General features: G+C 38.6%; 6 protein-coding genes across 6 annotated transcripts; all 6 read right to left on the minus strand.

Moving 5' to 3' along the window:
• Positions 1 to 10,533: 10,533 nt before the first annotated feature.
• Positions 10,534 to 11,511, minus strand: LOC101543162 (olfactory receptor 51I2-like). Its single transcript, XM_004618350.2, has one exon. It carries the CDS (start codon positions 11,509 to 11,511, stop codon positions 10,534 to 10,536), a length of 978 nt encoding a protein of 325 aa, XP_004618407.2.
• A 7,809-nt stretch (positions 11,512 to 19,320) lies between these two features.
• Positions 19,321 to 20,280, minus strand: LOC101543428 (olfactory receptor 52Z1P-like). The gene has a single exon (XM_004618351.2). It carries the CDS (start codon positions 20,278 to 20,280, stop codon positions 19,321 to 19,323), a length of 960 nt encoding a protein of 319 aa, XP_004618408.2.
• A 17,015-nt stretch (positions 20,281 to 37,295) lies between these two features.
• Positions 37,296 to 38,733, minus strand: LOC101556387 (hemoglobin subunit beta). Its single transcript, XM_004618242.2, has 3 exons — positions 38,592 to 38,733; positions 38,243 to 38,465; positions 37,296 to 37,534 (listed from the first exon to the last, which is right to left on the minus strand). Exons 1-3 carry the CDS (start codon positions 38,681 to 38,683, stop codon positions 37,406 to 37,408), a joined length of 444 nt encoding a protein of 147 aa, XP_004618299.1. The 5' UTR covers positions 38,684 to 38,733; the 3' UTR covers positions 37,296 to 37,405.
• A 4,907-nt stretch (positions 38,734 to 43,640) lies between these two features.
• LOC129405818 (hemoglobin subunit beta) lies at positions 43,641 to 45,078 on the minus strand. Its single transcript, XM_055143391.1, has 3 exons — positions 44,931 to 45,078; positions 44,582 to 44,804; positions 43,641 to 43,894 (listed from the first exon to the last, which is right to left on the minus strand). The coding sequence occupies exons 1-3, from the start codon at positions 45,020 to 45,022 to the stop codon at positions 43,766 to 43,768; spliced, it is 444 nt and encodes a 147-aa protein (XP_054999366.1). The 5' UTR covers positions 45,023 to 45,078; the 3' UTR covers positions 43,641 to 43,765.
• A 9,074-nt stretch (positions 45,079 to 54,152) lies between these two features.
• On the minus strand, positions 54,153 to 55,531 carry LOC101556111 (hemoglobin subunit epsilon). The gene is made up of 3 exons (XM_004618241.2): positions 55,440 to 55,531; positions 55,104 to 55,326; positions 54,153 to 54,281 (listed from the first exon to the last, which is right to left on the minus strand). The coding sequence occupies exons 1-3, from the start codon at positions 55,529 to 55,531 to the stop codon at positions 54,153 to 54,155; spliced, it is 444 nt and encodes a 147-aa protein (XP_004618298.1).
• A 7,050-nt stretch (positions 55,532 to 62,581) lies between these two features.
• HBE1 (hemoglobin subunit epsilon 1) lies at positions 62,582 to 63,966 on the minus strand. Its single transcript, XM_004618240.2, has 3 exons — positions 63,875 to 63,966; positions 63,533 to 63,755; positions 62,582 to 62,710 (listed from the first exon to the last, which is right to left on the minus strand). The coding sequence occupies exons 1-3, from the start codon at positions 63,964 to 63,966 to the stop codon at positions 62,582 to 62,584; spliced, it is 444 nt and encodes a 147-aa protein (XP_004618297.1).
• Between the last annotated feature and the right edge of the window lie 7,937 nt (positions 63,967 to 71,903).

Genomic DNA, 71,903 nt, shown 5'->3' on the forward strand with positions numbered 1-71,903 from the left:
TATTGTGAACAGTGCTGCAATGAACATATAGGTACAGATATAATTTTTCTGTGCTTTTTTCATCCTCGGGATATATTCCCAGAAGCGGTATTGTGGGATCATAGGGAAGCTCAGCCAGCATTTCCACAAACAGTGAAAGAGCATCCCTTTCCCTCCACATCCACACCAGCACTGGTTGCTTTTGTTCTTTTGAATGTGTGCCAGTGTCTGTGCCGTGAGGTGATATCTCATTATTGTTTTGATTGACATCTCTCCAATAATTATCGATCACTGTATCACTGTATCACTATCATCCAGTGGATCATCAAATTTCTCGAGCAGGCACCAGTAATGTCTCCATCCGTCCTAGCAGGGAGGGAAACCAAACCGCCCTACTCCAAGGGGCCCCAGTGAGACAGCTAGGTGCAGGGGCAAGAAACTCTGCATCGCTCTCTTCTGGGAGCGTTGTTTATTATAGTCTCTGGTTCTTGGTTGTTGAAGGGATTACACAGCACCGGGGGCACTTTTTGGGTTTAGCCACTGGAAAATGGGAGGTCTGGGTGAAGGGGGCCCAGTCCCTATCTGAGCAGGCTTGGAGATCTCAGCCCCGTGTCCTCACATCTGGGTTTCTCTTCCGGATCCTTCATGTGTGAGGCTTGTCCAAACATGTGAAGAGGGGCCTTGAAAATGGCTATGACTGGGTTCTGGAGGTCTTCGGCTGCCAGGCCTCTGCTCAGGGCAGGGAGGAAAACTCAACCCGCTCTGCTCCAAAGGGCTCCGGTGAAGACAGCCAGGCACAGGGACAAAAACTTGACATGTTGAACATTATTTTATATGCCTTTTAGCCATTTGTATTTATTTTCTTAAGAAGCTTCTTTTCATTTATTTTATCCATTTTTTGATAGGGTTGAAAGTTTTTCTCTGAAACAGATTTTTTTTATACCTCTGTGAAACAGATGTCTTTCTGCCAGTGCAACTGATTCTCTTCCACTTCCTATTTGTTTGAAAATCAAAATATTTGGTCTTTCTAATTTGAGCAAAATGTCAGTCACAGTCACAGTCATTCCGATGCTCATCAATTTGTTCGACCGGGCACCAGTAACATCTCTCATTGAGAGACTTATTGTTACTGTTTTTGGCATATCCAATACGCACGGGTAGCTTGCCAGGCTCTGCCGCAAAATGTCAGTATTACATCATATTTCTATTTTATATCAGTTATATTCCAGATTCCTTCTCTCACTTGAGTGAAATGTGACATTTCAAGCATAGCTCTTTGATTCCCATTTGGGAGACCCGAATACCGTTCTCATCCTGTTTGCATAGGGCCCAGGTCTCGGAGGCATATGTTATTGCAGGAGAACGGTGGAATCAAAAAGATGTGCCCAGAGCCAGAGGTTCTTCATCCTTTTAACAACTTCGATGTTCTTGAAGGCGTTCATGCTGCTCTCTTCCTCCTGCACAGCTCAGGTGCCAGGTCTTTCATCATGTTGAGTACTAGACCTAGGTACACATCACTGCTGCATTCAGAGATGTCCATTCCATTGAGAGCAAATGGAATGTTAGGAACTAGTCTGTTTCTCATGAACATTGTCTTCATGAGATTAAGCTGCAGTCCGCCCTTTCCACCCTCACTGTCAAAGTCAGCCAACATTTGTGCTGCTTGGTGTTCTGAGAACGATGTCAGCAGCGAAGTGGAGGTAGTGTAGTTGCCGATCGTCTATCTTCACTCCCGTTCCTTCCCATTCCAGTCATTGCATGACTTTCTCAAGGGTGGCACTGAAGAGTTTTGATGAAATGGTGTCACCCTGCTGAACCCCTCTCTTCACGTCGATGATGACTTCCTTGTAGAAAGGTGAGATCCTGATGGTGAAGCCATAATACAGCTCTCGGAGGATCCTGATGTACTGAATTTGAACACCTTGTTTGGTTAGGGTTTCGATGACTACTTCAGTCTCAACAGAATCAACAACCTTCTTTAAATCAATGAACATTAGACAGAGCAGTATCTTGAACTCTGGGAATGATATATCTATCCTGCACAATTTGGTATATGGGCAGGTGGACAAGGCTATCAAAGAGATCCAAGTAGAAGTCATGGATAACCTTTTCCATTGCCCTTCTGGAAGATGTGATAGATCCATCAGGACGTCAGAGGCCAGTCACCTTGGTCTTGTAGTTAGGAAAAATCAGGCAGGTGTTGTGAATACTTTTACCTGTTTCTGCCACATAGGCCAATACTGCTGCTCTTCTCTCTTTGAGGTCTTTGTTTATGGCTTCTCTGCACAGCTTTGCAAACTCAGACGTTAGCTTGTGTTTGCTTGAGGTTTGCGCCAAACCACATTGTTGAATGAGCTCTAGAGTTTCTGAAGACAGGCATCTTTTTGTGGCTTTCTCTCTCTTGGTGTTCTTTACACAATCATGGAGGTGCTGAACCAGTTGATCGTATTCCTCATCGATGTTGTCAATGACGGCATCTTCCCATATTGCTGCAGTTGGTGGTCATTCTGGGAGTTCTCTTCTTAAACTTTGCAGCCCTTTCTCCCTGCCCCATGAAGTAGAATTTCTCATGAAAGAGATGGTGATCTGATCCCGTTTGGAATTTTGGGACAACAACATTGATCAGGCAAAACCGTCAATTGAATATGAGGTGGTCAATTTCATTGTGGAACTGTCCACCAGGAGACTCCCATATCCAGCATTTAGATCCGGTCTTCTGGAACTGTGATTTACCATGGATGATCTTGGTGGACATGCTGAACTCAGACAGTCTCTCACCCTGTTCGTTCCATTCTAGGCGATGAGTTCCAATGTGGAATTCTTTGGGTGACCTTCTCAGTCCTATCTTGGAGTTAAAATCACCAACAATCACCTTGAAGAAGGTGTGGTCTTCTTTATAGAACTTCTCCAGCTCCATGTAGAACTTCTCAATTTCTTCTTCATCATAGTTGGATGTTGGTGCATATATGACGAAGATAGAAACTGCCAGTAATGAGCCACATCTATTCAAATGTAAACATCCATTTTGGATTGTTAGGCAATCAGGCAATCGAAAAAATTAATGCTCATGGCCAAGTTTGTGTTGACAAAGCCACCTTTATAATGACACTGATAAAAGAAAATAGAGATATGCATAATTATTACCAAAGAACATATAATAATTGCATCTATTGCATCCTTATCTAAACAAGATTTGATTATTTTGAAACAATATGAAAGAAGAGCTGGTGAGGAACTCTTACACACAATTTATACTTCTAGGAAAACAGCTCTATACTTTTTATATTCAGACATCAGGAATCAACATAATTCTTTTAGTTATTAGCAGTTGTTAAATTTTGTAAGACATCACTGTCACTGTCATCCCGTTGTTCATTGACTTACTGGATCGGACACCAGTAACGTCTCTATTCCTCCCAGCCCTGAGATTATAGCAGTCTCACCTTACTCGTCTATCCCAACAATTGGAGGCTTTTTCATGGTCAGGAGAATGAGACCTATCATTACTGTACTTGGCATATCAAATATGCCACGGGTAGTTGCCGGGCTCTGCCCTGTGGGCAGGATATTCTAGGTAGCTTGCCAGGCTCTCCAAGAGGTGTGTATATGTGTGTGTATGAATATATATGTATTTATACATAAATTGCTCTCTATGATTTGTTGCCTACTGTCTGAACTCCATCAAATAATGTGTGGTAATTATGGAAAATGGGTAGGAAGTGTCTTATAATGTGTCACAGAAGTGACCCTATGGTCCGGAAAGTGGCTGGTGTGTGGCGGTGGTTGTGTAGTGGAGGTCGGCTGCTGGGGCTTGGTCCCTTGGGGCAGGGAGGGTTCTCACCCTCCCCCTTCTGGGGCACCTGGAGTGAAAACAGCCTGGTGTGGAGTTCCATGTCCAATGAATAAACAAATTTCATGACTTCTTTCTTCCTGGTGGTTGTGTAGTATTCCATTATGGAGGTGTGCCATAATTTCTTTATGCAATAGTCTGTTCTAGGGCACTTGGGTTGTTTCCAGACTCTGGCTATTGTGAATAATGCTGTAATAAACATAGAATTGCAGACGGTACTTCTGCTGTGTATGTTTGGGCCTCCAGGAAATACTCCCAAAAGTGGTACTGCTGGATCATATGGAAGTTCAATTTCTAGTTTCTTAAGGAAAGCCCGTATTGTTTTCTAAAAAGCCTGGACCCCCTTTATTGACACCCCCTTTATTCCTGCACCTGCATCAGCACTTGTTCTTGTTCTTTTTGACATGTGCCAGTCTCTACGGTGTGAGATATCTCATTGTTATTTCGATTTGCATCTCCCTAATGACTAGCGTCTTTTGGGGAACAGTTTTCCCCAATGTGCACCAATATATTGTCCACTGGGTCCAGGCAGATGTGTGGTGAAGGCTCAGAGAGACACCCTCTGGGAGAAACTGATGGCCAGTCGGCTCCAGCACCCCCAGTCCCCTCATGGACCAGATGAAGACCAGCCACCTGGAGAACGACTACATAGAAAACCCAGTCTGGCACCCTCACCCCCCGGGGGCTCTAAGCAGACATGGGGTGCCCCCCCAAGCTGGCCCCTACACCCTCTGTCTGTGACCAGGATATCATGCACCAGTGGATCTCCTTCAGCAGCTGTCCCAGCTCTGTGAGCAACAACAGCAGTACCTCCTTGACCAGTGGCTCCTGGACCACAGGAGACATACTACACAGAAGACATGCTACACAGAAATCAGATGGTAGGAGTCGGTAGGAGGTAGGGAGAGAACTTTTAGCAGTAATGCACTATAGCACTGTAGCACTGTCATCCCATTGTTCATCGATTTGCTCAACCGGGCAGCAGTAACATCTCCATTTTGAGACTTGTTGTTACTGTTTTGGGCATATCAAATACTCCACAGGTAGCTTTCCAGGCCCTTCTGTGTGGGTGAGATACTCTCAGTAGCTTGCCAGGCTCTCCGAGAGGGGCGGAGGAATCTAACTCGGGTCGGCCGCATTAAGGCAAATGCCCTACCCACTGTGCTATTGCTCTAGTTCAGTCAGCAGTAATGCATAAAAACAAAAGGATGTTTTCTTGATTAAACTAAGAGTAAAGTTTCTCTCATTTAAGTGGGATCATTGGCGTAGGATTTAGGCAGTATAGACTCATTAATTCTTTTTTTTTTTTTTACCTTTTGGGTCACACCTGGTGATGCACAGGGGTTACTCCTGGTGGTGCTCAGGGGACCATATGGGATGCTGGGAATCAAAACCGGGTTGGCCGCATGCAAGGCAAACACCCTACCTGCTGTGCTCCAGCCCCAGACTCATTAATTCTTAACAAAATTTTGATGGTTAAGTTTGCGTGAATTTGTAAGCTCAGGCATTATAATTAATGAAAAATTAAGGTTATAAATGACAAATTTCTTGTCACTTGTTACTTGTCATCCTGTTGTTCAACGATTTGTTAGAGCAGGTGCCAGTAACATCTTCATTAGACCCTGTCGCATGCTAGTGTAGCCCAATGGCATCTGCTCACTCCAGGAACACGAAGAGCCTCAGACCATTTATTCAGGGTCTTGAAAATGTTCTTAAAAGAAACAAAATATGGATCAGAATGGAAGGTGAAAGAGTATACATAGAATATACATAGATATCAATTTTGCTTTAATTCTCCAACTTTGGGGGACAGTTTTTTTACTGCAGTATAAATTATCTAAAATGACATGAATAACTACAATGATCAAATTAGGCAATTTCAGTTTACTTGCTTTTAGGAGCCCGTGTTGTCAGTTGTCACTCTACTCTCTCTCTCTCTCTCTCTCTCTCTCTCTCTCTCTCTCTCTCTCTCTCTCTCTCCTCTCTCCCTCTCTCTCTTCTCTCTTTCTCACTCTCTCTCACTCTCTATCTCACTCTCTCTCTTTCTCTCTTTCTGTCTCTCACATACACATATCCAAATTTTGTTCAGTTAGTATTTGGCTTCAAAAAAAATCGAGGCAGATTTTTTGTGTTATCTTGATCAAATTAATCCGGTCATATTAAAGTTAGATATATTTCACATTAGAGTGGAAAACTGGTTATAAATACAATACATTAAATGTAGTTGCTTTATTGCTTTTTTTTTTTTTGGCGGGGGGTGCCAAACCTAGTGGTGCTCAGGGCTTACTCCTAGCTCTGTGCTCAGGGATTACTCCTATTTGTGCTTATGGTACTCTATGTGGTATCAGGGATTGAACCCTGGTTTACTGATTGCAAAGCAAGCTATCTTACCTACTTACTATTTCTCCAACCCTAATATCATGTTTTAACATATGTCTATCATAACAATAAGAAATTTTCCTTTGAGGTAGAATGAAGTGTTAAGTGGAAAGTCATTTTGTTAAGATTCTTTTTAAAAAATATACAAATATGTACATATATGTATTGACTTAAAGAAGGCCTTCCATTCTGTTGAGACTGAGGCAGTCATCGAAGCCCTGGCCAAACAGGGCATTCAAACTCAGTATATCAAAGTCCTCTGCGAGCTATATTGTGGATTCACCACCAGGATCTCACCATTCTACAAGGAAGTGATCATTGATGTAAAGAGAGGGATGTGGCAGGGTGATAACATTTCACAGAAACTCTTCAGTGCCCTCCTTGAGAACATCATGCGATGACTGGAATGGGAAGGAATGGGAGTGAAGATAGACAGTCGGCAATTACACCACCTCCACTTCGCTGATGACATCGTTCTCATAACACAAAACATTAGCCAAGCGGCACAAATGCTGGCCGACTTCGACCACGAGTGTGGAAAGGTTGGATTGCAGCTGAATCTCAACAAGTCGATGTTCATGAAAAACAAACTGGTCCCTGAAGCTCTATTTGCTCTCAATGGAATGAACGTCTCCGAATGCAGCAGCTATGTGTACCTTGGTCAAGAAATCAACATGAGGAATGACTTGGTGCCAGAACTTCACAGGAGGAAGAGAGCAGCGTGGAATGCCTTCAAGAGCATCGAAGAGGTGGTTAAGAGAACGAAGAACCTCCGACTCCGGGCACATCTCTCTGATTCCACCGTTCTTCCTGCACTGACATATGCCTCAGAGACCTGGGCCCTATGCAAACAGGATGAGAATGCTACTAGGGTATCCCAAAGAGGAATCAAAAGAGCTATGCTGGGAATATCATGTCTCGCTCAAGTGAGAGAAGGAATCTGGAGTTCTGACCTCTGTCGACAGTCAAAAATCAGAGATGCTGTCTCGTTTGCCAAGGCATCAAAAATCAGATGGGCTGATCATGTAATGTGATTCAGAGAGGATCGCTGGACTAGAACTGTTACCGACTGGATTCCACGGGGCGTCAGAAGACCTCGTGGCCACCCACCAACTAGATGGTCAGATTTCTTCGTCAAATCCATGAATGAATGATTTGAGGCTCTTCCTGTTGCTGGAGCAAGCAGATATCATTGGGCTGCACTAGCACGCAACAGGGACAAATGGAGATGTTATTGGTGCCCGTTCGAGCAAATCGAAGATCAATGGGACTACAAGTGATACAAGTGATATGTACATATACATATATGTATGTGTATATACATATATATAACTATATATATACTATGCCACCAGACTCTACGCCAGGCTTTTTTCACTTGGGGTGCCCCAGAGAGGGGGTGGGTGAGAGCCCTCACCACCCCAAGGGACCCAGCCCCGGCAGTCGACCTCCACTACCCAACTGCCACCACCTCCAGGCCACTTCCCACATGGTAGGGCCGAGCTTCACATACAAGTGAACATATTGCTGGACTGCAAAGCTGCTTTCATGCTCGTGCAACACATTATAAGTCACTCCCTACTCATTTTCCATAATTCTCGGAGACTGGCAAGCTACTGAGGATATCCTGCCCCCACGGTAGAGCCTGGCAAGCTACCTGTGATGTATTCAATATGCGAAAACCAATAATAATAACATGCTCTTTATGTCCCTGTAGTGAGCAGATGCCATTGGGCTACAATAGCACGTGAGAGGGACGAATGGAAACATTACTGGCAAACACTCAAGCAATCGATGAGTAATGGGATGACAGTGATACAGTGATATATGACAATAGGAAAAAAACACACGTGAATTATATCATTATGAAATCAAATTAGGTTGTGATTTATATAATAACCTGATAGGGTGGAACGATAGCACAGCAGATAGAGCATTTGCCTTGCACATGGCCAACCCGGGTTCGATTCTTCCAACCCTCTCAGAGAGCCCAGCGTGCTACCTAGAGCATCTTGCCCTCACAGCAGAGCCTGGCATGCTAGCCATGGCATATTCGATATGCCAAAAACTGTAACAACAAGTCTCACAATAGAAACGTTATTGGTGCCTGCTCTCAAGCAAATCGATAAGCAATGGTATGACAGTGACAGTGACCGTGATTTTAGCTTCTTTTCAGAATAGTTACTATAATACAGTAATAGTATCTAATTTACAGAATTGTCCCAAAAATTATCAATAGTAATTGTTATAGAATGGCTTGCAAATTACTTTAAAAATTAAGTATTAGTCTAGTAAAATATTTTAGCTATTTTAAACAAACAAAAATGACAAAATTTTATGTCATCTATCACCTTATAGACATCATTTATGTTTTTTATGAATCTGTTAATTCAATTTTTTTAATTACTTTAGAAAATTATATTTTACAAATTTCGACAGTTGCATTTTTAGGCATATCATATTTCAACTCCAACCCCACCACCCCTCTCTACAGTGTAACCCCCATCCCATCCTCACCTATACATATACGTATATGTATGTGTATATACATATATATAACTATATATATACTATGACACCAGACTCTACGCCAGGCTTTTTTCACTTGGGGTGCCCCAGAGAGGGCCATTACAAAGTTCCAGTGGTTGCAGCTTAGATCTTATGTCTTCGGTGTTGTTTGACCATCTGTGTTTTTGATATATGGTTATAATACTCTCCCATATCATTAGTAAATTTGAAACTGTGATGCCTGCCACCCATTACTTCCTGTTCTCTTCTTCCTTCTTTCTTTCCTTCCCTGTTCTTCCTCTCTCTAAACAGGGGTGAAGAATGATACAGACATCTGCCTTTACTACAATACATTTCATCACCAAATATTCTATATCCCACAGACAAATGAGATCATCCTATGTTTGTCTTTCTTTTTCTGACTTATTTGACTCAATATTGCACCTTCATTACTGGGAAAAAATATTCTGAATTTCACTAAAGTTAAATAAGTGTGACTCTGTAAGTCACTGTCTAATTAAAAGTTCCTCTGTTTTATGGCACATATTCAATGAAGATTCAATAACAACTTTGTAAGCAGTCTTTAAACATTTTTAATTTTAAAAAAGTTTAGACATGAATAAAGTCTACTCTATGAACCTCTATTAAGGCATCCAGCCTTGAAAATCAGTAACATTAAGTCATTCTTGTATCCTCTATAAATAACTATGAAGCATAAACATTGATATTATTCTTTATTGATGTAGAGGTAAAAGTTACATAAACCAAAATGTGCAAACTTTGCTATAGCAGTATAGAAAATAGTTAAAATCCATGGTAATTATGTCCCCAGATTTTTTAGGGACAATACAAAGCATTTCCCTCTTTCTAGATAGTTGCTTATGTACCCTGATGTTCATTCCTCTGTGCACATCGAAAATAATTATTATGAGTTATGATATTAAACCAGACTGGAGCGATAGCACAGCAGGTAGGGCATTTAACTTGCATGTAGCCAACCAGGGTTTGATTCCTCCACCCTTCTTGGAGAGCCAGGCAAGCTACTGAGAGTATCTCACTCACATGGCAGAACCTGGCAAGCTACCCGTGGCATATCCGATATGCCAAAAAAAAAAAAAAGAAAGTAACAAGTCTCATTTGGAGACGTTACTGGTGCCCGCTCAAGCCAATGAGCAATGGGATGACAGTGGTACAGTGCTATGACATTAAACTATAGTTCTAAGAACACACATAAATGGGGTAATGCAGTACAAATTCCTTTGTGATTATTTTTTACTCGCTGGTATTTAAAACTAAATTATATGGACAATAAAACACAGATATCCTAGTATCCATTTAACCTGTTGCAGATGGTGGTGCTGGGGCCAGGTATTGGAGGCAAATTAATTATTTAAGAACTCAGTTAACAAATGATGTTTTTAACAGGGAAAAAAGGCCCTTTGTATCATTTTTATTTCAGTTTGGGGGGTCAAACCTAGTGGTAGTTTTGGCTCTAGGGTCTGGGATGGCATATGGTTGTTCAAAGGAACTTATTCGGCACTGAGGGTAAAACTGGGACTGATATTATGAAAGACAATAACTTATTCCTGAACTATCCCTTTAAACATTTTCCCTACCATGTATCCTTTCATAAATTTATCTCAGTCTTTGACATACTCTATTCTAAGGGACAAAGAATAGGCTATTTTGTGCTTGCGATCTTCTAAAATTAGTAACATTTATAAGCAACAAAAGCAATCGATATTTTTCTCATTTTACAAAACAAATACTCAGGGAGTAATATTTGATCCAAGTTTCTCCGCTCTTAAGTGGACAGATTATCTCTCTTCAGTGGACATCATTCTCTTTCTGGACAGAGTACGAACAATGCTATTGCGAATTTCCTTGGTTTTGATACTATAGACAATGGGGTTGACCACAGGTGGGAAGAAGAGATAGACATTAGCCATCAAAATCTGAAGAAGTGGAGGTGAATGCTTCCCGAAGCGATGCACCAAGGAGAGGCTGATCAAGGGCACATAGTACACAAGCACAGCAAAGATATGCGACACACATGTGTTGAGTGCCTTCCATCGTCCTGCCCCAGAAGCTATTTTCACTACTGTGTGAAGAATCAGTACATAAGAAATGACAATGAGTAAAATGTCGAGTCCAAATGTAACCGTAATAACAAATAATCCCAGAATGCTATTGGGCCGGGTGTCCCCACAGGGCAACTTGATTAGATCCGAATGAAGGCAATAGGAGTGTCTGAGAGTGTTATGGCCACAAAAAGGCAGACGTTTCAGGAGTATGACCATTGGGAACATAAGTGTTACACTTCTCAAAGCAATGGAAGCACACATACCAGTGATGCGAGAAATTCTCAGGATAACTGTGTAACGCAGAGGGCTGTAGATGGCTACAAAGCGGTCTATAGACATCGCCAGAAGAACACCTGACTCCATGAGTGTAAAAGAGTGCATGGAAAACATTTGGAGCAGACAACCTCCAAAACTGATTTCATTAATGCCAAAGAGGAAAATACCTAGTACAGTGGGCATGGTGGAAGTAGAGACACCAATTTCAACAAAGGCCAACATGGCCAAAAAGAAGTACATGGGTTGATGCAAAGAAGAGTCATTGCGAATAACATGAATTATGATGCCATTTCCTAAGAAGATGACAATGTACATCAGGCAGAAGGGGATAGATATCCAGGTATACTCTGTCTCCAATCCTGGGATGCCAACAAGAGTGAATATTGCAGGTGTGAACTCAATAGAGTCATTGTAAATGCTCTGGAGAGATTTCATCCTAAAATGCTGGAAATCATATGGGAAGTAGAAAACATAAATCTCCATCAGTTATTACACATCAAGTACTAAGTACCTGGCTATCAGATTTGAGTAACATGACAATTGAGATGGAATTTTTTACTTTTTAATCCTGTAAACAATGAAGGAAACTCTGATTATCTATATAGAAAAATATTCTAAAGGAATACAGGACAACACAGAAGTGATAACAAGCATAGAAATAATGGTGTTACATGTAAATTAAGTACTGAAGGATCTGTAATATTTTATAGCTTATGTAGAAATGAGTGAGTAGCAAAACTAATACAATGCAATAATAAAGCACATTCGTTCTTTTAACACTTAGCAGTCCTGTGATCCTAGAGAGCTTTAAACAAATCTAATTTTTTTAATTAAATTCTTTCATTGTGAGAAATTTCAAACATGATGTAGAGCTGTGATATTCATAATCAACTTCCCAAGCTACTGTAAGCCAGAATTAAACTATCTGTAAGCAGATATTTAATATAAACACAATAATAAGCAGACAATATTGTATAAATTACCATGTGTAAAATGTGAAATTTGAACATTAGAAATAAAATAACTTAACATGTTAAAAACAGGAATATTTTTTCCATTGCTAGATTAGCATTTTAATTTTTTAAACTTACCAGTTTGCTCCTTTTCCATCTGCTGTGCATGGATGATGCCCAGTGCATCTCTGTTTTGCAGGTGGAACAGTCTCTCCTGCTCAAATCTGGGGTCAAAAAGCTGAGACCAATACCAAAGCTAACAAGATATCTAGGGCTAAGTATTCAGGATTAAGGCTATCCTAACAATAAAAGTGTTTTCATATTTAGCTTGGTTGCTGAAATAAGGGGTGAAACAGGCACATGGGAAATAAGAGATTAACAGGCGGTTGTGGGAAAAATAGATGAGTTAGAAGTAATCTAAAGATAATGGAAGAGCATCTTTGACACTTTGGTGTTACTAAAGAATATAACTATGTACAGCAAAAACATTAAGATGAAGACTATTGTAACCATACTGCCTCAGCTGAGAAAATTAGTAGCCAAAACATGTAATTCAGTTTGAGGGTCAGATTTAGACATAGTGAGTGAGGATGAAATTTCGTTGTGCAAGACCAAGACTGTAGGATAACATTGGATTTGTCCTTTTAGCCTTGCTGCAAGGAACTTAGTTTACCTTAAAACAATGTCCTTTCTGTATGAACACAGGAAGACAGTTAATATTACTCTTTGTAACTTGGGAGTTGATTGACTCCAATAACATTTACTCTTGGGCATCTGCTTTCTTAAATCAGCTGCCCTTAGTTCCTAGCTCCCCAAAAGCAGGGTCCCGACAAAGGACAGAATGGATCCAGGGCAAGCTGTGAGCTACCCTGGCATCGAAATGGGCCAGGCCAAAGCAGCACAATACTCAACTTTAAGTTGAGAGCATGGTCATAGACAAATGCTATTATGATCCAAAAGTAACAAGGAGACTAGGACCCTGCTGGGATTAGGAAGACTAACCTAGTCTGAGGACTGTGGTCCAGAATATGTAGTGAATGTCCTCAGGATGAAACAACCTTTAAGTCTGATATATCTCTTACTGTGCTCATACAGAATTAGATTGCTAGAAATATTAGAAGTAAATTTACTGTAACTATTTAAGTGGATTACTAGTTGAGGAGAGAAGAAAATGACACACCCTGGAGTAACCTCCTTAGATGAGATTTTGTTAATCTCCTGGAGGAGTGGTCTTACTCCTCTTTCTTGACTTGTTAATGTTCAACCCACCTTTGTGTCACCACCCTATGTGATTTCTATACAAACTAAGACTGTAGAAGACACAGAAAGACACAGAAGAAGACACAGAAGAGGGAGAAGACACATAAGCAAGGGAGAAAACACAGAAGAGGGAGAAGACACAGAAGCAAGAGAGAAGACACAGAAACAAAGGAGAATACACAGAAGCGAGGGAGAAGACACAGAAGCAGAGCTCAGACGAAAGAGAATCATCAGAGCCAGAAGCAGGGAAAAGAAAGAGCACAAGTGAGTGATAATCAGAGTCAGAGTCAGAAGTGAGAGCAAGTGGGGCTCCAGAGACTGAAGCAGAAGGGCTCCGGAGAGAGAGAGACCAGAGGAGAGATGACAGAGAGGTCGAAAGAGACTATAGGAGAGACAACAGAGAGACAGACAGAAGATAGCACAGCAGCACACACAGAAGAAGGGCACAAGGAGGAGCCATCCCAATCCGGTCCATACACAACAGCTCCAGATAACCAAATTTGAGTGGCGAGAGAGAGAGAGAGAGAGAGAGAGAGAGAGAGAGAGAGAGAGAGAGGGAGAGAGAGAGAGACAGACAGACAGACAGACAGACAGACCGACCGCCGCCCTAAGAGCCCACAAACAACACACATCACATCACCCGGCTCTCCGTGCACGCGTTTGTATTTTTTACACAAGACTTTTATTTTTATTTTTGGGATAATTAATGGTAATTAATTAGTAAATAAACATGCAAATAATATTTTTAAAGAAAAATGCTCCTAATTGTTTTTAATTAAATTCTTTTTCTGTGAGAAATTTCAAGCTACCAACATGATCTAGAGCTGTGATATTCATAATCACCTTCCCAAGCTAGAGTAAGCCAGTACCATCAGACTTAATACAGTTGATCCAAAATGATACTTACTCAAGTGTAACCAGGAGCAGGTATATCAAAGTATATCACCCTTTCGACTATTTCCTTCCAAATAGCCCATGGAAACAGTGGCCACTTCTCCTTATATGTGCTTAACTGATTGACAGTGGAGGCTGAATGAGGTAGGACCCAATAAAAAGCAATTAACCAAAAATAATTACTCTACAAAGCTGAATCTGGTTTCCTCTAGGAAAGGAAGTAATTGTTGATTCCACTGAGAGGTATATCAGGAAACACACACACATAGAGACATTCAAATACATATATCTATATATGTGTGTATGTGTGTAAACAAATACAAAAGCAATATTGATATTTTAAAATCTCATAAAACCATTCATTATAATTTAAACATAGAATAGTATTTCATCATATTTGACATTTAAATATGGGATATTTGATAATATATTTTTATTTCTGTCATTAACTTTATTTTCACATGTAAACTGTACATGTAATACACAATCTTTATGTAATAAACATTTTTACTAATGACATATACTTCTCATTGATAAGATGCTATTCCATACACATCAAAAAATGATGACATATAACTAAATGACAATATGATGTAAATAGTGATAGCAAGAAATTAAGACAGCTAAGAGACAGAGTCACAGACAAAAAGAATTTCCACCCAAACTAAAGTTTGTTCATAGAATTGGGTGGTCAGGAGTTTCATTTAATTATTGTCAAATCTATAAACATTATTTTAAATGCCATGTTCTTGTGGGTTATTGTATAGTAAATTTTTACATGAATATGGATATAATTTACCATAGTCTACTCTTTTTTATAAATATTATTTTATCATACTTTTACTGCTGATTATCTTGTTTCTCTATTATAAGTTTATAGTTAATGGAGAGCTTGTTTGGAGGTTCTAGCAGGGGAGCGCAGCTGCTCCTGTACCCTCGACCAAAGACCTGTCCGTCTCTATTCGGGGAAGGCCGTCCTCTTCGACCAAGCGCGCAGCTTCGGGAGGGACGCACATGGAGCCGTGAGGGAGGAAGGAGACACCTGCCTAGCCAGCCAGATCAGCCGAATCAACCCTGGCGATCAATGGGGTGACAGATGTCGCAGCCAGATCGCCCTCACTGGAACAATAGCACAGCGGTTGGGTGTTTGCCTTTACAGGGCAGACCCGAGTTCAATTCCCCTGCCCCTCTCAGAGAGCCCGGCAAGCTACCGAGAGTATGGAGCCCACGTGGCAGAGCCTGGCAAGCTACCCCTGAGTATTGGATATGCCAAACACAGTAACAATAAGTCTCTCAATGAGAGATGCTAGAGGCTACAGGTGTCATTAGTCCTCCCTGGCACTTGAGGGCAGAAGCAGCGGTGAAGCTCTGGTCCCTAAAATTGAATCATCCAGATGCATCAGCAAATTATCATCAGGATTAACCTTCAAATTCCTGAACCATGCTTGGAGCCCCCACCCCATACCTTCAAATAAATAATGAAGTGATTATCTAAATAAAGAAGTAAAAGCCATTTATAGACTAGAAACAGAGGTAGATCTTCTGATCTTTGGTATAACAACCAGTTCTCAAATATGATCATGAACATTTAATCTGATAGAAAAAACATACTTGGTAAAAAAAATTAATTATGTAACAGATTTTGTTCATGCGAATATGAAAAGATAATTTACAGGATAATAGTGATATAATATGTGAGCATTTAGCAAACAAAAATAGTTGAATATTTCAATAAACTCAAAACCAGAAAAAACCTCAATAGTCATCCAATTAAAGAAACTAAGCAAGGGCTGGAGTGATAGCAGGGCAGGTAGGGTGTTTGCCTTGCACACAACCAACCCGAGTTTGATTCCCAGCATCCCATATGTTCCCCTGAGCACTGCCAAGGGTAATTCCTGAGTGCAGAGCCAGGAGTAACCCCTGAACATCTCCGGGTGTGACTGAAAAAGCAAAAAAAAAAAAAAAAAGAAACTAAGCAAATGACTAATGGCACATAAAATATAAATTAAAACTAAAATGGCTATGATTAAATTAAAAAGCTAACAAAGTTGAAACTATATGGGAATGTTGGAACATTAATAACAGAAGTGGTATAAATGCTGTAAAAAAGTTTGGCAGTTTCTAAGCAAATCAACCATATTACAATATTATATTATAGTTATGCTATTGGGTACATAGGAAAAATAAAAATTATAAACCAAAACTCACAGATACTGAGCATAAATGCTTTATCATCATTATTTGCAAGTAACAAAAGTTCAAAACAACCAAAGTATGCATCAACAGATTAGTGGTACAAGGTAATATATATAGATGTATTCTCATGCAAAAAGCATGTTATTCAAATTTTAAAAGGAATGACAATATATACATACTACAATATGTATAAACTTTGAAAACACTATATTGAGTGGAACAAGTCCAACAAAATATGATGAACTATGTATGACTGTACTCACACAAGAAAACTAGACTAAGAAATGTATTAAAATTATAAAGTAGACTAGAGATTACCCTGGAGAAGGCTTTTATTCTATATAAGTTTTTTGTGGGGAGCTTATAAGAAACTTAAAATAAGACAGTATAGTTGTGGAACATTTTCAACATTTTGTTTTGTTTTGTTTTGTTTTTTGTTTTTGTTTTTTTTTGCTTTTTGGATCACACCCAGTGATGCACAGGGGTTACTCCTGGCTCTGCACTCAGGAATTACCCCTTGTGGTGTTCAGGGGACCATATGGGATGCTGGGAATCGAACCCGGGTCGGCCTCGTGCAAGGCAAACGCCCTACCTGCTGTGCTATTGCTCAAGCCCCTCAACATTGTTAATGGCATTAAATTACACAGTTAAAAATATTCACATAATTTATGATACCTATATTTTATCATAAAAATTCAAATGTTGCAAAATTTTTTAAAGTAAAATCATTAGTATTTGGTATTACAATGAATATGTATATTCTGCTGGATAGAATTATCTCTACAATAAACTATATGCATTTATAAAAATATAGACATTTTTATATTGATTTCAAATATGTAAATTTGTGATATGATAATTATTTATTTTCCAATTCATTATTGTTGTTATAAAAAATAGCCAGCTTTCACTCCGTTTTATTGAGCTATAATTAATAAAATTTTATACAACTGAAAATTGTACAATATCACAAAATATTCTCATCTAAATATTTGAATTGTAGATATTTGACATGTATAGCTGATGACCTGACATAGAAATATACTGTGAAATATTTATAAAGTTGAGAAAATTAACATATTCATCCCCTCAAACGTGTACTTTTTTTTCCTATGTTAAGAATACCTAAGTCCTATGTTTTCAACAAGTTTCAAGTGCACAATACAATATAGAACATGTTTTGGGAGGATAAACACAGCTTAAATGAACTAATCTAACTCTGCCCAAAGAGACTGGTTCTATGACAAAACTGGACAAAACAACTTCTGGTTAATGGAACTTCTCTCTCTCTTTTTTTCTCTCTCCTTCATTCCCTCTCCCTTCGTCTCTCCTCTCTCTCTCTCTCTCTCTCTCTCTCTCTCTCTCTCTAGCAATACAGATAATGAAAAATTATAAGGAATATCTCTTTACCTACTTTCAACACTCAGTTACTGTACAAAGTGATCATTTCTGGTTAGTTGGAAGCTTGTCACAAGTGGGTGTTGGGCAAAGGGAAGTTAGAATAGAGAAAGGACCAAAATGACAGGACCAAAATGACAATAATAGTTGGAAATTGTCCTAATTTTTCTTTTTTTGGACTAAATATAAGCATACTCCATACTTTATGTACTCAATAATATCTTTATTTGTTGGGAGTAAAGCCCCTTTGGGGCTGCTTTGAAGTGCCATAGCCAGGGGATGTTCCCAGAGCACTCAGAAACCTGTTACATGTACATTAACCATTACAGGTCAACACAGTCCTGGGACAGGTTGTGTCCGGCAGATGTGTGGGTGACAGCCTATCCATTATGATCACAAAGGAAGAATTTAACCCTATCTATAGACCTATAATGAAACAATGTAATCCTATCTATAGAACTGAGATGAAACACATGTTTGTTCTAACCACTGTGACTATGTGACTGCGTGCCTATATAAACTTTGATGTTTGCTCAATAAATCGGAACCGCTTGACGGGACCCCCACCGTGCTTGTGTGCTTTGTTCCTCATTTCTCATTTCTCGGTTCTTGTGGAGGCGGCGGCATAAGTGTGCTCTTTTCCCTTGGACCAATCTCTCTGCAGGAGGGAAGCTCCGGCCTGTCCTCAGGACTCAGAGCAGCGGCCCCTTGCTGGAGGAGGGAGTGGGCTGAACAGAGACCAGGAGAAGACCCCCAACATCTCTTAATAACCAGATAGTTTACTGATGACTTGGGCCCCAAACCCCAGTGTGCAGAAAAATAATATTAGGCTATCCATATGATCTCAGGGAGAATAAAATTTATTTTTTCTTTAATTTCCTATTATTAATCACTCACGCAATATACATTATGAACCTACTTCTTAAGGTATACCTTATGAGATCAGTGAAACAGAAATATTTTAACTTAAAAGTCACAGGCTTGTATAACTGACATAATTCTGAGAACTATGTAACCCTCCACATGGTGATTCAATAAAATTTAAATAAAAAAATAAAATAAAAAAATAAAATAAAATAAAAAAGTCACAGGCTTAATTTTTTTAATGCAAATAACAATTTACATTGTGATTGAATGCTTTTGGTATATGTAATTTCTGATTGTTGGAGAATGTTTTATCTTTTAGTAGACTTTCTACTGTCTACTTCCACTCCTGCATTCTGTGTAGGAAGTTCCCATGGGTTAAACATTAATTTATTATATTCATTTTTACCGCATCTATACTTATAGATGGACATGTTATAATGGAAAATTATAGACTAACAAGAAAAGTTGAGAACAAAATTTATTTAAATTATTTTTCTGAAAAATGTTTACATGTTTATGAAAAGGCATTGAAATTTTGGTACATATCAATCTTATATATGAGTACATTATATATATGTATATATATTCCATTTAACTCTTATTTGTAACTGAAACATACTATTTAACAACATAAGCTTTACTGAAAAATTCTCAATATTTAGCATATTTTATTATATTAGCAACATGTACTGATCGGAGAGAAAAACAAAATTACTCTGTCTTGTATCTGTTTGGTTTTCACCCCATAAATGATGGGGTTTAGCATTGGGGGCACTACCACATAGAGATTTGCTATTAGGATATGAACGTGATGAGGGATTGTTTTGCTCCCAAAGCGATGGGCAAAAAATGAAAAGAATGCTGGGGCATAGAACATGAGTATGACACAGATGTGGGAGCCACATGTGTTAAGGGCCTTGAATCTGGCTGACCAGGAAGGTATCTTAAACACTGTGCAAAGGATCAGTGAGTAGGAGGTGATGATGAACACTATATCCAGTCCTGTAGACAGCAGAGCAACAGTCAGACCATAAATTATGTTAACTTTGATATTATCACAGGCCAATCTGGCAATGCCCATGTGCTCACAGTAGGAATGGGGAATGATGTTTTTACCACAATATTTAAGTCTGTATACCAGGAAGATAAATGGAAAGCAGATCATAAAGCTTCTGACAACAGCTGCTGTGCCTATCTTGCCAATGACTGAGGAGGTTAAGATAGTGGTGTATCTCAGTGGGTAGCAGATGGCCACATAGCGGTCGAATGCCATTGCCAACAGAATAGCAGATTCAGCTACGAAGATGAAATGTATGAAGAACATTTGGATAACACAACTACCAAAAGATATATTCATAGAATTGAACCAGAAGATGGCCAGGATCTTTGGGGCTGTGGCTGTTGAAAGAAGAATATCTGCTAAGGCCAGCATGGAAAGGAAGAGATACATGGGCTCATGGAGACTTCGCTCAGTCACGATCAGGAAGATCAAGAAGACATTGCCTACGACAGCCACAATGTACATAGAGCAGATAGGGATAGCGATCCAGACATGTATATCTTCCAGTCCTGGGATTCCAGTCAGAAAGTACCACATATCCTGGGTACTGGTGTGGTTATAAAAGGAAGGATCCATCTGTGTTCAGATATTTCAGACCTAGATCTCTTAATGAAAGCATAAAACTGACTGAAGATGCAGAACAACCTTAAGCTGATTGATGTCTGATTAGCTGCTTTTTTCCCAAGTTGTTCTTCTCTGTGAAAGGACAGTGAAATGGGTTATGTAGCCTCAAATTGCACTTTGACTCATTCCACAGAAGAACTAAATCTGTATTTAAAAATGACAAAGTACATTTAATAAGTGCTTAGTATATTATAGATTACATATGAAAAGCATTAAATCTTCACAGGAGACTGATGCCAATATCTTTAAAATGATCTATGACATGTATACTATTATTGGTCAGACAGGGCTAATTTGAAAACTCTGATTTTCATCACCACCGAATACCATCTTTAAAAATAAAACTAAATTTAAAACCATGTCATCATTTTTTTCACTAATTATATCTGTTTTAAATAGACATGTGCAGAAATTATGGAAATATACTAGTTATGGAAGAGTAGATTATGTTTTGCCAAACTATATTTCAAGTCACATATCAGTATGTTCTCTTTGACATTCATTACCACTAACAAGCTAAACATAAACATTGTGTAGCATTATAAACGCATGTGTTATAGGATAAACAGTAAAAGAAAAAAATTTTCATTGACAAATTGAGTTGTCTTTGTAAATGGAAATACTCAGCATGTGAAGTAGAATAATAATCTATTCTACTTGTTTTGCTTGTTAAAAAGTAGACAGCTGTACTTTCTATTTCTAAGTTCCACTACAGTAAGTAAAAGTATTTTCACATTATAACACAGGGAGTGCGTACTCCCTTAATAAGAAAGAAAGATTATTTTTGAGTACTTTTTTTCCATACTTGTATACAATTTGCATGGAAGGAGGGAGATGTTTATAAAAAGACCGGCTAGGAGATAGCTCAGGGTAGTTCACATATTTAAATAGAATGTGTGTACACAAAAACTTATGTACATAAGCATATGCATGGACAAAGATACATATTAAGTTGATTCCAAGTGGCTCCCTCACCTTCTAGTCTCGAGTCTCAAAAAACTTTTAAGGTAGTATTCTGAGGCACATGAACTTAATTCATCTATTCACTACAGTTCAATATACCAATCCTCATATGGTATAATTCTATTTTATTTACTTTTACTTATTGTGTCCAACATATAATTCCTCATTCCAATATATAATTCTTCATCCAAAAATGAACATGGAATTACAATTATATTCACAAAGATGGTGTTAACTAATAGATAATAGTTTGGTTCTTGGGTCATATAGAACTGGATTCTAATATTGGCTTATTCAAATTTTGTGTGATCATTCAAAAATTATCTAATTTGAAATTTTGTCATCAGTTGTAAAATACCCACAAATGTGTATCAATTAAAAACATGAATCAACTTAAAATTTCTTTGTTTAGGATATTTGTTTTGAAAATAAATTGTACATTTTATTCCAGAAACAGATTAGGGCATCTGCAAATTGACAATAATTATACTAAAATTATTATTACCTAAACAAGTTTATTGGACTTCAGGCTATGACCCACCAAAATTAATAAACTGATTTTGGTTCTCCTTAACAGTCAAGATGTTTTACTTATTTATTATAACTTATTTTATTATCTGCACATAATATCAATGGCAGTTTTCATCACAAATCAGTGATATTTTACTTACTTTTTTCTGTTTTTTGAGCCACCCCCAGTAGTGCTCAGGGAATCACTTGTGCTATGCTCATAGAATTATTCTTGACTGACTAAGACAACTATATGTGGTGATGGATAATTGAATCCAGGTTTGCTGAATCAAGGCAAGCTCCCTACCTGCTAAAACTTATCCTGTTTCTACCATGTTATTTTTATAAGGTTTAGGAATTTATACACCTTGGTTTGTACTTGGGTTTAGAAGTGTATTTTTTCTAAGAGATTTAATTTGCCCTTTCAATAATATAACACTATGACATGTAGGAAAAGAGAACAAAATAACTCAGTTTTAGTTTAGTCAGTGTCTAACTGAGCAACTAATACTTAATACTAAGAAAATCCCTAAAGAAAAACAGGCCTAGATATATGTATGCAGAAATAAATGTTTCTGAATATACAGAAATATATGTATTGGGCAAAAAATATTATGCATAAATAAACATAAAATAAATATTTATATATATTAACCTATGTATGTTTTCTTAAACAACTAAGTTTTTAACCACAGTGTCTTGTTTTTAACATTAGGATATGAGTTTAAGATGTATAAGCACAACATTAAGATCTGCATACTAAAAAATATTATAGATAAATTATATATACATATATACACAAATATGCACGCACGTTGTATCCTTTGCTATCTATTTAGTTATCTATTTATTGAAAGAATGCCAAAATGTTACAATTACAGAAGAAGGTAAGTGAAAGCCACAACCAAATCATTCAAAGTCAAACATGTGATAAATGCAACCTGATTTAAGTACTATGAAAAAAAAAGAAATTTCTGCAATCTTTTGACTTAGTTCTTCTGAATTTTTTTTTAAGTAAATGAGTCTGTTTACTTACCGTTTCTGTTTTCTCCCATCTTGAAAATATTTGACCACCTAACAGAATTAAAAAGTAAATGTAAGGAGCTGTTTAAGATACAAATGGCAAGCCTGAAATATTCTATTTATACCTTTTTTCAGATCTCTATAGAATACAGTTCTTCAGTCCTCCAGAGAATTGAATTTTGTCCTTCTCCTAAGAGAGAAATAGCCTAGAATTAGTCTTTAGTATACAATTCTCAGGGGAAAGCATGTTTGATCTACCTCCCTCTGAGGCTGATACTCTCAGACACTGAAGTTAATACATAATGCCAAATATCCCTTTCCTTTACATGTCAGAAGCTTGTCATATTACAGTCATATTATTAGGTAGATCTGAAAATACATGGAATTACCTGCAAACATATTTTCCAATGCCAAATTGTCATTAAAGAAGAAACATGTTCTATGAGTTCCTCATATACTTATTTGATATTTTGCTATCTCTCCACCCCTCTCGAAGAGCCCACCAAGCTACTGAGAGTATCTCGTCCACATGGCAGAGCCTGGCAAGCTACACGTGGCGTATTCCATATGCCAAAAACAGTAACAAGTCTCACAATGGAGACATTACTGGTGCCCGCTCAAGTAAATCAATGAGCAATGGGATGACATTGCTACAGTGATTTGGCTATCGAATGTAAAACCCCTTATTCAGCTTTTGATGAAATATATTATTCCATCCCCTGTAATGATTTTCAATCTTGATGGTATGTTCTTTAGCAGGGCAGATGTTTCACTGGCGATATAGTCCTATTGGGTTATTTTTGCTTTTGGTTTTTCTTGCTCTTGAAACTGAGTACCCCAAAAATATATCTTCAGCAAATGCTACTGGAAATTGAGAAAACAATGTGTCACTACTTTTTTGGAGGCAAGGGGTACACTTGTACTAATAATGGCATACACATGACACAAGCACCTTGGGTATATATAATATAGGAAATACATATTTTAGGTCAACCAGAGTTGAACCATTTAAAAATAAGCACCTTAACCCCTGTTCTGTATCTCTGACTCTGTTACTTCTTTTTCATTGGTTATCTGTCAAGTTTCTCAGTGATGAGTAGCAGTACTTCTGGAAACTTCAACTTTTCTTCACTATTTGTACTTCTATATAGAAGTAGTAGTCACTATTCCAACCATGAAATTGGCAGATAACCTTAATAAAAAGAATCTATAAAGCTAACTCTAGAATTTTAAGGAGAGTGTAGAAAGCTTCATTCAATCCTTTTCATATTATTTTCTTGCTTTGAGTTTTGACTTAAGGACTATGTACAAAATGTTTAGTGATTGTGTGTGTGTGTGTGTGTGTGTGTGTGTGTGTGTGTGTGTGTGTGTGTGTGGTGAGAGGGCTCCAAAGCACAGCTCATGAGATTGAAGTTAGGGAGCACTTCTATTCTCAGCTAACAGATTCTCAGGTCCAATACAAGGGCCCAAGCAGCGCAATACTGCTCTGGCCCTGCATTACAGAAAAGACCTGAGCCACTCAGCAGTGCTAAGGGTCCCCAGAACTACATTTGATGGTGCTCAGGAGCATAAATTTTTGTACCTGGAGATGTTGAGGAGACCATGTGACACCAGGAATCAACTCTGCTTGGTTCAATTTGCTGCAGCCTAGATGGAGCTGAAGGGCATCTCATTGAGTAAATTAAGTCGAAGAAGGACAAATACTAGGTGTTCTCGCTTATCAATGGTATATAGTGTTACAACACAAGGAAATGGGTCGTATCAAATGGTTACTAGCCTTTGAACCTGATTGTAGAAATGAGCATTCCAAAAAAAGAAGTAGGGAGGGGTGAATGTTGATACAGATGGGCAACAACAGAAAAGCATTGTGTTTTTATCTTAGTCAAGATCTTAGACATTTTGGTGGTTTAGAAATAAGATAATTATATACATCAAAATCATAAGAGTGGGCCCAGAGAGATAGTACAGGGGTTAATTTGAATCCTTGGCACCACATATAGCCTCCTGTACACCCCTGAAGTTTACAATGCTGATCAGGGATAGGACAAATGAAGACGCTACTGACACCCGATGAGTAAATCGATGATTAACGTGATGACAGTGCTACCTTGCTACACCCCTAGGAGTAAACTCTGAGCACAGCCAGGTGTGGCCCAACGGTCAAAACCCAAACAAACCAAACAAACACACACAAAAAAACATGAACTAATGCAATTGTAAGCATGCAAAACACACTATAATAAGTAAATCTTTTAAAAATAGTTTATTAAGAAGGCAGGGTTGGGAGAGGAAAGGAAATTGAGTCCTTACTAGAGAGATATTAGCTTGGCTGGTAGGATTGAAGTCTGGACATGGAGTGTTCAGAAATCAGTTACTAAGAGATTTCTAGCCACATTGTCTAAATAAACTAATCAGTTTATCTTTTGAAATCTGCTTTTTCAATCATAAAAATATACTCCTATATGTGTACTAAAAATACAAATTATTAAAAAGTTCTTCAGATTATCCACAAAAGCTAGTGGTGCTACAAAGAATCTGTCAACCTATTAGAGAAGAGATAAAACAGTTGATTATTGATTCCATTTGAAATGTATAATAAGAAGCAGGAAAGGATAGTACTAATAAAATTAATGAATAAAAACTTCAAAAGGATAAAGAGGATATGTCAGTTGAACCTTATGTTTCACCTGTAACTTTTTAATGATTATTTTCCTTAAAAATATGCTGTTATTCTATCACAAAATCTGTTATATTTTTCTTCCAGAATTTTTAGCAAAAAAAAAAAATTCCCAAGATAAAACAGAATAAATTTATGATATTTTCTTACGCACTTCGGGAGGTTCATTTATAAAGTATGACTTTGAGCAAATTAAACAAATTAATCTTTCAATGCAATATTTTTTTTACATCTCCAGTTCTAAATTACCTGCGTATTCAGGCTTTTTATTCACTCATTATTATCTAAGCTTTACAGCTGATTCTCTGTGTAATTACTTCTTGCTCTATTTTCAAATTCAGAAGGATAAGGTCAAATAGTCCAGGCTGACCCCAACATTATACAGGAAGAATGGCAACACTAAAATCAGTGTATTTACAATTATTGCTACAAAAAATTCTATTATGACAATCAAAATATTTTCTTGTTCAATGGTTTAATCATACGCATAGATATTCATCTTTTAACAATAAATTATGAAATAACCCTTTTATGGTTTCTCTAAGGGTTTCATAAAGATAAAGATACCAGCAGGGGGCAGAAGAGGTTCTTTGAATTTTGCCTTATTTCATGAACGCATAAATAAGACCTGTTGCAGGCCTAGATAAGGAAAAGACACAGGCAAAAAGAGATAAGAACTTCCTCTTTTAGCATATGTGCTGCCAGAAGCAAGCACAGGGCGAACCTGGAGATAGTGTTCAAGTATTCTTAATATACAAGCACCAGAGACAGTACATTCATTACACACTTAATGTAGGATGAAAGTTCTAGCCTACATGAATGTTTATTATATCAGTTTGGTGAATAATCTCTTTATTATGCATTATTATTTTTGTTATACATTATTTAGTATATATTTAATTATAGGTTATTTTCACAAAGAACACCCCAGTTACTATTAAAATATTCTAGTATATGGTTTATCTGTTTAATTGTGGTCACCTAGGTATCTTCTAAAGCCCTGACAAGTTTCCATGAAGATTAGTATGATTAGTATTATTACATTGACCCAGCTTGTGTCAATTATCTGCTTTAATACTTCCTTATATGTAAGAAAATGGAAGACAACTTAATAATAAAACAGAACACTAAATAAAAATACAAAATATAAATATACAAAGTAAGAACCAACATATAAAAGATGAAAAACAAGCCAAAAATACAAGGGGGTTGGTAATGAAATCTATTTTTGTTGTAGTAAAATTAGCATTTAGGCATTTATGTATAAATACATGCAGCATCATACTTATTTCAAATTTCTAAGAATTACAGAGTAGGTGAGAACAATCTAATTCATTCTTCCATACTTACATTAGTTTTATAAGAAATTTACTTATAACACCCGATTTATCAACACTCAATCTCTCACCCAAGTGCTCAACTCCAGGTCCAAATATTTTTCAAGATATTTCTGTGACTTCACTAAAACTATCTATAATTACCATCTCCATTGCTTCTCTCATTCTCCAGTCTTCACATAGCGGAGATGAATAGCTGTGTGACAACAATTATAAAAGATAATTCACAAGTCAGTAATTTCTTTTTATAAAAGATAATTCACAAGTCAGTAATTTCTTTGAAAGTAGGCCTATAAAACATGATTGGCATAAAACATATGCATTATCTACAATAAATTATATCTGTAATTGAGATAAATAGTCATTGATATTATCATTCTTGATAGTAATATATCAATGATAAAGTCTTCAATTCATATATTGGCATAAAATTCAGTTCCACTTTCCTCTTCAAAGAGATATTTTTTTAAAAAGCAGCTCAATATTGCCCAGTAGAGGTAGCAGTATTTTGTTAAAAGTGGAGCCCAGGCACAGATGAGTGGTTATGACAGCTGCAGTTGAATTCCTGGAGTTTGGGAGAAAAGATAAGTTGTTGGCAATGGAGAACAGGATGATAAGCAGCGGGTGATCCCCAAATGACTGCTCTGGCCTCCTACACAATTGAGTCCCCTAGAACTGCCTCCTAGCCTTACTGCTGCCACAGAGGTGGAGCACTGAGCTACAATCCCTTGTGAAGAGAAGAATGAGGTCCTTGATCTTCAGAACATCTTTTTGCTGAGGAGCGAAAAATCAAGTGAATTGAAACCAGGAAATGAAGTCTAAGTATACAGCTACAGTATCATAGGAAAGGGAGTTGCCCATAGTAGTTTGTTCATGATGTTAATACTAGGGGCTGGATCGATAGCACAGCAGTAGGGCGTTTGCCTTGCACGCAATTGACCTGGGCTCAATTCCTCTGCCCCTCTTGGAGAGCCCGGCAAGCTACCAAGAATATCTCACCCGCACGGCAGAGCCTGGCAAGCTACCCATACCCATTCGATATGCCAAAAACAGTAACAGTAAGTCTCACAATGGAGTTGTTACTGGTGCCCGCTCGAGCAAACCGATGAGCAACAGAATGACAGTGACAGTACCAGAGCTGCCTTTTAAAACTAGTTTAAAATTATGTGAGAATTGAACATCATATATTTATATTAACCATATTTTAAGTGTTAAATTGGTCTTCATTAGATTATAAAATTGTAACTATAATCTCTGGGGTGGCCAGGGAAAGTCCCAACGGCTCTCCTTCTCGCAGCCTGGATTTGCTGACTCAGGCAGCTCTTCAGTCCAGGCCAGCCAGTGCTCTGGGGCAGATAATGGAGGAAATGAGGGCCAAGCCGGTTGGCTGATCATTTGCTGTTTATTCCATTCTCCCCACGGGCCTGTTCCAGTCTCCCTGAGCTCTCCACTCTCGTCTCACACTGCCCCTCATTCCCGTCTCCTCCTGTCTCTCCCGCTCACCTCTCCATGCTCTGTCTTGCAGCCTGGGCTCTTTCTCTCCAGGTGCCTGCTCCTGTATTCTTCTACATTCTTCTCCTGCTGTCTCCCTCGCTAGTCTCTCTGAGCTCCATCTTGCCTCCTTGCTCTCTTTGTCTTCTCTCCACTCTCTCATCTCTCCAACTACCCAGCATCGGGGGCAGATGCTACACCCCATCCCCATCTGGTAGCAAAATCAACATAAGAAAGCCCTTCTTTTGCTCATGGGCAAAATACCACTTAAGGTGGTTTTCTCCCTTCTTCAGTCCAATAACTTAATTAACATCTTAATTAACATCTTAATTCTACTTCTTAATATTAGTTACTTTGTATGGACACAGTAAGAGATACATTGAGCTTATAGGGTGGCTCTCCTGGGAACATCTCGCCACAGACTCAGACTACAGTGCTCAGGCCAGATTAATCTTTCCTAACCCTAGCAGAGTTTGAATTGAGTTATTACTTTTTGGATCATGACAGAATTTGTCTATGACCATGCTCTTAACTTAATATCATGCTTTGGCCAGGCCCATTTCGATGCCAGGGTAACATATATCTCACAGTTTGCCTGGGTACATCCAGTCCCTCTTTGGAACCCTGTTTTTGGGATGCTAGGAAGTAAGAGAAGCTGAAGCTTAAGTCAAGAGAAAAGATGTCCAGCAGGTAAAGATCATTCAGAGTCAATTAACTCCCAAGTTATGAAAGCATAGCATTAACTACCTTCTTGTGTCCATAAATAAAGGACATTGCTCTGAATTAACTATGCAAATGACTTAAGGAGAAGAGAAAAAACAATATTTACAAGTCAACAGAGTGCAAAGAAAGAAGTTACAAATAAATACAGGAATGGGAGCACTGTGATGGGAGTAACCCAATACACTGAAACACCCTGTGTCAAGGCTGAAAGGACAAACCAATGTTATACTCCAGTAACAATTATTCCATTTTTAATTCTTAAGTTCCTAGCAATTTAGATATTTGAAATTCTAGAATGCATACCCTCGATCCCCCACCCTCCTCCCAACCACCACCACCACCTCCAGCACCAGTTTAAAGGCTAATGATCGAAATCCTCACAGGTAGGCATTCTTGGAAATTTGAGTATCTAATGTATTTAACGCTGTAATTAAGGCAGGTATGCCTTGAAAACTGGAAATGGTAACTAATTGGGAAAATCCATTGTCCTGGCTTGCAACAAAGTAGCGAGGAAAGCCATTAGCCATTGGTTCCATAGAGATGGTTTGGTTTGTTCATTATTTAGTCAAATTTCATTTTTAATTTTCAATCTCTCCTCTCTCTTCTCTCTCTCTCTCTCTCTCTCTCTCTCTCTCTCTCTCTCTCTCTCTCTCTCTCTCTCTCTGTTTATCTGCCTAGATCATTATTTTTCTGGGTCTCCCTCAGCACGACTCAGGATTTATCAAAGTCTGTTCCTGGGTCTGTGCTCAATGGTTAATGTTGGTGATATTCAGAGAACCATATAATTTGTAGGCATTGAACATCTGAATATCTTCAATGTCATGCAAGCCAAGCATCTTAATCCTAGTACTACCTCTCAGGACACTTTTTGTTTGTTTGTTTGTGAGTCACATCCAGAAGTGCTGAGGGGTTACTCCAGGGTCTCCGCTCAGGAATTCTGGTCGTTTTAGAATGACCATATAGGACACTGGGGGTTAAACCCAGGTCAGCTGAGTGCAAGGCAAATGCTCTACTTATTGGACTATCACTCCACTCAAACTTTTCTGAATAGGATTATTTGGTTTCTTATTGTTCACATTGTGAATTATTTTTATGTCTGATATTCTCAAAATATTAAAAATGTATCTAACATATATTAGCTTATTGTTGTACTATGTACAACAGCCAAGTTACAATTGTTACCAACTTACAGTGATAGATAAATCTATAGAAAATGTAACACACTCACACACACACACACACACATATAACAGAGAGAGAGAGAGAGAGAGAGAGAGAGAGAGAGAGAGAGCATGCTTCTCAGTCTCACACACCCAAGATTAAATTATACTTTTGACAATAACATGGATGAAATTGGAGGGGGTCATGCTGAAATAAAAGTTAGAGGAGAAAAACAAATATTAGATGTCTCACATAGTGTAGCATAGAGAAAAGCAAAGGAGTAGAATAAAATCAAACAGCTTTGGTCTCTGACAGAAGGACAGAAGTTTCTAGAGAGAAGAAATGTAAGCAGGAAGGGAGTTCAATTGTTTGTCGTGGGAGATATTTTTATGTTGTGGATGATATAGAGTAGTTACATGTATTTTGAAGAGGTATGAAATTGGACACCTAAAACATCATCATCATCATCATCATCACCATCATCATCATCATCATCCTGTTGATCGTCAAATTTCTCGAGCGGTCTCAGTAACATCTCCATTTGTCCTAGCCCTGAGATTTTAGAAGCCCCTCTTTACACGTCCTTTCCATGGTGCCGCACTGGAGGCTCTTTCAGGGTCAGGGGAATGAGATCCATCAAATATAATCTTGTAAATTATAACATAAAAATAACAAAAGAAAAAAGTAAGAAGAAAAAGAATACAATGTTATAAATAAAATAAAGTCAAGTCCATCTCAGATGGCTAAGTGCTTTGTTCAGAGTAGAATTTTATTTGAAAAATACATAAAAGAGTAACTAGAAAAATTTAATTGATATTTAGGTGAATTGGGAATTACAATTCAAAATCAATAAGTTATTTTAAAAATCTGATACTAGGGCTGGAGTGATAGCACAGCGGGTAAGGCGTTTAATAAATAATAAAATAAATAATAAATAAATAAATAAATAAAAATTTAAAAATATCTGATACTATTAGAAGAGTAAGCAAATACGAATATGCAATATGCAGAAAGTTAAGCTATAGATCCATGCATCTATGGTGAGTTGCATAATGAAAAACATAATATCACAAGCAGAATAATAGATGTATTCAGGGGCCAGAGGAAAAAAGTCTTGCATGAGGCAGACCTGGGTTGAATACTGCAGCATCCCATGTAACCCCCTGAGTACTACCAGGAATGATTCTTGACTGCAGAGCCAGGCGTATCCCCTCAGCACTGCCGAGTGTGCATCCCACAAAATTAATAAATTTGTAGAATATATTTACTTATTTATTTATTGCTTTTTGGGCCACACCCGGTGATGCACAGGGGTCACTCCTGGCTCTGCACTCAGGAATTACCCCTGGCGGTGCTCAGGGGACCACATGGGATGCTGGGAATCGAACCCGGGTCGGCTGCGTGCAAGGCAAAGGCCCTACTTGCTATGCTATCACTCCAGCCCCTTGTAGAATGTATTTAGAAACATCAAACTACTAAAAGAAAAATTGCATTCCTATTAATGTCACATGCAAAATAAATTCTAAGTAAAGTACTAACTGAAGGGTTAAAATAAATTCACCTTCAGGAAATTAAATTTTCTAAAATAGAATTTTAACTTAATTAACAACAATTATAAAATGTAATTAATAAAATTCTGATGGGCCAGAGAAATGGTTTAAAATGCTGCCTGAGAAAGAGAGAGACAGACATAGAAAGATTGCACTCATCTATGGTATATAGAATAACAGAGTGGGAGACTAACACCCAAGAACTGTAGAAATAAGTACCAGGAGGTTGACTCCATGGCTTCGAGGCTGGCCTCACGTTCCGGGGAAAGGTCAACTCAGAGAAGCGATCACCAACTACATTGTAGTCGAAGGCCATGTGGGGGAAGGGAGTTGCGGGCTGAATGAGGGCTAGAGACTGAGCACAGCGGCCACTCAACACCTTTATTGCAAACCACAACAGCTAATTAGAGAGAGAAAACAGAAGGGAATGCCTTGCCACAGTGGCAGGGTGGGGTGGGGGGGAGATGGGTTTGGGGAGGGTGGGAGGGACACTGGGTTTACGGGTGGTGGAGAATGGGCACTGGTGAAGGGATGGGTTCCCAAACTTTGTATGAGGGAAGTATAAGCACAAAAGTGTATAAATCTGTAACTGTACCCTCACGGTGATTCTCTAATTAAAAATAAATAAATTTAAAAAAAAAATAAAATAAAATGCTGCCTGAGGGGCTGGAGAGATAGCACAGCGGGTAGGGCATTTGCCTTGCACGCGGCCGACCCGGGTTCAAATCCCAGCATCCCATATGGTCCCCTGAGCACGGCCAGGGGTAATTCCTGAGTGCAGAGCCAGGAGTAACCCCTGTGCATCGCCAGGTGTGACCCAAAAACAAAATAAATAAATAAATAAATAAATAAAATGCTGCCTGAGACCCAGTTTAGATTTTGAACAACACACGGTCCCTTAAGGAGCTCAGTGAGATACTACCTCAGATCAGAGTAACCTCCAATACTGCCAAGTTGGGCCTCGACCAAAACCGAAGCAACCAAGAATGAAGCCTTGAAGGGAGTGTGAGCTGCTCATAGGACGGGAGTGGTAGCCTAGTTTAGATCCCAGGCACTGAGTGGTCTCTAAGCACCACCAGGAACAATACACCGAGCACTGAGTCACATACACGTCCTGAGCAATCAACCTCACTTTTAATAATATATTGAGAAAAAGTGGCAAGTCGGACTTTATTTTAAAAATAGAATTTATGTGAATTGAAATACATAGAATTATGGTATGCATATATGTGAATATGTGAACAACTTTAAGTATGTACAATAGACTGATTATATAAGAATACAGATAAAGAAAAAAATAGAGTAAAATCAAAGATTCCATCAAGGCACTGCAAGCCACCTAAAAAGTGAGGAGTATAAGGAACCCCATTCTGTCCTTAAATTTCAACATTAGTGTCAGCATGATTATCATTGTAACAAAAAAAATACTGGTAGCAATTAAAACATTCTTCTGATTATATATGAAATATTGCACTGTTATCCCATTGTTCATCAATTTGCTCTAGTGGGCACCCGTAAGTCTCCATTGTGAGACTTTTTGTTACTGTTTTTGGCATATTGAATATGCCATGGGTAGCTTGACAGTTTCTGCCGTGCAGGCAGGATACTCTTGGTACCTTGCTAGGCTCTCCGAGAGGGATGAAGGAATCGAAGTCGGGTCTACCGCATGCAAGGCAAACATCCTACCCACTGTGCTATCGCTCGCATCAAAAATAAAGTTGAGAAATATAGCAAACTTATACTGAGGCATTGCTAAACTGGCCTTGCTCCTTTTGTTGGTTTCAGAGCCTCTAAGTAATATTTTATTATATAATAGTTCTAATGGCTGTTCTTATACACTGCCCTTGGCACTTTCCCAGATATTTACAGTGCACCAGGTGTGTAATTTTTTCAGTGATTTGCCCCGGAATTCCAAATTCACCAATAATAGTCTTAGTTGCCTATCCCATGATAATGAAGGTAGATTCTGTTGAAAGTTCTCTTCTCCAGTTGGCACAATGTCTAGTTTTGCCAGTAGAGAGTGCTCTAGGGGAAGGGAAAGCGGATCGTCTTCCTGGCACTGGTCCTTTAGGCAGATCCTGCATAACTTCGCTACTAAAGGACCAGACTATAGCAAGCCGCTCAGCCCCTGCAAACCGTGCGTAGCTCTACAGCAGCACACTAGCAATGTAGCATCACCTGTGACTGCTCCCTTAATACTATTTTGGGAGGTATGCAGGCTCTATAATAGGTTTTTTTCATGGAATTTTCCTATTAACATTTCTGTTTCATTACCAGCCAGTGTCATTGCAAGATGTTCCTCTATGTGGGTATTTTCTGAAATCCCAGAGTAAAAGAATGTTTTTGATAAATGCTCTTATATACCAATCCTTATTTGTAGCTCCAAAATTTCCCAAACTTGAGATTCTCTCTCTCTCTCTCTCTCTCTCTCTCTCTCTCTCTCTCTCTTTCAATTTTTTTTTACTTAAAGCAAACAGTTTTATTTGAATGACATTTTTAGCAATGCTTTGGGCCATATAACTAACTGTATCTCCCCAGCTAAGGAGTTTACCATTCCAGGGTTAGGTTTACATTGGTGAAAGCATTAGCACGTCAGGATGAACAATTACTGCTACTCTTCCCATGACTTGGTCTAGGACTTGCTGCCTGCCAAGTGTCCCATTTGCTTTTCCATTCTTTGAAATTTCTAATCATCTCTCAAAACATTTGACTATCAATTACAGGGGAAAAAAATACTTCTTCTCATCTGACTTTTAATTAATAGCACTTTCTCAAAAGTAGGAACAGTGTTCCTTGAACCTGTTTCATTAAAAGTCCTTTTTATTCCTCATTAATCAATCTCGGTTTCTTGAAACTCTTCTTATGCTTAACAATTCCTCATAGATAAATTGTCCTTTAAAACTGCTGCATAGGGGCCAACTGCCAGCAGGTGGAGCATTTGCCTTGGATTCAGCCAACTCAGGTTCACTCCCGGCATCCCACATGGTCCCCCGAGCACTGCCAGGAGTAATTCCTGAGTGTAGAGCCAGTAGTAACTCCTGAGCATTGCTGGGTGTGGGCCCCACCGAAACAAAAATCCTCCCCCAAAAAACCCTGCTGCATGGTTTCTGTTCCCCAATCATAATCTGATTGATAAACTCAATAGTGGCCATTTGATAATGAACAAATAATATAGATTCTTAAACAGAATGATTAATAGACTATCAACCAATATATGGTTTTATGTTCTAAACATTCTCACCTTACTTGTAAATTCCCAGTAGAAAATGCATACATATAATTTTTAAATTGTATCTATTTATCTATGCATTTTATTTTAAATATATTTTTCACAGTTCACAGTGCTCATCTGTTCCATTTTATTCTGCCCCATAACTTTATATCCATATATTCTATTCCTTTACAGAAAATTTTTCTCTATTGTAATATTTAACTGAATATTACAATATTACAATATTCAAAAGGAAAAAACACACTCGTAAGTGAGTTGACATATATTATCTTCCATTTCACTTTTGATTTTTTTTCTAAAAATGACAAGAATTAACTTATAGATAATATCATACTGAAAACTTTAATCTTTATCTCTGAGATTTGTACATACTGACTTCTAGTCATTTTTGATGTATTACTTTCATAATATTTGTAACTAGATTTAGAATAGCAGTATAAAATGAGACAAAAAATCTTTGAATCCACATTGTATTATTTCAATATATCATCCATATGAATGGCTAATGAATGGAGAAATTATATTAGGTTAGGTTGCTGATGTTAGCATTCTAATAACCACAAAGAGAGCAGTCATAAGATCAAGGATAAGGAACAGATAGACAGACCTCCAGTCACTTCTGGGACAGATTATTAAAATCTTCTAAGTAGAAGTTTCCTTTGATATTTTCTTTGGTATGAGTTGATGAAAGGATAAAGGATCAGTAGAGTTTCCAGAAAATGGAAATTACAAAGGAAATGGACACAGAAAAACTTTGGTTCAAAAAAACCTTGATTCTCAAACAGAGGCAGATCCATGAGAGATGTTTCCCTAGCCATTTAAGTATAAGCAATAAGATCCCAACTCTGCCCAAGTTCATTATTTCAGGCAGAGGTGGTGGTCTCCAGAAGCTTGTCAAAAATAATATCAAGCCCTACAGTAAATTGCATGTCTCACTGACATGTGAAATCCCAGCTCAGCCTTTTTACTGATGAAGTGAGAGTAAATGCCCCTGAGGGATTAGCGCAGGGTCTATTCTGGCATAAACTGGCCTAGACAAGTAACATTTATCCATGAGTTCCCCTTTCTTTTCCCTTTCTTTGGTAGTAGCCTGCCTCCAAATTCTTTTAGAATATAATGCCAAGAAGAAGTAAAGCTGGGTCTGTATTTTTGAGGTAAAAAGCCAAAGGACAGTTGTGGGGCTAAATATCCTGCTCTTAAGTTCACCCTATACCCCAAATTCCAGAGGACAATGTGTGGGAAATTATCCCCTTACTAATACTATGAGTTAAACAAGGTGAGAATGGAACCCTTTGAAGTCAGCAAAAGTGTAGCCAAACAAGAATAGGATACTAAATTACTCTGACTTTGATGTCATGCTTACTAATTGTGTACCACTCTATGGCTACCTATATATAAATAGCTCAGCCCTTACTCTTAATCTAATTGTCAATGTTCTTAATTTTCTTTGATGAAAATAATAACACATACCTGGGAGCAAGGGAGCTTTGGTGGGGGAGATGATTTTTGTTGTTGCTGTTCAGTAAATGACTAGACTATTCATTTGTCCAGGTCTATCAAGGAAAGCTTGGGACCTGGACATGCCAAAGTTGTCTGTATGTCTCATTCTTCGTAATTGACCCTGCTAGATAGAAGTCAGAGGTGCCAATCCAATGACTCTGTTACGGGAAATTGCCAGAAAATAGACAAAGCATATTTATAGAACATAAAGTATTATAAGAAAATTATATAAAAGTTAAAGAGAAAAAGGTAGGGAAAATCTTGTTAGGCTAGTTATGAGATAATTGACTGCAGCCAAGTCAAAGAGATCAAAAGCAACATGGGAGTTTTTAAATTTACCTAAACTGAGAAGGGGATTTTGGAGACAAAAGTGTTGAGGACAAATGAAAAAGGAAATTGATTCCATAGAGTAAGAAAACTTTATAGAATATAAGTATTGTGCAGGCAAAGAAAGTAGGACAAAGGGAACATACCTGATTATATTTACTGATATATTTAATTTGTGGATATATCTGACCAGTGTCCAAAATAGATAGCAGATTAGCCTAAAAGCTATGTCTAAAGATGTGACTTTTCCCATAGAGTCAATGTAAATCCAGTATTCACTAAATTTCAAAAGTTTTTATAATACCTACACTGTTGAGAAAGAAATGCCTTCTATTAAGTACTCATATTCACACTTAACTTTTCTGATTTCCCTTGCCCTTTCAACAAAGGGCACATATGTTCCCTATCCTTAAATCCTCAGGGTTGTTCCCAACTCCCATGTACTAATAAATAAGTGAAAAGAAACAGGAAGATGAGCTGAAAGTTCTTTATTATGCAGAAGCCACATCCTTGAAGGTGGGCATCATTTCCCCAAATTCAAAAGATAGGTTCCACAGTGATCTTGGTGCAGGAGGCCAGATTCTTAGTGGTACTTGTGAGCCAGGGCAGCGGCCACACCAGCCACCATCTTCTGGAAGGCAGCCTGCACGGAAGGGGTGAATTCCTTGCCAAAGTGGCGCGCCAGCACACACACCAGCACGTTGCCCAGGAGCTGTGGGGAGAAGCACAGAGGCGCGTACACATGAATAATAGAGGAATCAAGATTGTCTTCTGAGAAACTGGGCCACACTCATATCTTTCTGCTAATACTCTAGTCTAATGCAGTGAAAAGGTATCACCACAAGCAAGAATGAATAGCTTTGATGTCAATAGCACTGATCTAGAATACATGACACATTTGGTTTAGATGAACAATCATTTTGGACATGGTCTGTGAACAATTACCTCTGCCATCTCTCCCTACTCATCCTTTTGACATTCACTTTTCTGTTGCGAACAGACATTATAAAGTCGTAGTGGATCCCTCAGATTTGAAGCATTACCATTTAGAACAAAATCCTATGTCTCATTTCTTAAAGTAATCTTTCCAACCCCCATAGGAAGCATCATATAAGTTTTCCTTCATCATAAGTAGCAGATTAGAATAGATTACATTAAATCAGATGTCAGTTGAAGTATGAAAGTTGAGGTAGGAGTATGAGAGAGAAGGAAAAGTTAATATACTGCATACAGGCTTGGGGGGGGAGAGTAAGATTGTGAGGAAGGAAACAATTCTAGTAAAAATATCAAACTATAAAGATTTAGAAGACAAAAATGGTCTATGGTGATGGAACAGGAATTTGAGACAGACAAGGAAAGTGAAAGAATGAAAGAGAAAGATGGTACCATGCAAAGGAAAACACGGAACATGCAAACTCACCCTGAAGTTCTCAGGATCCACGTGCAGCTTGTCACAGTGCAGCTCACTCAGCTTGGCAAAGGTGCCCTTCAGGTTGTCCAGGTTGTTGATACCATCACCCAGGGACTGCAGCACCTTCTTGCCATGGGCCTTCACTTTAGGATTGCCCATGATGGCAGAGGCAGAGGACAGGTCACCAAAGCTGTCAAAGAACCTCTGGGTCCAGGGGTACACCACCAGCAGCCTGTGGGGGAAGGCAGGACAGGGCCCAGGGTGAGTCAGTGCCTGATGGAAACTCAGGCCTGGGCTGGTTCCCCAAGCCCGGCTTGCACTCACTCCCCTTCACCCACCTGACACACTGGATACCCACCTGCCCAGGGCCTCACCACCGACTTCATCCACGTTCACCTTGCCCCACAGGCCGGTGACGACGCCCTTCTCCTCTCCAGACAGATGCACCATGGTTGCGGTTTGTTCAGTTGCTTGTGACCACAGAAGTGTCAAGAAGCAAGTGTGAGCAGCAGCTGCCTCTGAGCCTCATTTTATGCCCAGCCCTGGCCCTGCCCTCTCTGTTCTGGAAGCAGATTGGCCACAGCTGGGGTGTGGTGAAGGAGGCTGAGATCTGGATTTGACAGACACACATGCCATGGGAGTGTGGCACAGCCCGTCAAGCTCACTCTTCAGACCCTGACTCATCTCTTCTGCTCTCCTTAGGTCCTTTTCAAGTCATCTGCTAAAACACTCTCCTTGGCCAGTTTTCTCGCTCAGTTTGTTATCAGCTATTTTTTGGAAACTTTTATAGAAGTTGCTTTATCTTATTAACCTTTTAAAATTTTCTTATTTTGAAGACTTGTTCCAAATATTGGAGGCATTCACAAACTGGTTGAAAGGTCTATGGGAAGCGGCCTAAGAGACGGTGTAGGACTCAAGGCATTTTTGTTTGCATGTAGTTTAGCCGGGTTCACCCTTCCACTCCATACAGTATGGCCATCAAGTTTGCCAGCAGCACCAGAGCCCAGAGCCGGGAGGAGCTCTTAGTACCACTGTACGTGTACCACCCCCATCTCTCCACACCTGCAAAAAATATACAGGATTAATTGTCTCTGTCTTCAGATTATCCCAAGACAATTACGTGAATATTACTGAGAATACCTGGGCTTCAGTCTTAAGAATAGTTATTTTCTCTTCAGTTGGATTTAATTCTGGTAAAAAAAAAGGTTTATTTAGTCACATTGCCCATACACTATTGTTGGAAAATAGAATAAATATTAAGTGCCCTGTGAAATAGTATTCTGTTTGGCTTTGAGTGTCCAAGGAATGAAGCACTGGGAGCTGTCAACGTAATGAAAAATGCAGTTAAATCAAACAAAAACTCAAAATTTTTAATAATAGAGGGAAGCAATGTTTTAAAAACTAACTAGAGATACATACATAATGGGATTCTTTATGTTTTCTTTGTAAATATTTCTTTGGTTTAATTTTATCACCCATAAAACCATTGTTTGTAGGTACTTTTGGGTACTTTAAACACCATAAGTAAATTTATGGCCTACCAATTCTTCCCCATGTAAGAAGTTCTGTTAGCAGCATGAAGCCAGAAAGATAGTATAGGGAAAGGCTCTTACTTTGATGGAACTGAGCCTTGTTCATTCTCCGGCACTGCATTTGATCCCCTGAGCCTGCCAAGAGTGATCCATGAGTGCAGAGTCAATTTACTTTGAGTCTGTTTCTCTACAAAAAGATTCTATATCTTGATTTCTAGAAAAAAAAGTTCTTTCAATTATTATTACTGTTATTGTTGTTGTTCTTGCTCCCAAAGGGACAGAGGAATCGAACCCAGGTTGGCCACATGCAAGGCAAACGCCCTACCCACTGTGCTATCGGCAGAGCCTGGCAAGCTCCCCGTGGCATATTTGATATGCCAAAAACAGTAACAAGTCTCACAATGGAGATGTTACTGGTGCCCGCTCTAGCAAACTGATGAGCAATGGGATGACAGTGATACAGTGACAGTTGTTGTTGCTGTTGTTGTTGTTGTTATTATATTGAATTACCATGAGATTCGCAGTTACAAAGCTGTTCATGATCACGTTTCAGCCATGCAGTGTTTCAACATCCATCCCTCCACCAATGTACATTTCCCACCACAAATTGTTCTCCCCAGTTTCCCTCTCCCCAGCACCCACACCTGGCTCTTTGGCAGGCACTCTACTCTCTGTCTCCCTCTGTCTCTCTGTCTCTCTCTTGCTCTCTTTCTCTCCCTTGCTCTCTCTCTCTTCCTCTCTCTCTCTCTCTCTCTCTCTCTCTCTCTCTCTCTCTTTCTCTTTCTCCTTTTGGGCATTATGACTTGCAATACAGATACTGAGAGGTTATCATATTTGTTCGTTTACCTACTTTCAGGATACAGTTCTTACACAGAGTAAGCTTACCCAACTGTTTTTTCATGGTTGTCCCTTCTCTAATTCACTGCCTCTCTGTCCAGCACTTGAGGCAGCCATCCAACCATGAGCCAATCCTCCTGGCCCTTGTTTCTACTGTCTCTGGGGCATGTTCACTTCTTAAAAATGAAGTTCTTTCAAGTCTTTAAATGTGAGAGAAAAAAATGATGAGAATGTCACCACTGTTTTACTTCTACTGTATGAATTGGTAAGGTGTAACCAGTTTTGTCTTTCAACTTTAATTCCAACCCTCTGTGCATGAAACATCTTTTCTTCCCCCCCACCACCACACCCTCATTCACACACACAGAGATATATAGCATACACATAAATAAATAAAAATACACATACCTAGTTCCCACGAGAAATAGAAATTTGTTTCTTTTGTCTATTCCAGTTTGTCAAGTAGTTTTGCCTAATTTTTAGTGTACCCAGATGGCTAAGTGTGAGTATAATTGAGGATGAACATTAAATTTTCTCCAGGTTATCATGGTATTTATTCAGAGATGTCTGGCTATGTTATTTCTTTTAAAATTGCATCTAAAGAGAACTTTCATAACTATTCTAGTCTCTACTGTTCAATATTAAATTCCCTTTGTGGAGCATTTCAGCAATCTAATCTATACTTTCCTCAGTTAAGCAGAGTCATCATTAAATTCTCTCTCCCAGATACACAATTTCTTTGTTATCTCAGTTTAACACACTTTCATGAATTCAGTTCAACTTGTGAGAACATAGAATAAAAATTTTCAAGAAGAGTGCAACTTGGTTTGGGGGGGTAGGGAAGAGGGGCGGTGAGGACAGACATGCACATCAAATCACTTCTGTGTAGGCTAAACTAACAGTTTTAATTTTTCAAACTTATTTTGGAGGATGAAGATGAGCCTCCCAAATAGTACTCAAAGGGCTGCTTCTGAAGATACTTGAAACATTCTGTGGGTCTGACAGGTGCTAGGGTATAGCAAAGTGGTATTGGTCCATCCCAGCTGGGGGCCATCAGGGTTAGGACAGTTTATGCTCTGGACTTCTGCATTTCAGGGATTAAACATTTCAGACCTTTGCATAAGAAAGACTTGTGCTCCAAACTGTTGTGTTAACTCCCTGATCCAAACATTTTAAAAGTAGATTTCTCTCAAAAAAATTAAAAAGTCATTGCTCAACATAGTCATTACTTTACAACCTGCATTCCAATATACTAAAATTTTAAAAAATAGTATCTCATTAATTTCAACATTAACGTTTCCTTCACGTGCTGGGTTCTTGTTTTTACCTTGTATTTACTTCACTGAATGTCATGAGATATAATGAGCAGTGTTTTGTTATATAAATTTGAAATTATTCTTTAGGGGCAAAAGTTTTTATTTCTGTCTGGTCACCAAGATTTAAATATGTGTAAAGAATTAACTCCAAAGGCCAAATGCTCAGGAAACTACATTACAGCTCAGTAAATGTATAAGGCAAATAACATTTTAAATCTCCTGATGTTAAATTAAACTATTTTAAAGTAAATAAAAATGTAGCTACAACATTGTATGATCCTCTTTCACATTTGTTCCCTGTTCTTTCCTCCCTCCCTCTAGCCTCCTCTTTTTTTCTGCTTCTCAAAAATATATACTATGTTAATTGAAAGAATATTGAACATATACAAATAACTATGATAGGTAGGCAATAATTATTTGTTAAATTTATAGAATAAAACAGTAGTCTAATCTTAAGAGATTAATAATTTCACTCTTTTACAGAAACTTCAACAATGAATGAAAATATAAAAAGAAGATAGTTCACTTCCACTACCTAGTATATGATTATTCATTTTGCTCCACTTATGTGTTGTTCCTATTTTTTTCTTATTAAAAAGTTTAGGTATAACTTCAAGTTTAGATTCATTTGCCAAATACAGGGGTTAAAATAAACAAAGAATGGTTTATTAATTTCTTTTTTTTATGACAGGGTAGTTTGTTTCCCCCTTTTCGGATTAAAAAAAAGCCCTAAGTCACTCTTTTAACTCAGTAAGTTTCTTCTCCATTCATTTTGTGCAGTGAATTTAGGAATGTTAATATAAATATTTATTAACTCACTCCCTACAAACTATTCTACTTATTGAATATCCATTGCCTTTGGAAAACATTAAACATAATAGCCATATCCAGTAGTAAAAAATAGGCAGAAATATTTATACAGCATAAAGAGTATTATGATGATTAGGAAAATTACAAGGTATAAAAATGGGTGAAAGAAGATAGGGTGGATAAAATTTCTTTGGGCTAATCATAGGAAACTTGATTGTAACCAAGGTCACAAGCAATACAGAGCTATTAACTACATCTGAAGTGGGGAAGAGGTGGTTTGGGGTAAAAGCTGTGAAGCAAAAGAGAGTAAAAAGTACTCTCTAAGTGTTCTAAGAAAAGTAACTTCTTAGAACAGGAACACTTTGGAACTGGAGCAATAGCACAGCAAGTAGGGTGTTTGCCTTGCACGAGGCCGACCCAGGTTTGATTCCCAGCATCTCATATGGCCCCCTGAGCACAGCCAGGAGTAATTCCTGAGTGCAAAGCCAGGAGGTAACCCCTGTGCATTGCTGGGTGTGACACAAAAAGAAAAAAAAAAGCAGTAACACTTTACAGAATGTAGTATTGCACACGTAAAGACAGGACATATAACTGGTTATATTTTCTAATTTCTTTACTTTGTGGTATTATATTTGAGTAATGCTGTAAAGAGATCATAGCACAAGCCTGAAAGTTATATCTGAAGATGTGTTAGCCCCAGAGTCAATGTGAATTCAGAGTTCTCTAAATTTCAAACCCTGTGTTTCTCAGGTGGATGTGCCCTTTATTGAAGTGTTGACCTTATGTTGATGTTTTTCTTTTCTGTTTTTTCTTGCCTCTTAGGCAAAAGACGCAAGAGTTCCCTATCCTTTCATGCTCAGAGTTGTTCCCACACCCTAAAGAAGTAATAAATAAGTAAACAGAAGCAGAAAGTGAACACAAAGTTCTTTATTATGCAGTAACCACACCTGTGAGGGTGGGTATTATTTCTCCGGGTTTAGAAGACAGGTTCCACAGATAGATGGGGTGCAGTGGTCTCCACGGGGGAGGCCAGCTTCTTAGTGGTACTTGTGAGCCAGGGCAGCGGCCACACCAGCCACCATCTTCTGGAAGGCAGCCTGCACGGAAGGGGTGAATTCCTTGCCAAAGTGGCGCGCCAGCACACACACCAGCACATTGCCCAGGAGCTGTGGGGAGAAGCACAGAGGCGCATACACATGAGTAACAGAGGAATCAAGATTGTCTTCTGAGAAACTGGGTTATACTCGTGTTTCTGGCCATGCTCTAGTCTAGTGTATGGAAAAGTTACTCCATACACAAAAGGAGTATCATATTCAAATGGATATGTGGCACACATGGCTGAAGTGACAGATTATTTAAACCTGGCCTGTCTTTTAACAATTAATCTGCTTTCTCTTCCCCTCTACTTCTCTTTTCATCCACTGAATTTGCTTTTTAAAACTGTCTATTCACACTTGAATTCAAAACCGAAGAGACATTGAAGTAATATCCTGTGCATTTTTTTCTTAGAATAATCTAGCCAATCCCCATGGGAAGCTCTATATGAGTTTCCCTTCATTCTTAAGAAGCAGAGAAGAACTAGATTACATTAATTCAGATGTCAGTTAAAGTATGAAAGTTGAGGTAGGAATATGAGAGAGAAGGAAAAGTTAATATACTGCATACAGGCTTGGGGGGGAGAGTAAGATTGTAAGGAAGGAAACAATTCTAGTGAAAATATCAAACTATAAAGATTTAGAAGACAAAAATGGTCTATGGTGATGGAACAGGAATTTGAGACAGACAAGGAAAGTGAAAGAATGAAAGAGAAAGATGGTACCATGCAAAGGAAAACACGGAACATGCAAACTCACCCTGAAGTTCTCAGGATCCACGTGCAGCTTGTCACAGTGCAGCTCACTCAGCTTGGCAAAGGTGCCCTTCAGGTTGTCCAGGTTGTTGATACCATCACCCAGGGACTGCAGCACCTTCTTGCCATGGGCCTTCACTTTAGGATTGCCCATGATGGCAGAGGCAGAGGACAGGTCACCAAAGCTGTCAAAGAACCTCTGGGTCCAGGGGTACACCACCAGCAGCCTGTGGGGGAAGGCAGGACAGGGCCCAGGGTGAGTCAGTGCCCAATGGAAACTCAGGCCTGGGCTGGTTCCCCAAGCCCGGCTCGCACTCACTCCCCTTTACCCACCTGACACACTGGATACCCACCTGCCCAGGGCCTCACCACCGACTTCATCCACGTTCACCTTGCCCCACAGGCCGGTGACGACGCCCTTCTCCTCTCCAGACAGATGCACCATGGTTGCGGTTTGTTCGGTTGCTTGTGAACACAGAAGTGTCAAGAAGCAAGTGTGAGCAGCAGCTGCCTCTGAGCCTCATTTTATGCCCAGCCCTGGCCCTGCCCTCTCTGTTCTGGGAGCAGATTGGTCCAAATCGTGGCAGTAATTCATTGGTTTATAAGATATAGATACACCCTCTTTTGCAGGTTCCTTGAACTCATCCTCAGATTAGTTGTTCTAGCTTGTAGGTCTAATCTCTTGGCTTTTCTCTGAGGATTTTAGTACAAATACATTATCAGTCTCAGTTATGTGTTGAATCTAACTCTTCCAATATTTTTGCTTTATTAATAAGTAAACTAAGGCCTGCAATGTATACCATTTATCAATTAGATATTATGTGAGTTTTTCTTTTTCTTTTTATAGATTTGATGTGACTAAAATTGCTAAATATATATATTTGACATCATTTTGCACTCTTCCTTTTTATTTGTGTTACTATATACCATAGAAAAATCCTTTTTTATTCCTTGTCATGCATGTCAGTGAAAAAAAAATGACAAAATTTAAAATGATAGCTTTTTCTGTACCAATTCTGAAGGAGGTTTTGGTGTGTGGATTGTACAGGAAATTTTTTTCAGAGCTAAGAAAACAGAGTTAAAAATGTTTTTTAAACTATGTACAACTAATGTCTGAAGAGATAAGGACTTTACAATAGTTCAGCCTATTCAGTCATTTTGATATATTCTGTGATAATGATAGTATGGCAATGTCCACAGCTGTCTCATAAAAAGTGAGAGAGAGCCAGAGACCAAGACACAGACACACAGACACACAGACACACAGACACAGAGAGAGAGAGAGAGAGAGAGAGAGAGAGAGAGAAATGAAATTGAACTCAAAAGGTATGTCATTCTTTTCTCAGTTCAAATAAAAACAAAAACATATACACAAGGAGGGAAGAGAATGGAAGAAAAGGAAGGGAATAGGAGGAAAGGGAAGTGATGAAGGAAGAAAGGGAGGAGGGAGGAAGAAAGAATATAAAGAGGGAAGAAGGGGGAGGGGAGCAAGGAGAGAGGGAGAGAGGAAACAATGAAAAAAGAAAGGAAGGAAGAGAGACAGAGGGACAGAACAAGAAAAAAAGAGAATGTAACATCAGGAAAGGAGGAGTGAAATATGCAAATTAAAGATAGGAAAGTTTTAGAACACCAAAATTTGACAAGGAGTAAAATAGGTCAACAAAAATGTTCATATTCTGCTCAGAAGCATACTAAATAATGCAACTATTGGACAATGTTTGGTGTTATCTTAGAGAGCAAAATATATATATATATGAAATCTCTGTCCTAACAACTATGCTTAAAGAGAGACACAAACTCAAGTTTTTGTGCTTGCACAGCATCTGTAGAAATTCATATCAAGATGCATAATGTACTAATTAGCAATATGTTAAATATTTTAATGATCATTACATTATTACATTGTTATCAAATTATTAAATATATTACAATATTAAATTACTATAAATTAAATAATGAATTGCATTATTGAATTGCATTCTTAAATTATTTTTAAAATTCTGATCATTGTTACATTATTAAATGATCAAATTTTCAATATTTAATGAAATAGACAATTATCATGCAGTAAAAGATAGACATATCACACTACAATTAACTATTCCACCTATAGCAGTACAAATGAAATGTGCAACATAAATTTGATTAAAAGTAACCAAAAGTGGGGCTGGAGAGATAGCACAGCGGGTAGGGCGTTTGCCTTGCACGCGGCCGACCCAGGTTCAAATCCCAGCATCCCATGTGGTCCCCTGAGCAAGGCCAGGGGTAATTCCTGAGTGCAGAGCCAGGAGTAACCCCTGTGCATCGCCAGGTGTGACCCAAAAAGCAAAAAAAAAAAAAAAGTAACCAAAAGAGCTGGAGCTCTAGAAAAGCAGGCAGGGTGTTTGCCTTGCATGTGGCCAACACAGCTATGATTCGTGGCACCATATACAGCCCCCAAACACCACCAGGAGTCAATACTGATCACTGCCAGATATGGCCTTATCTCCACCCAAATAATAAATCTATTATGTTATCTCACCCACTTCCTTTTTATTATAGGTAAGACCACAATTTTCAACTTGTAAAATCTTAGAGTTACTTTTGCTGCTGTGAAAAATCATTCATTTTACTATTTAAAAACTTTTCATTCAGTCTTGTAAATATAGGTTCCTAAGGGTAGAAATAATGATATAGATGTTTCTATATCATTCTATACCCAATTACATCTGATGCCAAGGCATTAATATTCTTCCACTACAGTCCTTGGAATTATTTAAATTTCTCCCCAACCTCTTGGAAACCTCAGTTATAGCCATAGAATCTAAAGGTTTGTTTCTATTGGACGTTGTATATTCCCTTTTTTTTCAACTATTAAAAATTTAATCACCATGAGATGCCCAGTTGCAAAGTTGTTCATGATTGGGTTTCAGTCAGATTGTTCCAATACCCATCTCTTCACCTCTGTACATTTCTGAATACCAATGTCCCCAGTTTCCCTCCTACCACTCCCCCACCCTGAGTCTATCTCTATGGCAGGCAACTTTTTTTCTCTTTGATTTGGACCACTATTCCTTTGTTTTTAATAACACATTCAGTATCAGTATTAGTCTTTCTCTTTCTGACAGACATATTTCACTTAACATTTATTCTACAGTTCCATCCCCTTTTTTTTTTTTTTTGCTTTTTTGGTCATACCCGGCAATGCACAGGGGTTACTCCTGGCTCTGCACTTGGGAATTACCCCTGGCGGTGCTCAGGGGATCATATGGGATGCTGGGAATCGAACCCGGGTCGGCTGCATGCAAGGCAAACGCTCTACCCCCTGTGCTATCTCTCCAGCCCCAATTTCATCATTTCTTAAGTTATATTCCATGTGTTATATTTTGGCATTAGCAAATAGTACTGCAAGGAACCTGTATGTGTGTGTGTGTGTGTGTGTGTGTGTGTGTGCATGCGCATTTTCAAATTAGTGTCTTTTGTGATTTTCAATAAGTACCTGAGTAGAATTTCTAGTTAATTTGATCGTTTTTTTTGGTTTAATAAATATTTGTTTCCTATTCATTAAAGCTAAGAACGTTTTCACTTCGTATTAGTACAAAAGAAATGACCAACAGCAAATCGAAAAAATATTTTAATTGTGTGATTTTTCCAAATACATATTTTTCACATTTAGAAACCATCCTACTTAAATTATTGCATATTTCAATTCCTAGTAAAATTCCAATGACATTCTTCAAATTTAGAATAGTCAGTAAAAAGTTTGTGTTTCATTGTTTGTTTGGGGGCCACATCTAGTGATACTCAGAGATTACTCCTGGCTCCGCACTCGGGAATCACTCCTGGTGATGCTTAGGGGGCTGTATGGGATGTTGGAATTCAAACATGAGTCATCCACATGCAAGGCAAGTGTCTTACTCTCTGTGTTATCTCTCTGGCCCCACAAAAATTAAGTTTGCTTGGAATAATAAAACACCCTGATTAGTCAAAGCAACAGTGAGAAAAAGAAAGTTGGAAAGATTACTAGACTTCAAACTATACCATAAAGCCATAGTAATCAAAATAACTGGAATAAGAATAGACTCTGACCAATGAGAATCAAAAGCCCCACCCTCCAAAAAAATCTCTAAATCTATCATCAACTAATTTTCCACAAAATACCTAGGTCCATGAAGTGGAATACAAATGACTATTCAAATAGTGTTGGAAAACCTGGATAACCACATTCAAAAAAAAAAAAAGTGAAGCTGCATGTTCCACACCTTACACAAAAGTCAATTAAAATGGATCAAAGAACTTGAAATTAAACCAGAATTCATAAAATATGTTGAGGAAAACATAGGCAGAAAAACCTAAGACTTGGAAGGTGTTTTCAGTAAATTACCATTGTCAGAGACAATGGAAACAAAAATAAACAAACAGGACTGCATCCAATTTAAAAGAATCTGCAAGGCCAAAGAAACAGACAAAAACTAAAGGCACCCAACTGAATGCTAAAAGATATTTGCACCTAATTCATTAGATAAAGAGTTGATATCCAATATATAAAAATCACTCACTAGAACAACGACAAAAATTGTGGTCACTGCTCTCCACAACATGTACAAATTTTTAAGATTATCAGTTATTCAAAGACCTCCATGATGATAATATTTGCTGTGTTTTATCTTCTCAATGTCCTTTGAAATAATATAACAACCAAAATCAAACATTTACCTTAGACATTGCCTCCACAAATTATCTTTAGAGGAAATGTTTAAGTGTCTATCTTCTAACAAACTCACAGCAAAAAAACCTGAGATAAGGACTAGAGAGATGGATAGAACAATGAATAGAGTGTTTGTTTTACATGCAGTCAACCTGAGTTCCATGCCAAGTATCCCTTAGAGTCCCAGAGATCTGCCAGGAGTGTTTCCTGAGTTTAGAGTCAAAGTAATCCCAGAGCTCTGTTGGGTGTATCCAAATTCCACCCTCTCCTAAAAAATTTTTTTTTTCCTGAATAAAATCACAAAGTGGCTGGAGCAATAGTGGTTGGGCGTTCGCCTTTCACGCAGCCGACCCGTGTTCGATTCCTCCGCCCCTCTCGGAGAGCCCCTCAAGCTACTGAGAGTATGGAGCCCGCACAGCAGAGCCTGGCAAGCTACCCATGGAGTATTGGATATACCAAAAACAGTAATAATAAGTCTCTCAATGAGAGACATTACTGGTGCCCGCTTGATCAAATCGATGAGCAATGGGATGACAGTGACAGTGACAGTGACAGTGAAAATCACAAAGTAAAAACAAAGTGCAAGCTCACACTTAAGTTCTCAAGGTTCACATGGAGCTTGCCACACTGAAGTTCACATAGATAAGGTTGACCCTATGAGGTCAATCATATTTTTAATAGTACTGGCAGTAGAATTCTGCACATTTCTTGCCATGGCTTTTGACTTTAGCATTGCCAAAAACCACAGTGATGGAGGTCAAGTGACTAAAACTCCAAAAACCCTTTGATTGAGGGACCCTATTGCATAATCATCATTGTATCACTGTCATACCATTGTTCATCAATTTGCTTGAGCGGGAGCCAGTAATGTCTCCATTCGTCCTAACCCTGAAATTTTAGCAGCCTCTCTTTATTCATCCTTCCCAAAGGTGGAGTCTGTTTCAGGATAATGGGAATAAAATCCATCATTATTACTGTTATTGGCATATTGAATATGCCACAGGGAGCTTGCCAAGCTCTGCCATGTGGGCAGGATACTCTTGGTAGCTTGCCAGGTTCTCTGAGAGGGAGAACTAGACAGTAGCAATGATCTGTAAAGCACCTAAAGGGCTTAAGAAAATATGGGATATAAGTCATTGGATTCTTACTACACTTAGCTTTTTCAGCCCACTCACGAAAAGAATCAAGGAGTATCATGTCTACATTACTCTCAATAAGAGATGTTGCCCAAATATCTCTAACTGGAGAAGTGACCTGGGACACTTGAGAGTAAAAATAAAATACCAAAATCAAATGTGAATGTTTCATTCCTTTGGCAAACATCCTGAATATGGATGGTTAAAGTAAGTATCTATTTTAACCCAAGGGAATTTGAGGACTGGACTAAAAAGGAGCAAATCCTAAAAAGAGGGGAGAGATCTAGAAGAGATTCCTACATACAGACAACACTTGAAACAGACCTAGTTTCCCATTTGGCATTAAGGCAGGATCTTTAGTTCAGCTTTGCATAGATAGAAGGATCATTACTTTCTAGGATGTTGGTGAAATCATAGAAAAAACGGTCTCCTTCATCTTAATCTGGAGAAAAACCTAGTCCCTAAAAATCAGGGACATGAATTATTTTAACTGAGTAATTAACAGGACCAATTCAGGATGTGGAACCACTGAATATTTAGCCACTAGTTATACAAGTAACTGTAATATGAATAAACATATTCATATTACATATTCATATTACATAAGGCTCATATGGGAACCTTAATCCTAGGACAGTTGACATCCTAAAGCATATATGCAAGACACTACCTCTTTCCTCAAACTCTGTGATAATCCAATTCTCAAATCAAACAACCCTAAAGATGATTGCAATGAGGGGTAAGCTAGGGGGATTAATTAACCTCATATTTTACTCTCGCAAAACAAGATTAAATATAAATGTGTTTCCCAAATCAAGTTGGACTGCCTTTGTGCTGGGGAAGTGTAGCCTCAGACAAAAGAAAGTCAGGAGATGTAAGAAGTCTCCTGATCAGTCCTTCTTTCAGGAATTCTATTTTTCTTCCCAGGTCACCCTAGTGTTTATTATTCCTTGATTTCTCATCTGGCCACTTCCACACTCACTCTACCACAAGACTGGGAGAAGTAGCTTTCTTAGCAGTAAAATCACAATGGTGTCTGGAAACTTCCTGAGTACCATGTGGTCCTCTGAGCACTGCTGAACTTGGAAGATATCCTGAGCACCACTGGGTGTGGCCAAAAAAAGTCACATCTAAATGGTTGCTGTTGTCACTACCAAGGGTTTTATTCAGACAAAACAGGTTCAACAAGGTAGACATTTCTGTCTCTAATACTGTTATGTGGCTCTCTTGAGGTAAGTATACTGTGCAATTCACATTCCAAAATTTACACCCCCTTATTGCTAAACAATAATGTCTGGACATGAGGCATGACTAGGTAAAGAAATATAATGAAGAGCAATCATTAGAAATTTGATGGATATTTAATGAAGCATTAACAATCATGTGAGACATGCTTCTCATGTTCAACTGAAGTATAGAAGAATCCATACATCTTCTTAGTTTTCAAATTTTTTAAGGTTTAAATAGATTTCACACTTTCCTAGATCTTGCAGGTAGGAATAAATACTCTAAGTCAGTATCAATTTGAAGAAAAGAGCCTAGAGTTTGATAATGTGGTGAATTCAATATTGCATGCTTTTATATTGGGTTTCATGAACTACTAGTTTCTGGCTAGTACCATGTACCTACTCATTTATGTCAGGAAACACATTTAGCTTGATGAAAAATGCATTTTTGTGTTCAAAAAAGAGAGTGGTAGGATATTTTTTGGCAATGACTTAATGTAGGGAGTCATGTCTTCTCTGTGTCGCTTCTTTCCCCATTGCTGTGTAAAAGTTTTACTTATATCTAATCAGTAATCTCTAATCCTCACATACTACTGCTATACACTACTATAGCCATGATCTAAGATACTTTGGGGGTTTATCACTCAAAAAGGCATACATAGGGATATTCCAAGCATATTGCTGATATGAAAAATAATGATTCATTTTATTTTTAACAGCCTACTGTATATACATTTAAACTCCAGGAAGCAAGTTTGCTTCTCCTTAAAATCAATGTTACAGATGAGTGTGATCTTTCTATGTCTGTCTCTTTCTTTCTGACTCATTTCACTCAACATGATACTTTCCATGTTGATCCACTTATATGCAAATTTCATGATCGCACTCATCTGTGGAATATAAAGTAGCAGAATGGGAGACTAACCACCCAACAATAATAGAGATAAGAACCAGGAGGTCTGCCCCACAGCTTGGAAACTGGCCTCACATTCTGGGGGAAAGGCAGCTGAGACAGAGGAGGGAACACCTAGTAGAGAATGTTGGGAGGACCCACTCGGGTTGAAAGCTGCATGCCAAAAGTAGACTATAGACTGAACATGATGGCCACTCAATACCTCTATTGCAAACTACAACACCCAACAGGAGAGAGAAGAAAAGGGAATGCCCTGCTGCAGAGGCAGGGTGGGGTGGTGGGGATTGGGGTGGGGGTGGTGGGAGGGATACTGGGAACATTGGTGGAGGAGAATGGGCACTGGTGGAGGGATGTAAAGGAAATGCAAACATGAAAGTTCATAAGTTTGTAACTGTACTCACAGTGATTCACTAATAAAAAATTTTAAAAAACTCAATCTTATACACACACACACTCTCTGTCTCTCACACACACACATATATGCACACACATGCACACACACACCAAGTGTAATAATTCATGCATTCACAGAAGTACTCTAAATCTTAGAGGGCTCAGCATTATATATCAGTGTTTCTTTTCTGCTATTAGAAATGAAATTCTGTATTTTTGATTGCTGAGGGACTTTTGTTTATTCAACTTGAAATAAATTACTTAAATATAAGAAGTAGGTAAAAGATACTGATCTGGGGGAAACTAGTTTACCCTGAAAAGCTCATTTATCTGAGAATATTCTGTCCACACCTCTGCTGATTTGAACACTGTGGCACACTGATACAAATTTAAAAGTGTTAATGAATCTCAAAAGGACTTTCTTAAAGATAAAAAGCAAATGACATATTGTTATAAAGAGGACCTCACCACAGCTGGGATTACCCCTTCCTCTCAGTGGTAACCGAGTCTGAGGGATTGGCTCAGGGATGACTCACCATGACCAAAATGTTCATCTCTAAGGGAGCAAATGAGCCCTTAGAATCAGAGGTAGTGCAGTTCTGAATATTGGTGAATAATTTCCATAATTCCAGAAAGCCTATGGTTTTATCAGTTGTCTGGAACCCTATACTGATTCCTATGTGTAATTTGTACAGATACGAATTTGTGCAAAAAAAGAGAAAAAGATTTGTTGGATCAGCATATTCAATCCCACCAACACCAATGTTTCTATTTTTAACATGAGTCCCTCCCTTCTCTACATTGGGTTGAGAAATAGTCATACCAAACTCCATATTTTTCACTAGCTCATATCTCATTGGTCTTTTAATGTTCTTTCCAATAAGCCTATCTTCAATGCCCCCATACTCCCATAAATTCTTGATTTCTTGAGAAGAGACACAAAAGATAGTGCAGTGAAGCTTATTTGCATTTAGAGATGTGAAACTACACTCCCCAAACCTTAAAGTATAGCAAATAAAAAAAATAGATTTATAACATTTGATTTTAAATAGGCGCAAAAAACACAGAAAGATACAAATAAATTCTTTCAGGATAAAATTTATTTTACTTTGATCATAGAGGAGTTAGGTCTGAAGGCCTGGCACAATCCCCAGAACATCAGAAAATGGATCTCAGGGAACAGGCTTCTCCAGTGGGGGCTACATCATTGGACAGGCAGCTTAGTGGTACTTATGGGCCAAAGCACTAGCCACAGCACTTGTCAGCTTTTGCCAGGATGCCTGCATTTGGGGGGTAAATTCCTTGCCAAAGTGGGTTGCCAAGACAATCAATATCATGTTTCCGAGAAGCTATAGAGAAAATAAGGATAAAGAAAATAGAACATAGTGAGAATTTCCTTCAGGGCTTATCTAAATAGATGCAATGCCCGTTTCCTTACTGATAAGACTTTATATAACTCCTAGGGCCATTTTCCCATATACTTTGACATTTGAATCAATATAACTTCCGACCCCTATCTAAGGTTCTGTTTTATCTTGCTCTCCTTTTTCAGAGTCAGTTTATGACCCAAGAATATTGCTATGTAAAGCTTTCTATTCTATGTCACTATGATATTGTTTGAGAAATATTATAGTCATACTATTGTTAGAGAACTAAAAGGAATGAAAGAAGTCCCCAGTCACTATACGCATACTATTTTCTTGAACACTCACATGAAAAAGAATTCTGTGATATATAGAATGTTCCAGAAAATGTACACATATAATAGTATTGGCATTCCATTGCTTGGGGACACAGTCTTTTTACAAAGCTTTTTCCTACTTTGTCCTCATTGGTTTTGTAACTTAAGAAAATCATGCAGGAATTTGTCAATTTTTATAGAAATATTTAGTTACCAAAAGCAAGATACCTTCCCTGCCAAAACTTCCCTCATCCTAAACACTGAGTAGGGAATTTTATCCAGCACTTTTCACAAGACATGGCTTTCAGAAATGCCAAATGCACAGAACATCCTAATAGCTCTAATCCTTGTTTTCTCTGTGTTATTTATAGCAATCCCCCTCATATTCCATCACCTAAATTCATACCACAGGTGTATTCACAATTTCAAAATAGCCACGGCTCAGGTATTCGGACTAAGAGAGCAAAGTTCAAGCATAGGCTGCACTTACCACGAAGTTTTCAGGATCCACGTGCAGCTTGTCACAGTGCAGCTCACTCAGTTTAGCAAAGGCATCCTTGAGGTCATCCATGTGCTTGACGGCTTCTCCAAAAGAGGTCATCACTTTCTTACCATGCGCCTTGACCTTGGGGTTACCCATTATGGCAGAGACAGAGGATAAGTTGCCAAAATTATCGAAGAATCTCTGTGTCCAAGGGTAGACAATCAGGAGTCTGTGGGAGAGTAAAAGACACAGATCAAATGAGAAGTCAGAACATGGAAGCAACCTGACCAGCATCAGCAATCTCTCTACATGAGGACCACTTTGTTAGGCTTTAATGCTTACCTCCCTAGGATCTCTGCTCCGGCCACTTCCACGTCCACCTTGCCCCACAGGCTGGCTACAGCAGCCTTCTCCTCGGCGGTAAAATGCACCATGGTGTCTAGGAGCTTCCTGTGATCACCAACGCGCTTGAAGCAAGTCTGTGCTGCTGCCTTTTCCGTGTGCTCTTTTATTCCTCCTCTCTCGACCCCAGCCCCTTGTTTCTCCCAATGAAACAGGACCATTGGTCAAGGGTGGGCAGCCAACTCCAGGGGAGGGGTTTAGATAAGGGAGGGTCAGCAAGATGGACATTGTGTCTCTGATAATGCTGGGTGGCCCCTTGACAGGACTCTGCTGTTCCAGTCCAATTTGATACTTCACTGCTTTACTCTCCTTGGGGAGCCCACCCTTCCCCCTCCACCTAACAGTGCAATTCATATCTCAGGTTTCCCACCACCATGATCCATCACTGCCTTCAAGGATAATCATGAGACATGGTTAGAGCTGTGAAGGATAAGTACTGAAATGTCTGAGACACTGGGTGAAGTTGTGATAATGTATCATTTTTGTTCAGTCTGTGTACAGAAGAAATTATTATTTTCTTTTTTCCCATTTTTGTTACTATAACATCAGGCACACATGTGAAATATTTTATAGCAGTTATAAACACTTCTAGCTAACATCAAAGGAAGAAGGACGGGGGAAAACAATTAAGCAAGTTAAGATAGGATTAAGAGGTACTCCTTCTATTTTTTTATTTATTTTTTTGCTTTTTGGGTCACACCTGGCGATGCACAGGGTTTACTCCTGGCTCTGCACTCAGGAATTACCTCTGGTGGTGCTCAGGGGACCCTATGGGATGCTGGGATTTGAACTCAGGTCGGCCGAGTGCAAGGCAAATGCCCTACCAGCTATGCTATCACTCCAGCCCCCAGGTACTCCCTCTAATAATACACTTGTGAAAAAGTCTCTGTAAATCATTGGGAAAATGTTATGACAGCTTCAAAGTGCCTTCCAGCTTGTGACAGAAGATGTTGGTGTCAGGGATTGGGGGAAATGAGTACTCATGTTTAATATTGAGAGCTATAGAAGACCCCATGATATGAGAAGTGTGATTAAAGGAGTTATCTCCCTTCTAACCACGTAGAAGCAATCTTCAAGAGGCAATCTTCATTTGCAATATTCCACAAATTACTATATAGAGGAAATGCACCCTGTGACTTAGTTAATTAACTTTGGTCCCATAAATTTCAACAAACATTTATAGAATGTATATGACATATACATGTATAGAATGTATATGGCATATACATAAACACATGGCATATTTTTAGTGGGAAGAGGGAATTATTTTTCCATCTCAGAGTTTATTATTCCTGCACTAAGAGATCCAGAAAGTTTCTTAGATTTTTTTAAGAGGTAGATTCTTATAAAAAAAATTAATGCTTAAGAATCTATATCCATGTACAGAGTTAGTAAAATTATCTCGAGCATTAGTTCAAATATTAGAGTTTAATTTCTGCTCTCAGAAAAGTAATCCTTTCTTTATGGGTTGAGAGTAAGTGAGATGTAACTGAGTTGTAAGTTGATACAACTGAGAGTTTGCCATCTGCTTTTAGAGTTAAGAGAAGACTTACTCTTACTTTGAAAAAAGGATAAGGTTTCTGTGCAAAGAGGGACTTTCCTAAAGATAAAAGATCATTGGAGTCATAGAAATGAAGAGTAACTTGAGCACAGTAAAGAAACTCAGTGAGCCATCTTGCCACAATCAACAGAGAAGCGGCAGGCATTCTGGTGAGCAACTCGGCCCCGAAAATGCTCCGGACCCGAATTGGGGCCAGCAACACCGGGGAGCCGGAAGGAGGAGGTGCAGCCAGCACACCTTCTCCAGATGGAGCCCTGGCGACACTGAGCAGCAACTAACACGGCTCCAGGATTCGGGACTGGGACACATGCGAGCTGCGCGCTCGACCTTTTCTAAAACCTGAAAACATACAATCTTTTAATGGAAAATTAATTATCAAATGCTTCCTTAATAGGGTTATCTTGTTTGGGGGTATAGCTCCCACAACAATAGTGAGTTTTGTGTTGAAATATGGCACATAATCAAGGTGAAGAGAAAATGAAGTGAAATTCATCAGTTATACATTTGGGGTGGGGGCGGGGGTATACCGGGGATTTTGGTGGTGGAATATGGGCACTGGTGAAAGGGATGGTGTTTGAATATGGTATAACTAAGACATAAACCTGGGAACTCTGTAACTTTCCACATGGTGATAAAATAAAATAAATAAATAAATAAATAATTTTTTTTTTAAAAAAAAGAAACGCAGTGAAGGGGCCTGAGCGATAGCACAGCGGGTAGGGCGTTTGCCTTGCACACAGCCAACCGGGGTTCTATCCCCGGCATCCCATATGGTCCCCCAAGCACTGCCAGGGGCAATTCCTGAGTGCAGAGCCAGGAGTAGCCCCAGAGCATTGCTGGGTGTGACCCAAAAAGAAAAAAAAACTCAGTGAAAACAGTAAATTATGATACCTAAAAGCTTTAAGAAAAGATCCAATTATTTGCCTCTATGGCAGAAAAAATATTAAATATTACCGTATACCTCTAAATTGAAATTATTTTATCACGTAACTTGTAAAGTTTCCTGAAATTATAATGCCCTGAGTAATTTTTTTTTAAATCTTATGACTATATAGTTTCTATGTTTTAATCGCTATAGATGGCTAAAACTTCTGGGCAATGAGATTTGATAAGCTGTCAGTCACTATTTTCTATTTATAGCCATAATATTGTCTCATAATCTGAGTGTACATAAAATATATTTTTAGTATATAGTGCATATAGTGCATAGTATATACTGCAATTAGTATATAGGATATATGTATATATATACTATATATAGATGTAGTTTAGGATATAGAGTCTAAGGAAGTCCGGTTTAGATTCTCACAAAGAGGGGTAGGTCAGGGGCTAAGGAGGCAGATCAAAGTAGTGGAAAGTAAGCCTTGCATTCTCAGCAATGGAGTTTTATTCCGGGAAGCTCATGTTCACTGATCACTGCCAGGTGCAGCCAGGGAGGCCGTTAGACGTGGCCTGATGACCCCTGAACAACACAGGTGACCTCCAAAGTAGTTGGACTCCAGCAGCATCACATTATCACCTTTAAACCATCTGGCTTGACTGGTGGAATATCTCCACAAGTGGCCCCTGGCCACCAGAGAATTGCTTAGGAGACCCAACAAAAGAAACAGAGTAGAGCTAGAGATGTAGCTAAAAGGCAGACCATTTTATTTCCATATGTGAAATACTTCAGTTCAGGTACCAGAAAAATAAATAAGTGAAAAATAAACAAAGACATAAGTAAGTTTATTCATTTAGTGATGCAAACGTATAATGATCTTTGGCTACATATGATTCATTTGATTATCTAATTAGATTAGTTTATAGGGCCTGACAATAAAGAAAGAGGCTTTTTTTTAAAGATTTGGGTCACACCGAACAATGCTTAGGTGTTACTCCTGTCTCTGCACTTAGGAATTATTTCTGGTGGTACTCAGGGAGTCTTATGGGGTGCTGGGTGCAAGGCAAATACTTTATCTGCTATAGTATCTCTTCAGCCCCAAGTAGGCATTTTCTTAAGTCTCTGAAAACCTCAACAGTATTTAAAATTTGATTGTTCCTCCAAATTGGATGTATATAACCTCTCTTGTTTGCATATACACCCCCTACTTTTTTTAGAACCCCAATGGAATAGTTATCTATAAGACCTGTTTTTCTCATATGTGTTAATTATATATTGCAGGGTACTTAGGGCTTACTCCAAATTCTTTTTTTACTCTTGGTTGTGCTGGGGGTGAGCAGTTCAATACATCATTCTGGGGGAAAGGAAAGAGTCTTGACACCTATATTTTCTCTCCAGTCCCTCTCCCCTTATAATTTCGAGGCAATGTCTTAAAAGGTTGTTGATTTTTCCATGTTTATGGTTAAGTTATCCTTCCATTTTTCTATCTTAGTTGCTTAAGTTTCATCTCATAGTTTTTCAATGACTTATTTCCATGTGTTCTCTAATACTTACTCAACAGTAGTCTCTTATATAAGTATCACTGTATTACTGTCATCCCGTTGATCATCTATTTGCTTGAGCGGGTGCCAGTAATGTCTCCATTCATCCTAACCCTGAGATTTTAGCAGCCTCTCTTTACACATTCTTCCTAGTGGTGCCACATTGGAGGCTCTTTCAGGGTTAGGGGAATGAGACCCATCATTGTTACTATATTTGGCATATCAAATATGCCACGGAAAGTTTGCCAGGCTCTGCCGTGCGGGCAAGATGCTCTCAGTACCTTGCCAGGTTCTTCGAGAGGGAAAACAGGCTAAAAGATTCAAGTGACTGCAAATACGGCCGCACACTTCTGGAGCCTTGTTTTATAGTCTGGATCTTGGCCATTGATGGGATTACATGGCGCTGGGGGTAGTTTGTGGGTATGGCTGCCAAGCTGCTGAAAAATAGGGGGTCTGGGTAGAGGAGGTCCAGTCTCTTATATAAGTATCTGTTAAAATTGTTCTAATAACTAGGGATTTAAGATAACATGCAAATTTTGTAACTTTGGCAAGAATGAAAAGAATTCTGCAATACCAAGATATTGGGGAAGAAATTATGAACATTGGGCCAGAGATAGTACAGTAGATAAGTGTGCTTGCCTTGCATGCGGCCAACTCAGCCTTGCTCCCTGGCACCATTTGTTCCACAAGCACCACCAGGTGTGATCCTAGAGTCCAGAGCCAGGAGAACCTTCTCATGCTTCCCTCTAATTAGCCTTGGACTGGTTAGCCTCAGTACCACATGCTTAGCCCTGAGCACTGCCAAATGTGACCAAAAGTAAATAAATAGTAACATAAAATGGAAAATAAAAATCATGTTTAAAAAATTATGAATTTTTGCCTAGGAAATCCAAACCCTTGAGAAAGGTAAAGTCAACTTTTAGTGTGCTAGATAGAGGGTTGAATCATGGGCTTAATTGCAGTTGATTTGTAATTAGTAAAATTGAGCATTGATGGAAATATTGACTCAGAGGAAACATAACTCAATAACTTAGAACTAGACTTTAGTGGCAATAAATGAGAAAACAATATTTAAATATGGTAATGATATAGTTTTAGACCCCATTGACTCTTAGATTAATACTCCAGTAGTATCCTGGTCATGACCACTATTTAGTTCAGGTGACTTCATTGCCTATTAAAATAGTCACCCTTTCTATTTTTTAAATTAAATTATAACTTATTTGAAAGTAATAATAACAAGAAAAATTAAAAATACAAATGAACTATACATAATTTATATACATTATCATATATAGCAATGAATTTTCAGTTAGAGAATACAAGTTCAAAGAAAATGCCATTATATTCATAAGTCAGTGATAATTATAAAGTCCAATAATAACAAATACTGGTAAAGATGCAGAGAGATAGTAACAAACTTTCTGTGCATATGTACATTGATAGTATTTTGTAGTATTAAATTCTGAGATTATTTATTAATATTTCATTAATTAAAAAATCATTCCTTAAGACACCATGATTTACAAAGTTAAACATAGCTGAATTTTAAATATGCAATGTTCCACACTATCCCACCATCAGAGTCAGTTTTCCCCTACTAATATTCCCATATTCCATCACCACCCTGGACCCCTTCTTCATTCCCCACCTATCAACTTTACAGGCATGTCACGAAGTTCCAGTGGTTAAGTTTGGTTGTTGTGGTTAGAATATGTGGCTTTCATTGTCATTGACTCTGCAATTTGGATATATAGCTATACCACTTCTCTTAGCCATGAATGTCCTGGAGGCCTTTGACACCTGACCCCATAACTTTCTATCTGCTTCCTCTTACTCCTCCTCCCCCCGTCCCATTTCTTTCCCTCTTTGTCCTTCTCTTCTCTATATTCTGTGGTCAAGTGTGATCTAGACATAGTTATCCTTTTGTTAAAAGTCTGAGCCCTGAAAATGGAGAGATAGTATAGTAGATAAGCTCTTACCCTGCACATAGCCCACCTGGGTTCAATCCTTGGCACCACATGCAGTCCCTAGAGCACTGACAAAAGTAATCACTTAACAGAGAGCCAGAAGAAAACCCTGAGTACTGCTGAGTATGCCTCCCCAACAACAACGACAAAAAAGCCCTCTTCGTTCTTTAAATCTCCATGTCTGTGTGCATGTGTGCCAATTGTTAAGTTTAAATATCCAATTAAACTGTCTTGATATAATCTGCTCTAAATTTATATTCCCTGAAGGCATAATGAGTGTATCGTCTGACCACCCCCTTCATGATCTCTGCTTTGATGCCCTTGACATTTACAGTTAAAACAAGAGAGGGGCAAGAAAGAGGTTGGTTTAGATTATGGTTTCCTGTTATTTCATTTTCTTGGTCATTTTCCCCACAAAAGTTCATTCATTCTGTACCCTAAATCTAACTAAATTAATGCACTTACCAATCCGGTAACAATGCCAATAAGTCATTCCCCGTGTCAGCCTTGCCTTTCCAGTGAGCCTGTGGAACTCGTTAGGAGAAACAGGCTACTGTTGCTTCATGGAGACTTTTCTTAGTCAACTGTCAACTCATCTATATCCAATTCAATCTTACAGAGATTTACAGGCCTAGTTCATCAAAACTGTATGTTAGAGTAATCAAAATAGTAATACTACCCTCGGACTTATATTTCTACAAAACTACTTTTTAAGTGGATTTTGTCATGCACCATAAATTCCTCTCCTTCCACAGGCAGTCTATATCCCAGTCTCCCATAAGTCCTCGCTTGCTAATTACCCTTTACCCACCTCCATTAGACTTCTTCCTTGCCTTTGCACTATCAAACCCTCCAGAAATATTTCATAATATCTGTCTTTCTTTATGAATCCCTGTATGATTCTCAAAGTCACTTCTGTTTCTTTCTTTGTATCACACCCTTTTAGCCATAACCCATTCCTCCCTGTAAGTCACAAGTTAAAAAAAAAGACAAGAAAAACTATTGATTTCTGATTAATGAGTAGAATGCACTTTATTAAACAGATATTGTGCTCTAGAGACCAAATCCCAAGCCCCACAGAAAGTTGTCACTGGGAACACAAAAGGGCACTTGGGAACTGCAAAATGGACTCAGTGGTACTTGTGAGCCAGAGCAGTGGCAACGCCAGACACCAGCTTCTGCCAGGCCGCCTGCACCTCAGGGGTGAATTCCTTGCCAAAATGAGAAGCCAGAACAATCACGATCACGTTGCCCAGGAGCTGTTAGTTAAAAGAAAAAGAGATCAATAAGAATATCAGAAGTTTTCAAAATTAATTGAAGAAAAAACTAATGCCTGCATACCTATATTCCCAACCAGTTGCAATCCATTATTCAAAGGATTGTTATCCAACAACTCAAAAGTCATTAAATTCAGCCATTCAATATTCTGCCTACATGTAGTCAGCCTTCTCTCCCATGTCACTACTTTTATTCACTTCCTGTCTCCTAAGTAAGAGGAGTTATTAGGACTGATTTTTTTGTAATCATAATTTCAGGGCTGTATACTTTCTCACCACCAATTTAATTAAACTCTCCAACCAATACAAGAATATGCCTCAACTTTATCACAGTACTGACAGGTCATTGAATATATTTTACAAAATAAAATGAACCCATATTTACAAAATAGTAACATATTTTTCTTTGAGGCAATCAAATATTTCCCAGAGCTTCTTTTTAACATTAAACCATTTTAACCACCTATAGCATTTTTCCTTCCTTAAATCATGTCTATATCTATCGAAAGCCTATTCTATTATTTTTCAAACACAACTACTTTTGTCTGATACTATGCTCCGGTATAATCACATCCAGTTCTAACAAAAGTCCTTGAAAAGTTTTAAGAAAATTCAGGTTTCTATTAGCATCTTCCTGTCACTAGTCCTGAGTTACATGCTTTAGGTTATGTTCATGTAACTCTGCCCTCCAAGCATGATCCATGATTTCTTAGATATTTATTAGTCTTTCTAATTAAAGTATCAACTTCATTTATATCTCAGCAAAAAAGAAAAAGAAGTGCATGAATGCTTTCTTGAACTCACCCTGAAATTCTCAGGATCCACATGCAGTTTGTCACAGTGGAGCTCACTCAGCTTAGCAAAGGTAGCCTTGAGGTTGTCCAAGTTCTTAACAGCTTCTCCAAAGGAGGTCAGCACTTTCTTGCCATGGGCCTTGACCTTGGGGTTGCCCATGATGGCAGAGGGAGAGGACAGGTTGCCAAAACTGTCAAAGAACCTCTGGGTCCAGGGGTAGACAACCAGGAGCCTATAAAACAAAATCATAGCAAGATGAAAAATAACGCTCAAAAATCCTGGAGATTTTGACCTCCGTTTTCCAGACTCATTTTGCCACCCACTCCCATTCTTCAGCATCTCAGATCTTACCTCCCCAGGGCTTCACTGCCAGCCTCTTCCACGTTCACCTTGCCCCAGAGGCTGGTGATAACATTCTTCTCCTCGGCAGTAAAATGCACCATGGTGTCAGGTCTGTGAACTTGGGCGTTCTCAGAGAAGTGTCAGGAGCAGAAATGTGCTACGCTGAAAGATGTGACCCTTTTTATTCTGGACCGCTGGCCTTCGGGCCCCTCAGTCCACCTAACCCTTTGAAGCCATTGGTCAAGGCCGAGCTGTGTCCTTCAAGGGCGGAGTCAATTGAGCCAAGATTTTGCGATAGTGTGGGTTGGGTCCTTTCTCCCCCTCACACAATTTTCCATTCATTTTTCACTTTTTATCTTCTCTCCCCATATCTTCCACTGTGTTCTCATTCACCTTTCTTTCCTTCTCCAGGAAATTTCCATTGAGACGAGGTATGCTCAAGATAGGAAAAGTTCCAATAAAAACTAATAGTTAGGCTACCGGTGGTGACAAGGATAAGAATAGAGTAATGGAAAAGGAAAGGCAATCTTTGACTCTTCAACATAGCATCTCAGCAGTTTTTGTTCTCTAATGAAGTGAATTAGATACGAGACTTCAGTTTTCCAAGAATAAACACAAGGCTGGAGTATCAAGAGACCCACCACAGGACTATGACCCCAAAGTATGTTAACCAACAATGATTTTACAGAGAGAGCAGACAGAATAAACTTCATCTTGTGCTTTCTGACTCTCTATTTCTCTGTGACTGCAAAGAAAATTTACTACAGTAAGAACATTTTCCTGAACTCACATATTAAAAAAAAATATGCTTCTTAAACCAGTCAGACATCTAAGGAGCACTGAATTACCTAAAACTAGACTTACGGTCAAAATGCAAAATAAATCATTTGGCCCACTAAGGAGTGTGTGCATATGTGTGTGTTTCATGTGTGCTGTAGCCATACACTGAAATTTCAAATTGCTCTGACGTCTGTTTTTTTTTTTTTTGCTTTTTGGGTCACACCCGGCAATGCTCAGGGGTTACTCCTGGTTCATGCACTCAGAAATTACTTCTGGTGATGCTTGGGGGATCATATGGGATGCTGGGAATCGAACCCGGGTCAGCCATGTGCAAGGCAAATGCCCTACCCACTGTGCTATCACTCCAGCCCCTGCTCTGATGTTTTGTCTCCTTTTTCTCTTTGGACTACTTAAGTACCCATCATGAAATAGTTCTGTTCTTTATAATTATTAAAGCATATGCTGTTATACTGATGTCTTGTTCATAAGTGTAATAAGGGATTGTGGAAAAACAGCAGATTATACTTGCATCTTTAAATCTTAATTTTTGGTAGGCCAGTGTTTAAAGGCTATGATTTTCACAAATGCTTTAGCTTTTTTTTCTTCTTCTTCTTCAAAAGACAGAAAAGACTTTAAGTCAAAAGTGAAGAAATTTGAATAGCTACGTACTCAGTGAAGACCAGAACAGCTATTAATATAAATTGTTTGAATCACTAAAGTCAGGGTTCTAGGTATAATCTCCAGGCAATTAGGGAAGACCCTGGTGGCTCTCCCCCTCGCTGTCCAGGTTGAGGGTAGTCCCGGGCCGCTCCCCAACTGAGGGTGGCCCAGGCCATGGGGCAGACAGAGGAGGAAACAAGGGCCAAACCAGTTGGTTGATCAGTTGCCGTTTATTCCATTCTCCCTACAAACCTGTTCCAATCTCTCTGAACTCCCCTCCACACTCTAGCCTCAGACTGCCCTTCATTCCTGTCTCCTTCTGTCTCTCCCGCTCATCTCTCCATGATCCATCTTGCTCCCTGCTCTCTCCCAACAATTCTCTTGTCTCTCCACTTCCAGCACTCTGGGACAACGCTCCACCCGGTTCTGTAGCAAAATCAACAGAAGAAAGCCCTCCCTGACTGCCCATCAGGCTTAAGGGCAGAAACACCACCGAGGGGTGTTCTTCTTCTTCTTAGTCCAATAACTTAATTAACATCTTAATTAACATCTTAATATTAGTTATTTTTGTACGGATACAGTAAGATATATATTGAGGCTTGTAGGGCAGCTTTCCTGGGAGCATCTTGACAGTGCTTGGGCCAGATTAATTATTCCTAACCCTAGAAGGGTCTGAATCTAGTTATTACTTTTTGGATCATAACAGATTTTGTCCGTGACCATGCTCTTAACTTATTGTTAAGTATTATGGCACTTTGACCAGGCCCATCTTGATGCCAGGGTAGCAAATAGCTCACAGCTTGCCCTGGATCCATCCAGTCCCTCGTTGGGACCCTGATTTTGGGGGTGCTAGGAATTTAGGGAAACTTAGGCTTAAGTCAAGAGGACAGATGCCCAGGAGGTAAATATCATTGAGAGTCAATTAACTCCCATGTTACAAAAGCATAGTATTTATTGTCTTCTTGTGCCCATACAAAAAAGGACATTGCTCTGAATTAACTATGCAGAGGACTTAAGGAGATGAGAAAAACAATATTTACAAGTCAACAGAGCACAAAGAAAGAAGTTACAAATAAACACAGAGGAATGGGAGTACTGTTATGGGAATAACTCAATAAACCTAAGCTTCCTTCGGCAAGGCAGAAAGGACAAACCAATTTTATCCTACATCTCCCCCATTTCTTTTCACAGAAACACAAAATTTGAAATAGAGAAACAATTCCAAACAACAGTCTCTGTTGTACTAAGATTTCAATCCAACCGTGGACTAGAGCAGTGCTTATAGTAAAGTGTCCAATTGTCTTTCACTGTCCAGAGGTAACAAAAGTCACCAATGATGAGAGTCATTTAGTACCCTTCTGAAGAAATGAAGTGTCTGGATCAAAATTGAAAAGTTGTCCCTGTGACAGCTTCAGTAGTGATTACAGCAATGAGTCCCAGGGGAGCAGCTATTAGGAGTCCGATAAATTTCAGGAAACACTGGATCAGTCAGGGAGCACTGGAACAGGAGCATCACAAATTCTGGCAGGAGTTCTTAGTAGGGGAACGTAGCCATTCTTTGGGCAGGTTCATTGGCAGTCATAGATGTCCAACCAAGCTTATGTTTGAGAAAAAAACACTTTTTTAAAGTTATCAGAGGCTTTGACCATCGGGGCTTGGTGTCCATGACTGGGGGTAGAGAAGGAGACAGAGGGAACCTCCAATACAAATTGATACCCTTTGAGAGAAATGAAAAGGTGTTTCAGTGAAAAGTCATCCTATCCTTTTTCAGGAAAACAGAGGCACCTGTGAATCCCAAAGAAAGGATAAAAGTAAAATATTGTTAGTTCAAAATATGGAGGCCTGGGGCCGGAGCGATAGCACAGCGGGTAGGGCATTTGACTTGCACGCGGCCGACCCGGGTTCGATCCCCGGCATCCCATATGGTCCCCCAAGCACCTCCAGGAGTAATTCCTGAGTGCAAAGCCAGGAGTAACCCCTGAGCATCGCTGGGTGTGACCCAAAAAAGCAAAAAAAAAAAATATATATATATATATGGAGGCCTGGCATTGTCCAATCCACAACCTGTAAAAGATAGGTATAACAAGCGCTCTTAATGTGACCTCTGATAGGTTAAAGGAGCACGAGGTCTTTGCTGCAGGTCCTCTGACACTGGATCCTCTTCTTTCCTTGTGACTTCCAGCTGAAATCAAGTTGGTGATGACTTGGGGCTGGAATTTGGAGGGTTATGAGTCTCCGAGGTCTGAGAGCCAAATCGGGAGGATGAATTCGAGTCCTGATGAAACATAACAGGACCCAAAGTTTCTCAGTGGGGTTATCATCTGTTGAAACAAAAGCATAGCCTTTTCCTCGAATGAGGAGTTTTCCTACTAAATTAGATTAGAAAATATCTCCATTTTGTTTTTGATTTAACATGCCATATGTCCACTGAATATGGAGAGGTGGTGGGCTTAACGCCACCACAGTGTTCTCTTAAAAGTCAAACTGCTTCTCCCTAAGAGTAGGCCTACAGTGCCTTGTGGAATTGGCCCCTTTACACCAGAATTTAATTTGTAGGGACACTGGGCAGGGGTAATAGTCACTGTATCAGGGCTAGGAAATATCCAAGGCTGCGCTTCCTGCCATCACTGGCTGCAGCGATTCTGCTGATTGGAGCTCTGAAACTCCACAGTGGGGAAAGAGGCTGCAGCTGGGAACATCCCCTGATTTTGCAGGGCCTGTGGCTGGCCCAATTGCAGGTTTCCCGAATTGGGGTCAACAACTGCATCAAAATTGAAGCAATGATCTCTGGGTCAATGATTTCCCCTCTTACACCAGGGACAGGGCCCGGGAGGTGCTAATCTGGCTTGGCAGTTTCCTGCCCAGTGGTTTCCCTTCTTACATCTGGAACAGGGCCCAGGAGGTGCAAGTCTGGCACAGCTGTCTCTGGCCCAGTGGGTTCCCTTAACAGCATTGGTTTCCAAGGCATATTTTTTAGTAGATCCAGAATGTAAAGGACATTATGCCTCTATAGATCATTAGATTTTGCAAAGATTAAACATTACTAAATTTTAGAGAATAAGAACCAAACCAAATAAAACTATAAATTTAGAAAGTAATTCTTTTCCTGAATATAACTCATGAATATGCTCCACTGTATTTCTAATTCAGAGTAGAGACTGTAGTCTTCTCTTAAAGTCAAAACGTGAGGTTAAACTGCCTGTGTCTCCCTCACACCCATTTCAAGGCTCTTATCTCTTCTAGCAAAAGGCTTTGGAACCAGAGTTGGCTAGCCTCTAGATCTGACCTGTGTTTTGCTATCTTATTACTACATATTGTTAGAGAAAGCTTCAACAAAAGTTGCAGGTTGAAAGGGAACTTATGGACAAAGACCAGACTCATAGATTCTTATTCTAACATTAGGCAGGATGAGTTTAGTTTCATTTTTGCTTGGGTATAAAAGTATTATTTTCAAATAGAATAATCCAAACAGATTATTTTATCACATTATTTCAAATTATCTTATTTGTTTTTCATATGAATTATTATTAATGTGTCTCTTTCTTAGAGACAAAAATCAAAGTTTAGGGAGATGAGTAACTTGGAGATACTAGAAGAAGTAAAAATAATAAAATGTATCAGGAAAGTTTGTGTTTTCCAGATAAGGAGTCAAGTAACCTTTTCTGATATAACTGCAAAAAAAGATAGAATAAACCACAGCCATTGGTCAAACAACACTTATGTTTTTCATCTCTTAAAAAAATACACAGAAGACTCAACCAAAATTGATCTGATTCTTAAAGTGGCTTCTTTGAGTTGGTTGACTTCTAGACCAGACAGCAATGATTTGACTGACCTCTGAAACCATTGTGATTTAGACATGAACAGAAATTTTTGTGAATAATACTTAAGCAATTAGGCCATTTATTGGGAAAAGGAAATGGAATTATACAGTTATTGATCAGTTTTCTACATAATGAACCTGAAATGTCAAAGTCCAAATTTAGTTACTTAGAAAAATCACATTTTCCCCTTAAAATAGCTTTACTTTCTCTTCAACCTTCATACTTTTTAGCCATATGCAAGTATTCCTTCATTATATTTATAATTAAAATTCTGAATACTTAGGGTTTTATAACTATTAGCATAGTGAAAATACAGATTAGTAGGAGTGGCACTATTATTAGTAAGTGCTTTAAAAAAAAAGGTATAAACCTGACTCTAATGATGCATTTTTCTATTTTAGGTGTTATTGACATCTGTAATCTGATTATCTTCCTCTTCTAACTAGAACCTAAGCATTTTGTATTTTTTAAAAAATGTTCATTCTCTCTTGCATATTGCATTAGCATAGGTCATTAATCCTAATCTCATGGTCTTATCTCAAAAACAAAAATATTAGTAACTTATGAATTTTGGTCAAAAATAGTACTCCAGAAGTATGCATGAATTTAATATTTAAATTTCTAGTTGGGGTTGAGACTGTTTTAGATCCAACTGTCACATATAGTGGGAAAGATTCATTCTATTATAAGATTCCACCTCTGCTTACAAAAAAATCAGAAAGCTTTTGACTTGGTAACTTTTTAATTCTAAAATAAGTACAAAACTATTTTATTTTTTATTTAGTTAAAACTAAGACTTTGGCCAGATTCTCAATATTGAATCAAAGCATTACCTATTTTCTGAATAAAAATAGTTACATTATCCTGGAGAAGTAAAAATTTGAAATTTGATGGAGGGGCAAAAAGGAAGTAGCAATGATTGTATTTAGATATTCAAATACTAATAAGAATTATTAAGAAAAAGGGTCCTTTGCTTCACATGACCTAGTACTGTGGGCAGTTAACAGTTACTTTCTGGTCGTCCATAGCTCTTATTCTAGACGCAAAAGGATCCTTTTCTAAGCCAGGTGCCTATTTCTCTCACTTTATTGGGTTTGAGATGTCTTTGAGGGAAAGGAACGGCTTAGAGCCTTAAATAAACATGTAATGTAGATCTCTGCATCCTGGTCTCACTCACACTTAATGTCATCAGTCTCTTCTTCTTCCTTTTCCACTTAGTTTTGTTTTTCTTCTTTCTCTATTCTTTTGTCTAGTGTTGCTTTAGGGACATTTATTTTATTCTATTATTTTGACTAACAGAGGCAGGTAAATTCAGTGTTTTTCTCTTTCTGCAGACCTCAGTGGATGATAGCTGGGTGGGGTCAGAAACTGTGGTCATAGATAAGGACTCTTCTCCACACAGAGCTGTAGCCAGGGAGGGAACTAGCTGAAGGGAATGAACTTCAGGCCAGTGTGCTTCTCTTACTACCTTAAAATGTCCTGGTTTTGATTTCTATAGAAGTAGATAAGTAAAAGAAAGGAGATAAGTGTTCTTTACTAAATTTAATTGACACTAAAATTAAATGCATTGATTTTCAAAAAGAGAGATTCAGATTCTTCTGAAAGAGGCAGAATGGTTTTCTCAGACTAAAAGCTGTTAACTATACTTTCTGGAATGTGCTAATGTATACAAAGAAGTGTCTTAATCATTAAAGAGATAGTCAATAGGAAAAGTATAGAAAAGTCCAGCCAGAGTCATAGAACAACAGGAAATCAGCTTGGGTTCAATTCCCAGTACCCAATATAATCCCCATGACTGTCAGGAGTGAACTTGGAGCACTGGGTCAGTAGTGGCCCTCACATAGACAGGTGTGACCCCAAAACACACACACACAAATGAAAAATTATACTGCTCACCTAATATCTTCACATAACATTTATGTCCATGCCTAGGATAGTCTTCCCATGAAGATATAGGAATTGGCAATATGCAATATGAAGTTGGTTAATATGCCAATTGGCAAGATGATTAGTTGGCATGATTGTGTCCATAATGATGGAGTTTGTTTCTTCTACTTTTACTTGTTTTGTTTTTGTTTTTTGGGTCACACCCAGCAATGCTCAGGGGTTACTCTGGCTCTGCACTCAGGAATTACTCCTGGCGGTGCTTAGGGGACCATATGGGATGCTGGGAATCGAACCTGGGTGGGCTGTGTGCAAGGCAAATGCCCTATCCACTGTGCTATTGCTCCATCCTCCTACTTTTATTTGTTTGATGTAAGGGAATAACTTATTTTTATAAGTGTCTTCATTGTAAACAGTCAATATATACATATAAACATATATATACAATATATACATATATGTGTGTATATTTATATATATATGTATGTGTATACATATATATGAACAAAACTTAATATTTCAGTTATATTTCTATTTCAGCTTTGTGTTTTGAAAATGTCTTTAAAATCCAATTTTAATCTGAAAAAGAAAAAGCCACACTTCCTCAAATTTAGTAGTCCCTTCTAGGTTTTGACTTCTAAGTTATAAGGAACTTGATTTGGTCTTACCATTTCAACATAACTCCACTGATTTATTTGTTCATGTGTAGTATATGTACGATGAATATGCATGTAGTCTTTTATTTAGCTATATATTAGTTTGGTTAGAACTAATGTAGTTTTAATGTAGAAAGTTTTGAAAAAGCAAAAATAATTCTTTTATGGAGTTCATAGTCAGAAAATTAAACATTTAATAAATAATCAAGTAAAACATATTACATTTAAAAAATG

This window comes from Sorex araneus, chromosome 6, assembly GCF_027595985.1.
Source record: "Sorex araneus isolate mSorAra2 chromosome 6, mSorAra2.pri, whole genome shotgun sequence".
NCBI lineage: Eukaryota > Metazoa > Chordata > Mammalia > Eulipotyphla > Soricidae > Sorex > Sorex araneus.

Excerpts from the sequence above, each read along its gene's own strand:
- LOC101543162 (XM_004618350.2), bottom strand. The coding sequence starts at position 11,511 with ATGAAATCTCTCCAGAGCATTTACAATGACTCTATTGAGTTCACACCT.
- LOC101543428 (XM_004618351.2), bottom strand. The coding sequence starts at position 20,280 with ATGGATCCTTCCTTTTATAACCACACCAGTACCCAGGATATGTGGTAC.
- LOC101556387 (XM_004618242.2), bottom strand. The coding sequence starts at position 38,683 with ATGGTGCATCTGTCTGGAGAGGAGAAGGGCGTCGTCACCGGCCTGTGG. Across the intron at positions 38,466-38,591 it reads GGTGGTGAGGCCCTGGGCAG|GCTGCTGGTGGTGTACCCCT; the intron begins GTGGGTATCCAG and ends CTTCCCCCACAG. Across the intron at positions 37,535-38,242 it reads TGGATCCTGAGAACTTCAGG|CTCCTGGGCAACGTGCTGGT; the intron begins GTGAGTTTGCAT and ends TTCTCCCCACAG.
- LOC129405818 (XM_055143391.1), bottom strand. The coding sequence starts at position 45,022 with ATGGTGCATCTGTCTGGAGAGGAGAAGGGCGTCGTCACCGGCCTGTGG. Across the intron at positions 44,805-44,930 it reads GGTGGTGAGGCCCTGGGCAG|GCTGCTGGTGGTGTACCCCT; the intron begins GTGGGTATCCAG and ends CTTCCCCCACAG. Across the intron at positions 43,895-44,581 it reads TGGATCCTGAGAACTTCAGG|CTCCTGGGCAATGTGCTGGT; the intron begins GTGAGTTTGCAT and ends TTCTCCCCACAG.
- LOC101556111 (XM_004618241.2), bottom strand. The coding sequence starts at position 55,531 with ATGGTGCATTTTACCGCCGAGGAGAAGGCTGCTGTAGCCAGCCTGTGG. Across the intron at positions 55,327-55,439 it reads GGAGCAGAGATCCTAGGGAG|ACTCCTGATTGTCTACCCTT; the intron begins GTAAGCATTAAA and ends ACTCTCCCACAG. Across the intron at positions 54,282-55,103 it reads TGGATCCTGAAAACTTCGTG|CTTCTCGGAAACATGATATT; the intron begins GTAAGTGCAGCC and ends TTTTCTCTATAG.
- HBE1 (XM_004618240.2), bottom strand. The coding sequence starts at position 63,966 with ATGGTGCATTTTACTGCCGAGGAGAAGAATGTTATCACCAGCCTCTGG. Across the intron at positions 63,756-63,874 it reads GGCAGTGAAGCCCTGGGGAG|GCTCCTGGTTGTCTACCCCT; the intron begins GTAAGATCTGAG and ends TTTGTTTTATAG. Across the intron at positions 62,711-63,532 it reads TGGATCCTGAGAATTTCAGG|CTCCTGGGCAACGTGATCGT; the intron begins GTGAGTTCAAGA and ends TTTAACTAACAG.